This window comes from Schistocerca nitens, chromosome 6 (genome assembly GCF_023898315.1).
Source record: "Schistocerca nitens isolate TAMUIC-IGC-003100 chromosome 6, iqSchNite1.1, whole genome shotgun sequence".
In the NCBI taxonomy this organism is placed as follows: Eukaryota; Metazoa; Arthropoda; class Insecta; order Orthoptera; family Acrididae; genus Schistocerca; species Schistocerca nitens.
Window position 1 is genome coordinate 571,718,133 of NC_064619.1, and position 60,948 is coordinate 571,779,080.

The window sequence follows — 60,948 nt, forward strand, 5'->3', positions numbered from 1 at the left end:
TGTCAAAAAAAGATAAGAAAAATAAACAATGACGATGAATTTCTAAACAAGCTGTAGATGTTAGATGAGGCACATTTTCATCTCACAGGTTATGTGAATAAACAGAACTACCGTTACTGGGCAAACACAAATCCTAATGACGTTCATGAGCGCCCTTTACACGCTAGTGAAGTGACAGTATGGTGTGGTCCTTCATCACCTGGGATTATCGGACCGTATTTTTTCACAAATGAACTGGGAAACACTACAACTGTCAATGCCGATCGTTACGTGGAGATGTTACGAACTTTCGCTACACCTGCATTGAACAACTTTCCAGACGTTCAAGAAGCCTGGTTTCAGCAGGACGGAGCGACATCACACACTGCAGGGCAATCAATGGCATATGTGCGAGAATTGTTTGGCAACGGTGTGATCTCACGATTCGGTAGCATTCCCTTGCCCCCTAGATCGCCAGATTTATCCGTTTTGATTTTTTATTGTGGGGCTATCTCAAGAGCAAAGTCTACACGACTCGACCAAGAACCCTGAATGAGCTAAAACAGAGAATTCTGGATGCAATTCACAGTATCCCAGCTGAGATGTTGCAGAGGTCTATGCGGAATTTCAACAGCAGATTTCACGAATGTATTCGTACAGGAGGACGCCATCTAAAGGACGTATTTTTTTAAAAATGATAAATGCCATCAATATGTCGTAAATGGCAAAGTTGTAAGGTTTCAATTACTATGAATGCAGTTTCTTTCCTTCATCACTTCTAGTTTTATTGGATTGTGGAAATGTTCCCGTTTTTCTGTGTCACCCTGTACTTAGTTTACAAGGCTGTCAACACAGAAGTAAGAAAGCTCAGACAATGTGGACGGAAGAAAGAAAAATACGTCAGAAGATGAAGGATTACTGCGAGAACATGAATAAGTGCTGAAAAAATAGGAAACATTAAAGAAAGAGGAGACCTTAAATCTGTGACGTAATCCCAATCACTCAACACGAAGATAAAAAAAAGTAGCAGATACTGAGTATGAACGAGTTAATGGCAGATTGTTTTGAAGAAGTGCTTCCTGCTTCATTTTTGTGCGTTTGCTTACAGCCTGACTAAGCATAAGACATCATACAGCAGTTTAACGATAGTTTAACGTTAACACAATTAGTTCCTTTCTAGTATTTCTCTCCGTTAATATTTACTTTCGGGTATCTCACATATGCGTTCTCCTCCAATAATGAGATCCTCAGAATACAATTTAGTAGGTCAGTATCAATTCGCAACAGCTGAAAATGAACAACAGTACTGTGTTGTGCACTAATTTCAAAACTGAGATGGATTCAGGCAGATGAACATTCTTTCCTAACTAAGAAAACTCGTAAAAGAATCAAGGAGAATGTACGTAGACAATTATGTTATCAGATCACAAACGAAATTACATGTCACGAAAAGGTGTCGAAAGTACACTGCTGTGACTCACTTGCACCGGAAGTTTATGGTTTAGTTACCAACGCTGCTGAATCGTGACAAGCAGCGTTTCTGTCGATTATCTTATCAGGATCTCTTCTTATGCGCAGTTACGTTTTTCACGCAGTATTAACGCGTGTGCCTTATCAGATGATGTTGCTTATAAGAGAGCGGACGGCAACAACAGGCACCAGAGTGGTTGCCGTCTTCGCCATCGGCTGTAGAGGTAAGAGAATGTCCTCCACATATTAGCAGTGGTCGCTGACATACCGTAATGTCGCAATATTGCCGATAATGTTGTCATGAGGTGGCAGTAAATTGGCTAGAATACAGGAAACACATGTCAGCAAGCACACCTTCTAAACCAGAATAGAAAATTTTGAGCTGTGGAGACCTGCACATCCCTACATACTCTCATAGGGTATTGTTTTGAAACGAGGTTTTGTCAGAAATATCGTGCACTGTCTCTATCAAATGCATACAGTGGGTTGTAATGCAAATACCTATTAGGTAAGGAGATATCGATTATTTCTATCGGTACCTTTGGGAGCAGGGAAACGTTGCGTACTGGCAGCGTAGATAAGATATGAATCGGTGCATCAGGAGAACTTTGTTTAATTGCACTGGCCTTTCTGAAGGTAAATACTTCCGTAATAAACCATTAAATACGAAGGTTGGAACTTTAAAAAAAAATGTTCAAATGTGTGTAAAATCTTATGGGACTTAACTGCTAAGGTCATCAGTCCCTAAGCTTACACACTGCTTAACCTAAATTATCCTAAGGACAAACACATACACCCATGCCCGAGGGAGGACTCGAACCTCAGCCGGGACCAGCCGCACAGTCCATGACTGCAGCGCCTTAGACTGCTCGGCTAATCCCGGGTGCGCAGTCCGGAACCGTGCGACTGCTACGGTCGCAGGTTCGAATCCTGCCTCGGGCATGGATGTGTGTGATGTCCTTAGGTTAGTTAGGTTTAATTAGTTCTAAGTTCTAGGGGACTAATGACCACAGCAGTTGAGTCCCATAGTGCTCAGAGCCATTTGAACCATTAATCCAGGGTGGCGTGGAACTTTCATAGTGGCAACTATTTATTCACTGCTCGTCCAAAACAGATACGTGTTTCAAAGTTTTACTGACCTTCATAGTAGTCACAAGCATTGTGCATAACCCGTTGCCAGCGATGTGGAAGTCGTAGGATACTCTCAGCAATTCCAGTTGTGTTGACAGTTCGCGTGACGTGGTCTATTGCCCGACGAATTTGTAGTAGTTCTGAAGCGAATACCGTGAAGTGTTTCCTTCAGTTTAGAAATCGAGGTGAACTCACGTGGGCTTAAGTCAGGGGAGTGAAGTAGGTGGTATACCACTTAGCAGCCCTGAATCAGTAATAGCTTGCACTGTACGTGCTTGAGCATTGTCCTGCAAAATGATTGTCAGGTCCTGCAGAAAGTGCCATCACTTCTGTCTCTATGCTGGTCGTAGGTTGTGTTCCAAAAATGAACAGCATACAGTGTAGAAAATGATTTCATCATTCTAAATTATGTCACAGGTTTTCAAAAACCAGTGATTTTGTATGGCTTTCGGAGGAAGGGGGGGGGGGCGAGAGATGATTAGAAACTAATACTGGAGGCAGTGTTGTCAAATAAACTTTTAGGTCTATCTCTGGCTTCTTTTTAATACCATTTAGCTGGCAAATGAGTGATTTAGCTAGCATCCGGAAGCATTGCTTTTTTCGCAATCACTTGGCTTCTTTTCTATAGTTTTTTCTTGACCGTAGGAAAGAGTTAAAATCCATGTTTATTAAAGGAAAATTGTTTGCATTGGACTAGGAGTTAAAACACGCTTCAGTATTTCATCAAAATATATTATTAGACTGCTGACATCAGCATAGTATCACAAGTCAGATATTCTAAGAAGAGCAGCAAAACTGAATTACATACCTGCTATGAGTAAATGTGAGTAAATTATATTTCAGAAACGCGATTCCGAAGAAAAAAAAAGTTCATCAAACTAATTCCATTGTTATTACATTTTGGCTTATGTGTGTGGAACATTTGATGCAGCTGTTCTTCATAAAAACGGACTTATCTAATAATACACTCCTGGAAATGGAAAAAAGAACACATTGACACCGGTGTGTCAGACCCACCATACTTGCTCCGGACACTGCGAGACGGCTGTACAAGCAATGATCACACGCACGGCACAGCGGACACACCAGGAACCGCGGTGTTGGCCGTCGAATGGCGCTAGCTGCGCAGCATTTGTGCACCGCCGCCGTCAGTGTCAGCCAGTTTGCCGTGGCATACGGAGCTCCATCGCAGTCTTTAACACTGGTAGCATGCCGCGACAGCGTGGACGTGAACCGTATGTGCAGTTGACGGAATTTGAGCGAGGGCGTATAGTGGGCATGCGGGAGGCCGGGTGGACGTACCGCCGAATTGCTCAACACGTGGGGCGTGAGGTCTCCACAGTACATCGATGTTGTCGCCAGTGGTCGGCGGAAGGTGCACGTGCCCGTCGACCTGGGACCGGACCGCAGCGACGCACGGATGCACGCCAAGACCGTAGGATCCTACGCAGTGCCATAGGGGACCGCACCGCCACTTCCCAGCAAATTAGGGTCACTGTTGCTCCTGGGGTATCGGCCGTGCAGGTGAGCGCCACAATCAGGACTGCATACGACCGAGGCACACAGGGCCAACACCCGGCATCATGGTGTGGGGAGCGATCTCCTACACTGGCCGTACACCACTGGTGATCGTCGAGGGGACACTGAATAGTGCACGGTACATCCAAACCGTCATCGAACCCATCGTTCTACCATTCCTAGACCGGCAAGGGAACTTGCTGTTCCAACAGGACAATGCACGTCCGCATGTATCCCGTGCCACCCAACGTGCTCTAGAAGGTGTAAGTCAACTACCCTGGCCAGCAAGATCTCCGGATCTGTCCCCCATTGAGCATGTTTGGGACTGGATGAAGCGTCGTCTCACGCGGTCTGCACGTCCAGCACGAACGCTTTTTTATTTCAGCTTTTGTGTGGCTTTTTTGTAGATGTATTTAGCTCATTTCATTTTGGAGAGTTGTCATCATTAACTGGAGGGCTCCGTAGTTTTGGACTGGCAGAAGTCTGTAAAAGTTGGTCGCCTTTGGCCCGCTCATGTTTTGTGTCCAGTCACTGCCAATCACACGTGTTACAGAGCCTGCGCACATAACTGTTGCAAAGTGATTGTGTGTCGTTTAGTGTTGTGTCGCAAATTAATACATCTCTTGATGAATGGCGAAGCGTTTTCTGGTCCATCATGGGCAGCACCAGAAACCTTTTCACTCTCCGAAGAAGGACAAGGAGAAGTACTTTACGGAATGGACCTATAAAAACGACCAATGATGTCGCTGAATGTTGCGAGCAGGAGACCGAAAATACAGAGTTGCTCCACACTCTCTCTTTAGTCGATGAGACTGACAGTAGCGTACACAAGAGGGAGCTTCAGCACATGAGAATCATTCGGAATTTTGCAATTCGAAATTTGTTTGCGATCTGACGAAATGTGATCCACAGTTCACTTTTGTGGTCCTCTTCGCTGATACAGCCCCCTTGCGTCTGAAGTCGACCACTGGAGTTCGATACAGACCACTTTGGTAATCGCTGGTTTAGAAGATGCTACATGTGGAATCACTGTAGAGTTATTGCAGTTTATTACATTCAACATACATTCGTCAGTTATTTAAACTGCACAGATCATTTCAACAGTAAAGTATTTCAGCTTCGTTGTTTGCAAAACGTTAAATTCCTCACGTACCACAAAGTAATGATTTTGACACGACAGCGGAATTACAGTACTCTCTGTTCACATCAGTTCATGAAAAGTGAAGTAAGTGACGTAAATAGGTTTGGAGAAGATGGCACAGACCACTGAAAACCAGTGTCACAGGCTGCTCAATTAATGGCAGTTGTAAACCCTCCATGTTACGTCAACGTTCAATAAATCCCTCTGAAAATGGAGGTGAAATTTTCCGAAAGGCTTAGTACGAAAAGTAAATAAGAACGTCAGATGTTTGTGCATTTCAGTTGCTAGTTGAAAGTCAAAGCTAGGCCTTACCTGATATTTTCGTATTCACTCAAAGTTCCTGTGAATGGCACTGCTGTAATTAGCGTGCTAAACTACCTTCTGTGTAAATCGTTGGTAGCATGAAATATTGCCGTCAGGCAACATATGCACCTTAACTAATTATATTTGTTTTGATGCTGTCTACCTCCTGTATTAATTTGAACGAGAAGTTTCTGGACCCTTGCATAAATTGAGGTGTTGTGATTAGATTAAAAAATGGTTCAAATGGCTCTGAGCACTATGGGACTCAACTGCTGAGGTCATAAGTCCCCTAGAACTTAGAACTACTTAAACCTAACTAACCTAAGGACAACACACACATCCATCCCCGAGGCAGGATTCGAACCTGCGACCGTAGCGGTCGCGCGGTTCCAGACTGTAGCGCCAGAACCTCTCGGCCACCAGCGGCCGGCTTAGATTAAATTATCTGAGAATATAATAATCCAGGTCCAAAATCTTCATTTGTCTTGCAGGTCACAACACTCCAAATTATTCCTTATAGTCTCTGCTGCGCCTATACTACCACTTAAGCCTTCCAGTCTTCTCCAAACACCTTTTTAAGGACGATTTAACCGTCTCCCACCCATTTTTCACGGGACTAGTCCTGAGATACATCCGCTGTATCAGCTGTAATCTGCACCATATGTTCATACCTTGTCAAGGCTGCAACCCAAGCTCTTCCTACCCGACTGATATCTTACCATCTCTTAATTCCCAATTCTCAACGACCCAGCCCCCACATACATGCTACACCATAATAGGTGTAGTCAAATACCAAATAGATCAGTAAAAAATTAAGTCCAGTGCTGGCAGGTAATAAATTATAATAGTCACACTGAGGGTTTGTCTCCGCTACCAACGCCCCCTTATTTTACAGTACAAAGTAGTCGTTTACTAACCAGGGATTGCAATCAGCACCTCCTCACTTCTATTCCGTTATATTACGGCACAGAAAATCTCTTCTACCACCTCCCACCGAAACGAGTCTGGAAAGCCTTAGGTTGGAACAACTATGTCACAGAAAATGAATATAGGTCCTCTAAACACCTAATGGTGTAGTGTATTACTTTCAGTTCCTTTGTTTTGCTTGTGTTTCAACAGATCGGTTGGACATTTCCGACGACTACCAGATAACCCTAGTTGTGGATAAGCTCCGTCTCGCCATGGGCGTGTTTCTGGAATCGTGGCTGAGTGAATTCCTGGCCGTAGCCCTGGTGGCGGCTGCGGCGGTCTACGCCTGGTACTCTCACCGCTACAGCTACTGGACCAAGAAGGGCGTATCGCAGGCACCAACCGTGATCCCATTTGGCAATATGGCGAGAGTGTTTCTTGGACTGACTCGTCTGGAATTCGTCTTCCAAGAGCTCTACAAGCGTTTCCGAGGTATTATGGAGCAATACCTGTCTGAACTGCCTTTTCTTTATATTGTTTCCAATTTTAATTGTAACTTTATTTGATAATACAGAATATATTTTCACCCACTGTTAATGTCTCATACATTTCAGATCAGAGATACGTGGGAGTATATCTCTTCAGCAAACCAGCTCTGTTGCTGGTCGACCCGGATCTCATCCGACTGGTGTTAGTCAAGGAGTTTGATGCATTCTCCCACAGAAATGTTCATTTCGATGAGAAAGACCCACTGAGTTATCATTTATTCAACTTGAACGGAGGCAGATGGAAGAGACTGCGAGCTAAGATGTCGCCTGCCTTTACGACAGGAAAGCTCAAAATGATGAGCCAAGTAAGTAACAAAAATGGATCTGTCCATATTATAGATAGATATTGTTCACAGCTCACAAACACTCCTCTGATTTCCTTAAAGTACTGTACTTAGTTGCAAATTAATAGTATGCACAATTCCCTATTTGTCATAAATACCTTAGTCCAAGAATGATTTTGTAACAACTACAATTTCACACAAGATATCCAATCTGAGTCATATTCTCCTAAATACAAGTAAATGGTGACACATTATTTGGGATTCAAACAGAAAATTGTGACCTACAAATATCTGAATGAGACTTTAGAACCAAGGCCATATTCGCTAGGCCAAAATATCAGTCGAAGTTTCTGTTTTATCAGTGAAATTTATACAATTTACTAACACCTAAGATTCGCGGAAGCTCGAAATTTAGTGCGGACGTCAATGCGAGATGCTTTTAATATTTTCCACAATGAAATATTGTCTGAAAATATGGTAGAAAACCCAAAGAGATTCTGGTCGTATGTAAAGTACACCAGTGATAAAAAATAGTCAATACCGTCACTGCGCAATAGCAATGGAAATGTTACCGATGATGGCACAATAGCGCCTTTCTTAGCAATCGTATACAACCGCTCACTTGACGAAAGGTCTTTCCTAAAGAGTGGAAGGTAGCACAGGTCACAAGAAAGGAAATAGGAGTAACCCATTGAATTGCAGACCCATATCACTGACTTCAATTTGCAGTACGATTTTAGAACATATACCGTGATGAAAATGACTTATTAATACATAACCAACACGGATTCAGAAAATATCGTTCTTGTGCAACACAGCTAGCTTTTTATTCCCATGAAGTAATGAGTGCTGTCGACAAGGGATCTCACATCGATACCATATTCCTAGATTTCCAGAAGGCGTTTCATACCGTTCCTCACAAGCGACTATTAATCAAATTGCGTGCATATGGAGTATCGTCTCAGTTGTGTGACTGGATTCGGAATTTCCTCTCAGAGAGATTACAGTTCGTGATGATAGACGGTAAATCATCGAGTAGAACGGAAGAGATATCTGGCGTTCCGCAGGGTAGTGTCATGCGACCTCTGCTGTTCCTGATTTACGTAAATGATCTAGGTCATAATCTGAGCAGCCCCCTTAGATTGTTTGCAGATGACGCTGTAATTTACCGTCTATTAAAATCATCAGACACTCAATTCCAATTACAAAATGATCTAGAGAGAATTTCTGTATGGTGCAAAAAGTGGCAATTAGCACCAAACAAAGAAAAGTGCTAGGTCATCCACATGGGCACTAAAAGAAATCCGATAAATTTCGGGTATACGATAAATCGCACAAATCTAAAGGCTGTCAATTCGACTAATTACCTAGGCATTACAATTACGAGCGACTCAAATTGGAAAGACGACATAGATAATATTCTGGGGAAGGCGAAACAAAGACTGTACTTAGTTGGCAGAACACTTAGAAGGTGCGACAAACCCACTAAAGAGACAGCCTACATTACACATGTCCGTCCTCTGCTGGAATATTGCTGCGCGGTATAGGATCCTTACCAGGTAGGATTGACGGAGGACATCGAAAAATGGCAAATAAGGGCAGCTCGTTTCGTGTTATCGCGCAATAGGGGTGAGAGTGTCACTTATATGATACGCGAGTTGGGGTGGCAGTCACTAAAACAAAGGCGGTTTTCTTTGCGGCGAAATCTATTTACGAAATTTCAATCACTTACTTTCACTTCCGAATGCATAAATATTTTGTTGACACCCACCTACGTCGGGAGAAATACTCATCATAATAAAATAAGAGAAATCAGAGCTCGAACGGAAAGATTTAGGTGTTCCTTTTTCCCACGCGCCATTCGAGGGTGGAATGGTAGAGAAGTAGTATGAAAATGGTTCGATGAACTCTCTGCCAGGCACTTACGTGAGAATTGCAGAGTAATCATGTAGATGTAGATGTAGACAGCTATCGTAGTGTGTTAGCTAAGCAACTGTGAAAACTCAGTATCACCAATTCCTAACAGTATGACGAATGAACTCTGAAGGACGTCAGATTACGTCATCAGATATAGCTGAGCAGTGTGCCGTAATAATTAGTTTGGAGGCAATCAGTCATGTATCTAAACTTATCACTCAGAAAAACCTCGCAATTGGATTGTTGTGGTAATGGACTCAGCCCTTGAGAGGCCAGTTGAGGAGTTGCTTGACTGAGAAGCAGCGGCTTCTGACACGAAATCTGACAACGACTGGGAGACCACATGCTCCTCTATATCCGCACCAAGTGATGCTTTATTCTTCGGATGATACGGCGGCCGGTCGGTACCGTTGGGTCCTCCGAGACATGTTCGGACGGAGTCTTTTTTAGTTTAGTAAAGTAAGACCCACCAGCAGTAATGTGTTTCATATGCATGCCAGCGTCGACATCGACTTTCAGCTTATTGGCGAAAGCTTTCGAACAATACTCAATCCCGCTTCTCCCTATGCCCATTGAATAGCTGAACGTATGGCACTTACGCAATGTGCATCCACTGACTGCAGGCTCACTATGGAATCTTGAAAGGTTTGGCGCTAATCACTTGAACGACACTTCACTGGAAAAGCTCTTATCAAGCATTAGTTTATGAATGCCTCCTTGGAGAACATATACACACATGACTGTCTAGCACGGGGCAGGTTGAACCCTCAGTAATCTCATATGGGCAGTCGAGGCGTCAAATTAGTTAGTATTTCCGAGACACCAAACCTTCTATTTGAACACGACTTGCCATTCGTGACAGAAACTCCATCACTGGCACTCCGTGAATTGTCAGCCGTGTAATCTGAAACAGCAGCGAGGTCCTGTCAAAGTGAACCTGTGGACAGAGTGAACAGCAATTTCCGAATCTTCCTGATGATGACGCTGTGGTGCACGGAAAGGTGTCGTCGCTGAGTGACAGTAGAGGGATGCAGACTAACTTAGAATTTCTAATTGTAATGAATAACAGCTTACTCTAAACATATAAAAAAGTAAGGTAATGCGGATGAGTAGGAAAGACAATCCTGCAACGTTCGAATACAGCATTAGTAGTGGGCTGCTTGACACAGTCCCGTCGATTAAAGATCTAGGCGTAACACTGCAAAGCGATATGAAATGAAATGAGCACGTCAGGCTGGTAGTTGAGAAAGCAATGGTCGACTTCGTCCCTGGCAGCATTTTAGGAAACTACAACGCATCTAAAAAGGACACGGCATGTAGAACGCTACTGTGACCCGTTCTCGAATACTGCTTGAGTGTTTGGGAACGAAGTAAAGGAAGACATCGAAACAATTCAGAGGTGTGCTTTATTACAGGTAGGTTCGATCATCAGTTCGCAGATATTACGGGTATGCATCGCGAATTGAAATGGAATCCCTGGAAGGAAGATGCTTTTTGCGCGAGGCGCTATTGCGGAAATTCAGAGAACGCCCATTTGAGGCCGACTGCATAACGATTCTACTGCCGCCAAACGAACATTTCGCGCAAGGACAACGAAGATAAGAGAATTTGGGCTTCTGTAGAGGATTATAGACAGTTGTTTTTCTCTCGCTGTATTTGCGAGCGGAACAGGATAGGATATGACTGGTAGTACGTGGTACCAACCGCCTTGCACCGTAAACTAGCTTGCGGACTATGCATGTAGACGTAAACGTATATATGTCCTGGTATGGGCACACCTGTCATTCCTATTCTCTCTGAGACACTTGTCATGATTGACGTTGCTTTCAAACAGCAATGTACGTGAATCTGAAATCTAACGTTTGTAAATATAGTAGCATGGAAAACCATTGATGTGACTGAAATGAAGTTTCGAGCACAGATTAGATAGTGTACACAACACAAATAGAACTGAAGAACTGTACATGTCCGACTTTCAGAATTACATGTGGTATGGAATGCCCACTTAACACAGGAACTTTATACACGAGTGCCTGCAGCAACAATGGTTGGAAGAGACAATGACGAATAAGTTGTCAACGTCAGTGATGGGAACAACTGAATGAAAACAATAGATAATTCGGTTGTTGGAAAACAATAGACTCATTCGGTTGTAGTTATACATATCGGTTGAACTCTTCATTCATTATTTTGAATGAAACCAGACTGTGGTAGCGACCGAATGAAAAAAATCGTTCAGTTGGTCGGACTAGTCATTCATTCTTTTGAATAGAACCAGTATGTGGGAGCAACCGAATGAAAACAATCGTGTCATTAGGTTGTAATTTTACCTGTCGGCGGGATTATTATTCATTAATTTTCTTCGAGTGAAGGCAGTTAGTGGGAGCAATCGAATGGAAAGATTCGACATCGTCGTGGCTTTGCATATTGACTGAATTATTCATTCTTTCTTTTCAAGTGGAAACAAAGAGTAGTTTTTCTATCGGTTGAACCAGGTATTGATTCTTTTAGCTGAAACAACTCTCTAGTATTTTAGCTGACCGAGCTACCCATTCATTCTTCTGAGTAAAGCCAGCCTGCAGTAGTTCAATTAGTAGAATTAAAGCAGTGCTACATTACACTGACAGAGGGTGGGCCTAACCGAAGACGTATCTCTGGGGCATGGCAAAGTTAAAATAAGCAGTACACATGTCCGATCAATTATGCACAGAGCGGATAAATTTTTTATCATTTAAAACTGATACATATATCGATGTGGGATAAATAGCTCCAGGGTCCATTAACGCGTAACTAATTAATCTGATGTATCGCTAAGGTAGGCCTGCCATTGCTTAAATTGCGACACCAGACAGAAACTTAAACCCTGTACACTTGGGTCAAATTATTTTCCCTAACACAAACAATCTGTAGACGATAAGTTGGCCGATGGCCACGATGTTCCGCGGGGAGAGGGGAACATGAGTTTCAGCGCCTCCTACAGATCAGCAGACATAAATTACGCGTGAGAGTAACAAGGATTTGCGAAAGCTCGTTATAGAGACGTTCGTGTCAGACGTAGTACTATTCTGCAGCAAGGACTATAAATGTAAATGACATCAGTTTTATACAGCTCAATGAGTAGAAGGCAAATGACATTTAAGATATTCAGTTGTCTGGCGGGTTGGGCGGCGTCGCATTGTATGTGATCGCCCATTGTTGGCGGCTTCTCATTGTGTCAATAAAGAAGTATGGAAAATACAGGGTGTTCCAAAATTGTCTTTACAACTTTTATCAGATATATTTCAGAAATGTGGATAGGTAGAAAAGCGCGGTTTGCGGCATAATGTTCATACACACCTAAGGTTCTAGTGGCCGCTTAACAGAGGTCATTGTGTTAAGGTGATCATATTTTCTAGTGCCAAATTCCGGACACATTAAAAAATTTTGAAATTGCAAAAAGAAGTCTTAATTGAATATAGTAAATGAAGCAAATTGTCACTTTAATTTGTTACAAAAAGCACATTAATTTATATTCTATTTGTACCTTATAAGATGAAGAAATGCGAACGGACATAGAGTATTCATCAGTGCTGTAAATTATCTTCAGCATGTCTATATTTTTCAACAGCATAATATAAACATTCAGCTCAACTTTTGTCATAATTCACTCTAGACACTATCTTTGCTTTCGTAGTTTCTACAAAAATCTGTGTTTTGTCACTGCTCCATGCATCACTCTTTTGGGAAAATACCCCTCCAGTAACAGCATACGATACAGATGAAATGAATATGTAATTTGAGATAAATCGTTTCAAAGTTCTTAAATCCGGGTCAAATAGATGTCCCGAATCACTTTTGAAAAAATTTAGGATAGAGCCAGAAGTATCGTGATTGTCACGACAAAATGAGGGAAGGAGGATGGATGGTCACCTTAAATGTGTGCGCCGTCTGTAGCGCAGAGGTTGTCTAAACGGTTTTCCAGTTCCTTGTCCAGCCTAGAATGTCCTCATTAAAGTGTGCTACTGTTGCTCTGATGTGAGCTCACAGTTCGTGCAACTTCCGCCCAAAGAAAAAAAAAAATGTAATAGGCTTCCGCAGGACCTGGATGTCAGATCTGGTCTTCACCAACCACGCCACACACTGTACCAACTGCCGGCGATTGGCCAATGAATAACTAATATGTGAAAATAAGAAACTAAAATCAGCTTTAGGTGTGTGTAAACATTATGCCGCGAACCGCACCTTTATACCTACTCCCATTTCTAAAATATACGTGATTAAAGTTGTAAAGACAATTTTGGAACACAATGTATGCGTATAAGGGACCGTCTAAGCGTGTTTGTCGCTGCGTTTTTAGCAGTCAGACTAAAACGAAGAAACTATCTATAGTTCGACCCTCCTTTAATGAATTTTCGCTCAGGTTTATTACAGTCGAATTTCCACAGGCATGAAAAAAGGTCCATGTTTAACCCGGACAGTTGTATAAAAATCCCTCCAGTACACCTCCGGACGCCCTCAACACTAGGAGAGATCGGGGGAAATTCAGACGTATTGCAGCTCTAGTTGGGGATGCAAAGATGAGCCTAATGGTGCCCTTAATGATATATGAAGAAAAAAGGAACCTTGACTCGTTTGCATTGGTTGACGTCCCATTGCCGGCCGGAGTGGCCAAGCAGTTCTAGGCGCTACATTCCGGAACCGCGCGACCGCTACGGTCGCGGGTTCGAATCCTGCCTCAGGCATGGATGTGTGTGATGTCCTTAGGTTAGTTAGGTGTAAGTAGTTCTAAGTTCTATGGAACTTATGACCTCAGCAGTTGAGTCCCGTAGTTCTCAGAGCCATTTGAACCATTTGACGTCCCATTCACAAAACACTATCGGTCATGGAAATCGGCGCCATGAATTTCTTGATGCAGTAACGCGTGGAGTGGATGATACTGATGACGATGCAGTATTGTGACATACCAGAGCCGTGACATAATTGGGCGCTTATCCGTGGGTTGTGGTGCACGGCCGCTAGCACAGCTATACAGCTATCTCATTAGCTTCTCCTGTAAAAGCTTCCTCTGGAAAATGCTCGGCGTGCAATCTCGATATTTCTCCTACTTTCTCTGTAAATCAGGATCATTTCAGTTTTTTCTGCTGTGGTTGCAACCTTCATCGACCACTTGCACGTCTGTTCTCCAAATGATAAGTATGTGCGCAGCGAATAAACACTTCGCAAGTTTTGCAATGTTTAGAACCGCTATCTGTTCTACGTCTGCACGATATGTGAGCTCCGGTCACAGTGCACTTCCTGTTATGATACGTCGTCGTTCGCTACACGGCGGTGCCATTGGATATTCAAGGGCCATTGAGTAGCATGTCGCAAATTACGACTGTGTATCCATTTATACTCCTCCGGTTACAGAGCCGTCTGTGGCGAAACGAAGAAAATGCTTCAGACAAAACGTATGTAGATTTTGCCGTAGAATCGTAATCTGCAATAAAAACTGTGCTTCCCATTGAAGATTTCGAAGCTGCCCTCAGCCACCCACGCACGACTTCGGGTGGCAGGTCGAGTGTGGTGTCGTTGGATGTCCCTCTCCAACACAAAGAAATTGGAATTATACCTCTTTTTGATCCGACGAGTAGTTTTCGATATATTCCAGTGTCTTGAGTTAAAATGAACACCGTGGATAATTGTTGCATGATTTAAATGGTACATTTGGATTTACAGATAATTACCTTTAGGCAAGTTGTAGTTTTTATGCAATTGTCATTTCGTTTGCTTCACACCAGTTCCTTGTACACTCCACAGGTTCTGACACCGACTAAGCAGTACGTTCGTTGTGAGTACACGAATATGATCTCGATAATCCTTTCTTGTTGCCGTACTGCTTCACCCACTATCCGCTCATCGCTGGGAATAACCTTTTTCTGTTCACTGTAACCCCATACGTACTACCAGTGCAGCTAATGTGCCCTTTGCGAGCCGAAAGATACATAATCCGGCGGCCGAACACCCTGCATCAATCAGATTAACTGAGACGCTCTATTACTTTCACGACGCATACGTATATTTCTTCCAAGCTTCCATTTCCTTTGACTGAACTTCACTGTAGGTGCGTTTTTAAAGAAATACATTTTTGACCACCCACACAAGAGAGCGCTCAGCCATGCGTAAGTGTACACCATCTGTGTGTGAGCGTAACCACTTACTGCTGTTACACTGCTATACACATACCATCCGAAATGGACTCATTCGGTTCATTCCTTCTGAGCGTTGACATTTTCACAAATATTTGTTAATATACGACGCAAATTTGAGTAGCCAGATTATAATTGTATTGTTAAGTATACAGGGTGATAAGGCACATTGGGCACACAACTGCGGTCTGTAATCATATACGTAGGAAGCGGGGCTCGCAAAAGGCACGAGAGGGCGCTACCGTTACATGTGGACTGGCATCGTCGGAAACTGTTTAATTGGGCCGTGCATTCCTCCAGACCGACTTTTCTTCACACGTATCTAGAATTCCTTCGAGAGGTTACGCCATACACTCTAATTGATGTTCCCTTGCCTATTCGTCGCCGCATTTGATTTCAGCATGATGGAGCCGCTGTGAATCTCAGTAGGCAAGTGAGGGCACATCCGTAGGCGACCTTTCCCAGCCACTGGATTGGTCGCGGTGGGCCAGTCACATGGCCACGTTGATCACCCTGTCTGCCCCCAATCGATATTTTTCCGGGGGGGGGGGGGGAGGGGGGGTATCTGAAGAACCTTGTGTATGAATCATCTGTTACATCGTTGGAGCACCTAGTGGACAGGATAGTTGTGGCAGCAGGATGTCTTCGAGATAAACGAGGTGTCAGGAGTATCTCAATGCATCTTAACAAACTTTGAGTATCTCTTGTAGTGGGCATCCATTTGTAGCACACTGACTAAACAAATGCGACGCAGTTTAGTAGCCGCGGATGGTCTTTGACACCTCCGGTTCCTGTGTGGTTACTGATCCTTGTTGTATGCCTGATGTACCATGTCGGATTGTAAATGTTTTTTTAATCGTCCTGTATATCGGAAAAAATTGTATGAGAACCTTTACAATCAACGGTCTCCTCTTCCTTGCAGACAATGCAGGACTGTGGACGCCAATTGGTGGAGGTGTTGGAGGAGCCAGCGAAGAAGGGCCAGATCCTGGAGATGCGGGAAATAGCCGCCAGATTCACCACCGACATCATCGCCTCCGTCGGTTTCGGACTCGAGAGTAATTCTCAACGAAACCCGGACGCAGAGTTCCGCCGCTGGGGACGAAAATTATTCGAATTTTCGATTAAGTCGAGGATTGCCAATCTCATGTACAGGTTCATTCCAGTTGTGGCTAAAGCTCTAAGGTGAGTAGTTTAAATGTACATTTACTCTGTAAAACGTATCACATTGTAACGATAGCAGAGAAAAATCTGTCAGCCCCATGAGACTTACTAAAACAGTGTAACACACTCTTTAACTTGATAAAGACCGGGGGGGAACAGACCCCATGAATTTCTTCAAGCCGGCCACGGTGGCCGTGCGGTTCTAGGCGCTCAAGTCCGGAGCCGCGCTGCTGCCACGGTCGCAGGTTCGAATCCTGCCTCGGGCATGGGTGTGTGTGATGTCCTTAGGTTAGTTAGGTTAAGTAGTTCTAAGTTCTAGGGGACTGATGACCACAGCAGTTGAGGCCCATAGTGCTCAGAGCCATTTGAACCATTTTGAGTTTCTTCAAGCATTGAACATCTACATGGCTCTGAGCACTATGGGACTCAACTGCTGTGGTTATCAGTCCCCTAGAACTTAGAACTACTTAAACCTAACTAACCTAAGGACATCACACACATCCATGCCCGAGGCAGGATTTGAACCTGCGACCGTAGCAGTCGCACGGTTCCGGACTGCGTGCCTAGAACCGCGAGACCACCGCGGCCGGCGAACATCTACATGAAACCACTCATTGATAATTAGAACCAGTAGTTAACAATTGTCGGGAAGTTGACTGGTGAGTTACAGCCGCTGTTTAAAAGGAGGCCAGTCATTTCCATGGGATTATAAGTGTAACGAACTGGGGACCCTCGGGGACGAGTGACTGGTGGTGACTGGCCGTGAGGTATGGGGCAAACACTGTTAAGAATTAGAAAGAACTTTATTGATCTTGGTACGTGGCGTAGCTCGATAGGCTTTTCTCGCTGACACTGACTTAGGTCAATGAACTGGTGGCGGTTTCTGACTGGTGCTGCTGTGCTGTCACCTTGTGCTGCTAAGGCCGGTAGCCCCTGCAGGCCATGGGCGTTGACGTCAGTGGCACTTGGAGTTGTGCTGCGATGGCACCCCACATGGGAGGCGGCCCCTCGCTTCTGCACGCTACCACCATGGTGGTGCGTACATTACTTCCCTCGAGGTCCTGTAGGCTTGGCAGCCCCTTGCCCTACTTGCACCATTGCGACGGAACGCAGCTGTGAGCTGCCTGATACCCTTGGACGAAGTCGGCTGGTGACTCGTGTTGTGGCACTGAACCCCACTAGGAACTCAGTGCAGGTGGCAGATTGGCAGGGCTGAGACACCAAGTCCTGTGAAGGGCTTACTGCATATGGCAGGTGCAGCCCAGTCTGAAACGCATGACTGCAGCTAGCAGAGCCCATTGTCTCGCCTGTCCGGTGTTGCTCTGCTACCTTCCGGCGATGACGAGTGTTCCCGACTTAAAATACAGACATTTATATGCCTCAAGAGTCTAACATTCTGTGTGGTGTCTGTTTGTTCTAAGTCGTGTCTCCCTACAGCTTTCGCGCAACGACGCTCTGAGCGTGTTTTTTAGGGAATTGACTAGTTTGAACGTGGGACCTGTTTGTGTTCTGGTCTTAAAGGCAGCCTATGCACAGGGTGGTAATTCAGTGACATGGCTGCTGCTACTCTGCCAGTAATTGTACGGAATGGCCCAGAACGCTACAGGGAGTCCGTTACTTGTTCTGGGACAACAGACGCAGAAGAGAAAAGGATTGCGAAGCGCTCACGGCACAATACGGTGATATTCCCTTGTGGTGGTCATACGTGGTCGATGGGAGCATTGACAAGGTGTATACCTGCCCGCGTAGTGCCATACAGTCCAACACAGGGCCGCTGCCACGTCCGAATGCCCGATTATTATACATGTTAAACGATTCGAACAGCTGGGGAAATGAAGACGGAAAATGAGGCCCCTTTCAAATAGTCAGGTGTTGATAATTCCTGTCTAAAACGAGTACGTGACTTCACCGTGTACTTGATAATGATCACTCAACACCGGACGGTATTCACACCTTTTACACAGTATTGGAAATCAGTATAAACGCAGGGTTCCACGAAAGGGTCTGAAGTAGGACTTTTGATAAAATATCGATATATTGACATATTTTACAAGAAGTGTAGATACGTAAGTATATGTATATGTCGACACCGAAACAGCAATATCAAATGCCGATATTTTTATTTTATGTTATATATTTTCCGCAATTTTCAGCAAATATTTGAAATTGTAGTGGAATATAAGTTTACTTTCACTGTGTGAAGCAGTCTTCCTACTTTTTGAGCGTTCATCATGTCCAGGCTTCCTCTGTGACTGAGTGAAGCAAATATAGCTGTCTCAATGAAGTCCGATTCACTGCGGCGAAGCGGAAGCGGGTGTGTGAATAGAATAACAAGATTTCCGATCGGTGTTCTTCAAAATCAGCTGCTCAAAATGATGAACAAAAATCTAAATGACGGCGGTAGGAGAAATGCTGACGTAATCGGCGCTCCGCGCTACCAGCGGAAAGTGCAACGTTTAACTCCACCATGCAACTTTGACACTACAATTACAAGGTCGCTGGCGTTTGCAGAAATGAAAAAACAGGGAAGTTGACATGAGGTGTTCCGGACAAATTAGATGTATGACGAATCCGAACGACAGACTTATCGGACACCTGTTAATTGCGCCACTTACGTGCAGTTACCATTGTTAGCAAAGTGGTTATCGACAAGCGTGAACGTGGATCGTTTTCCTTTCGACTCTTCTCTAAGGGGGTAAGCAGGCAGCTACCTTGTTGACCTGCAGAATATCTAATAATAAATCAGTACTTAAATATACAGCTCTAAACGCGGCAGTATATTTACAACGTGCAGCCAATATTTTTTTAGGTCTGTACGTCGATAGTATTTGTCGATGTTTTGATACTTTCTTCGTTACATCGATGGTTAATAATGATACGTTTTTTAAATATCGATGTATCAGATTTCCGATATTTTTAAAATAGCCTGAAGCAGACGCTTATCGAATTTACTATGAATAAATATACATATAAGACTTAAATAATCATGATTGAATTACATAGTTCATTTTATAAAACAAGTAAAAAAATAAGGCGTTTGCATTTCCTGGGTGGTAACTGATACAAAGGCACTCACCGTGCTCTTGTGTTATTGCATTGATAGTACTTTGTGCAACTTCCGCTTCTCCTAATTACCTAAAAAATTCTCTTCGGCATTGATTTTGTCAGGGGTTGCAGTTCTTGCATTGAAATTATCGACTACTCTTGTCGTATCGCTCTTTCAGCTTACAACAGCTTCAGATTGCCTTCCATTTCGATAAACACGCTTGCAAGTATTCTCCAAAGATTTTCCACGAAGCTCAAAATCTGGGCTATGTCCGTTCTCTCCATATCATGGGCCCAATCTCACGTAAATTATCCAACGAAACTGACCAGTTCAACTTGTTGACAGTTTGACGCTTACAGTGTCCCATTTTCTTTTACGTACAGATTTTTGCTTTTTCGTCACCTGATAACTGTTTTCCGCGCAGCACAGTCACAATCGTGGTTTATGTACACAGCACGCATAGTCACTAATGGCGTATGTTTACTATCTGCAATAAAGGCATGAACGCAGACACTAACACTGCATAGAGCCAACTGACTTTACACCTACTTCGACCCTCTACCATCTGAATCGTTGTTGTCTTCTTATATACTGTCCTACTGGTGTCAAATGCGATACCATTTGACTGCATTTGTCGGTATATGGAATTTCATACTGTTCCAAATACATTGTGTACAACTATTCCAATGGACAATGTTAATTTTCCAGCAAATGTCCATACCTTTATACTGATTTCCACCACTGTATTCCCTACCAGGCCTGTTAACACTAAAGATGAACAAGACTAATTCACTCGACTAGTCGTTCTACTTGTCACCGAGAATTGCAGCTCTAATCATTTACATACCCATGTGCGTGTATGATGAAGTTACACACATCAAAAAAAGTCTTTAATCACTTCGGTTCCGAGAGTTCCGGTACCTGTACAGAAACCTGGAATAGAGATCAACATAAACATCATTTCCGCCCTTTTTATTGCTCATGAAAACCACACATTGCATGTTGTACCACCATACAGCGAGACTTTCGGAGATGTTGGTCCTGATTGCCGTACACACCGGTACCTCTAATACCCAGTAGTACGTCCTCTTGCATTGATGCATGCCTGTGTTCAGTGTGGCATACTATCCACAAGTCAATCAAGGCACTGTTGGTCCAGATTGTCCCACCCCTTAACGGCGATTCGGCGTAGATCCCTCAGAGTGGTTGGTGGGTCACGTCGTCCATAAACAGACCTTTTGAATCTATCCCAGGCATGTTCGATAGGGTTAATGTCTGTAGAACATGCTGGCCACTCTAGTCGAGCGATGTCGTTATCCTGAAGGAAGTCATTCACAAGATGTGCACGATAGGGGTGCGAATTGGCGTGGATGAAGACGACTGCTTCGCCTATATGCTGCCGATATGGTTGCACTATCGGTCGGAGGATGGGATTCACGTATCGTACTACCGTAACGGCGCCTTCCATAACCACCATGGCGTACATCGGCCTCACATAGTGCCACCCCAAAACAGCAGGGAACTTCTACCTTGCTGCACTCGCTGGACAGTGTGTCTAAGGCATTGACCCTGACCGGGTTGCCTCCAAACACGTCTCTGACGATTGTCTGGTTGAAAGCATATGCGACACTCATCGGTGACGAGAACGTGATGCCAATCCTGAGCAGTCCATACAGCATGTTGTTGGGCCCATCTGTACCTCGTTGCATGGTGTCGTGGTTGCAAAGATGGTCTTCGCCATGGACGTAGGGAGCGAAGTTGCGCATCATGCAGCCTATTGCGCACAGTTTGGTTCACTCCGAGACACGTAGACACTTCCGTTGTTGAGAGCCGTTCCTGGCACAAAGTAACAATGCGGACGCAATCGGACAGCGTTATTGGCGGTCTAGGCATGGTTGAACTACAGACAAATCGAGCCGTGTACCTCCTTCCACGTGGAATGACTGAAACTGGCGCTACTCATTCATGGTTGTTTACATCTTTGGGCGGGTTTAGTGCCATCTCTGAACAGTCAAAGGGACTGTGTCTGTGATACAATATCACAACCAAAGCCTATCTCCGGGGGTTCTGGGAACCGGGGTGATGCAAAAGTTTTTTTAGTGTGTGTATGTTCACATCCAAGCATGTCTTCTGGGTCATCACTGTTTGGCATATACTATTAAAAACATTTCTACCCAAGAGAAAATTGGCTATGTGTAGTGTATTTTGACAACCACGTGTGCATTAAATCACATTTCATGTATATTTGATTAACGAATTCTGAATACTACAAAAACGATCGATGGCCATTGTTATCGATTGAGCATCATCAAATAAAGCTGGGGAAAGTACCTTCCTTCGGTTGAGATGTAACCTTACTACTAACTTCATGACATTGAATGTAAATTTGTTTCCCTTATTTTCAGGTTAAAGGGAGGCGCTAGAGACGTCATGATATACTTTCAGGATGTGGTGAAGAGTACTGTGGAGTACCGCGAACAACACAGCGTTGTCCGCAATGACTTCCTGCACCTGATGATACAGCTCAAGAACAAGGGTTTCATTGACGAACAAAGCAAAACGGGATCCCAAGAAGTTGATAACTGGAGTAAGTATGAACATATAACTCAACAAACGTGTGGTCAGACAAGTTTGTCACTTCTTCAACAAGTATCTGGAATGTTATTTTATTCAGAAACAGCTGAAGGCGCGAATCGCATTAATATTTTTATTATTATTTTTACGCTCTTATACCGGGAATGATATTCATAAGATGGAGCCAATGTGAATATCCCACATATCATCACAAAGAGAAAGAACAGGATAGTGCCTAATTACGAGATTAGTAATGAATATTTTGAGCACTTCGTATCATGTAAGTATTTAGCAGTAATAGTAACAAGGAGATCACACAGTAACCGCAATATTGTAATTTTTTATACTTGCGGTACATTAACTATGCTGGTACTGCGAACGGCTGAAAGCAAGGGGAAACTACAGCCGTAATTTTTCCCGAGGGCATGCAACTTTACTGTATGGTTAAATGATGATGGCGTCCTCTTGGGTAAAATATTTCGGAGGTAAAATAGTCCCCCATTCGGATCTCCGGGCGGGGACTACTCAAGAGGAGGTCGTTATCAGGAGAAAAAAAACTGGCGTTCTACGGATCGGAGCGTGGAATGTCAGATCCCTTATTCGGGTAGGTAGGTTAGAAAATTTAAAAAGGGAAATGGATAGGTTAAAGTTAGATATAGTGGGAATTAGTGATTCAATTTGTATATTGAGCAAGCAGTAAAGGAAACAAAAGAAAAATTCGGAGTAGGTATTAAAATTCATGGAGAAGAAGTAAAAACTTTGAGGTTCGCCGATGACATTGTAATTCTGTCAGAGACAGCAAAGGACTTGGAAGAGCAGTTGAACGGAATGGACAGTGTCTTGAAAGGAGGATATAAGATGAACATCAACAAAAGCAAAACGAGGATAATGGAATGTAGTCGAATTAAGTCGGTGATGCTGAGGCAATTAAATTATGAAATGAGAGACTTAAAGTAGTAAAGGAGTTTTGCTATTTGGAGAGAAAAATAACTGATGATGGTCGAAGTAGAGCGGATATAAAATGTAGACTGGCAATGGCAAGGAAAGCGTTTCTGAAGAAGAGAAATTTGTTAACATCGAGTATAGATTTAAGTGTCAGGAAGCCGTTTCTGAAAGTATTTGTATGGAGTGTAGCCATCTATGGAAGTGAAACGTGGACGATAAATAGTTTAGACAAGAAGAGAATAGAAGCTTTCGAAATGTGGTGCTACAGAAGAATGCTGAAAATTAGCTGGGTAAATCACATAACTAACGAGGAAGTATTGAATAGAATTAGGGAGAAGAGGAGTTTGTGGCACAACTTGACAAGAAGGGACAGGTTGGTAGGACATGTTCTGAGGCATCAAGGGATCACAAATTTAGCATTGGAGGGCAGCGTGGAGGGTAAAAATCGTAGAGGGAGACCAAGAGATGAATACACTAAGCAGATTCAGAAGGATGTAGGTTGCAGTAAGTACTGGGAGATGAAGAAGCTTTCACAGGGTAGAGTAGCATGGAGAGCTGCATCAAACCAGTCTCAGGACTGAAGACCACAACAACAACAACATTAACTCCAGAACTCACATATCAATCAACCGAAGCAGTTAGATGCAGCTCTCAAATATTCTCGAGAAAATCGATTTTGAAGTTTTCCCTGTAGCTTTAATACCCTAAAGTAATGTTTGTATTTCGGCAGAGAGGATGGCTCTGTGGCAGAATATTTGCCTGCCTCGTGGGGAGCAGGATTCGAGTTCCACCCAGTTCCACTTTGTAAACAAAGGTTCATGTACTACGATCATGTCTCTGAAGCGAAAAACGCATAAAAGTGGGAAAAAAATCAGTAGCGCTCGAAACTGGTGACCGCTATTTCGAGTCTCTTTCCGGTCATTATTGTTTTCTTTATTTTTTCTTTCATTTCGAATACATTCGCTATTCAAACATCAAATTCATCAAATAGATGCTAATTAACACATATCGATTTACCATTTTTATGAAAGCTGCGCGTCTTCTTTTTCAAATTACATGTTTCACAAAAATCTAATTTTCACTGAAATTATAAATTCTTAATTACCAATATTTTATAAGAGATTGCTAATAAGGATTGTTTAAATTTAAAAAATAGATATTACACTTTTTTCATGTAAACGTATTTTACACTAAAAAAAAACTGAACTGCAAAGATGTCTCTGTACTTAGTAGCGTCGACACGGAAGTGACTTTAGACTACTTCGAGCGAACTTTTACATTTGATCTAAAACTTAAATGATCAAAAAATGATAAGGCAGTACACTTCTCCACGATCAAATGACTTAAGTTAACAGAAAGCATCATTTCAGCAACCTTTATCTGGGAAACTTGATCTGACGCAAGGTACGAAGTCTTTACAAGTGAACGAATTCGTTGTGGTAATTACAACAAGCTCCCAAATTGCAGCAAACGACGTCCCACTCCAGGACTCTGAAAATAGCAGGCTACTTTCGTTAGCTCATGAAAGAAAGACATTGGACACGGATGCAGCAGAACATACATCTCAGAATAAGACTATCCAAATGGAATAAGAAAAGATCTTAAGAAATTTAAGAATAATCTGACTGCAGACCATTGAAAACAGCCCAAATTTTGAAGATCAACATGTCTACAGGAAGACGTACAATTACGAAACTCAAGAAAAGGAAAGGAGAGATAGCCACAGATGGACGTAATGTTACTGAAATTGTTAAGGTTTCTACCAAGACCTGCATTGTCCATCCATTGAGAGACCATCTGAAGAAGAAAAAGTAGCGTTGAATGAGTACACAGGAAGAAGCCCGGGAAGTAATCGCTGCTGAAGTGGAAAATGCACTCAAACAACAAACAGCAAATATCCTCGAGGAGGATATGATGAAAAATGAAATGCTGAAACTAGGTGGAAGTAACCTGCTGGAAGTTGTGAGGATACTAATCAAAAAAATGCATTAACTCTGGAAGAATACAAAAAATGGAAAAATGCTGAAGGGTGCTAAGGAAAACGTTGATAACTATCGTTCAGTTAGTTTACCACATCTTTAGAAACTCCTGATTAAAATTGTAACAAACCGCCACACAAGAGAACTGGATTTCTGTCAGCCTATTGAGTAAGCGGGTTTCGGGAAGTTTTCGACTATATGTCAAATCCAGACTGTCCGCCTTCTTCTTGAAGAAACAACCGTGCCTAACATCGGATTTCATTTGGCCTTCTAGACTGTCGAAAAGCTTTCGACTCCGTCGAGATTTTGGCAATCATGGATGCTCTCGAAAATGGCAGGATAAATTCTAGGTATACATAATTCCTGAAACACGTCTATGAACAGGCAGAAATGACAGAGTGGATGAAGACTTTATTACCAGTAAGATCCCAGTCGCCAAGGGAGTTCGCCAAGCTGAACCATCTCTTCGAAACTGTTCACCCTCGCGTTGAAGGATGTATCCAAATCACTAGACTGGAGTAACAGAGGATTAAAAACGATGCCCCATATCAGAACCATCTCACGATGATGTTGTCGTCATAAATGAAGATTTAGAAGAACTAAAGACTGTGATCGAATTGTTAAATCATGCCTTCTCAAACATTGGCAATGAAATAAAAATTGTAAACCCAGACAATCAATCACTTATAGTAGGAAACGAGTCTACAGATGTTGTTGATGAATACACCTATCTTGGAGACAAAATTAAACTAGGGAAAAACGATCAAAATGCAGAAATTCCTCTCAGAGTGGGACAAAGCTGGGCAAAATTCCTGAAACTAAGATTTATCCTGACCAACGAGGATGTCCCAAATGATGTCTGTAATATGTGCGTAGTGCCAGTTACAACCTACAGTCTGGAAACTAAGACTCTGACTAAGGATCTAAGATAGCTGCTCATAAACTACAGCGCACATAACGAGTCATAGAAGGAAAGATGCTAGGAGTCAGCCTCAGGGTTAGGATTTGTTCAGGGGACATTAGAACAAATGTAGATGTCCCAGAAAGAGTTGCAAGACTGAAGTGGCAATGGGTTTGATACGTAGCTCGACAAGGTTACAGCAGGTGGAGCCCTGGATTTGTTCACTGGAGACCATGGGATCACAAGAAGGAACTAGAAGACCTCAAAAGAGATGGCTTGATGACGTGAAGCTGGTGGCTGGAACGCTATGGTACCTCGTGGCTCCAAATCGAAGACGACAGAAACGTGTGGAAGAGACCTATATCCGGCAGTGGATTAAGATAGACTGGGAAGAAGAAATATTCGAAGATAACTGTTGCCATTATGGTGCTACCAAGGTGTGTCTCTCGTAACCAACATAAGGAAAATATAAGAGAGAATGGATACATAGAGACTCCATTACACAGATACTTCTTTCTCGCTCAATACGAGAATGGAACAGGAGAGAGAATCAATGGTAGCAGTATTCAGTACTCTTCGCCATCCACTGTACGCTGTCTTGTGGAGTGTTTATGTAGATTCATTCTTGATTGTAAAAATTCAAAGTTACTCATTTTCAAAAACCGTCCTACCCGAAACATAGCTAAGACTAGCGGAAAAGGGTTACTCACAATATAACGTCTGTAAAATACGAGGGGCGTTCAGAAAGTAAGCTCCGATCGGTCGCGAAATGGAAACGACTATGAAAATCCGATAATGCTTTGCACAGATGTGTTGGGTAGTGTCTCTAGTATAACCCCAGTTAGCATCACGTCGCTCTTCTCATTTCTGAGCTCGCAGTGAGTGCGTAAAGATGTCTAGAAAATAGTGTCTGCCGCCAAGTACGAGGGCCTGGTGAGAAATTTCGCCTGAAGCTATGCAGCTAACATTACATAACTGTCGTGCTGTTTCTTCTTCAAGACAATTCTCAGCCGCATTCTGCAGGGGCAATGAAGATGCTCCTGCATCGTTTTCAAATGGAAATGTGAGATTACCCACAATACAGTCCGCAGTTGTCTCCCCCTGAGTTCCATCTCTGGTCACATGAACCGCTGTCTTTGAAGACAACATTTTGACACAGACAACGAGGTGTAGGCCAGCGTGGAGAATTGGCGGAAAGCACTGGCGGCTGCCTTCTATGATGAGGCTATTGAAAAGTTGGTACAACGCTATGACAAAAGTCTAAGTCAGAACGGCGACTACGTAGAGAAGTTGCTGAAAGGTGTAGCTAATTGTTACAAGTAAAACATTTCTGATGTTCACTGTGGTTTCAATTTGGCAATCAATCGGAGCTTACTTTCTGAACAGGCCTCGTATATCTTTTGTAGTTAGATATTAAGAGACGGCAATTACCGAAATCCACAACACACAAAACCACGGATCCACCTCCGTAACGAAGGAAATCTACTCTTAATTTTGACAGGTCGTCGTACAGCAGACAAACAAAATGTTTGCTAGAATTACTGTCAGTTAGTTCAGAAAATGCAACCACGCCAAATTAAATAAAACAGAGGGTGCTTAAACTGCTTTTTCTAAAGTACTTTACGGCTATTGGTTCTTATCTGATGAAAACATTGTCAGTCCATGTCTTATTATGGAGCACCGACTTGTGCTGCACTGCTTTAAGACACAACGGTAAACGTAAATTACCATGTGATAACTATTGAATTTTAGAAAATACACAGTCCCTAAATATCACAATAAATACAATGAAAAAACTGGCAAGAAGAAACATATACATTTGCAAATTAAGACTTACTTACAGGTTTTCCTGAGTGGCCAGCTCCATAGAAAAGTTGAGTGAGATTCCAGCTGGTTCGCCTCTAACAAAACCGTCTAGCAACCAAAAGAGCCTTTCTCATCCTACTACATAATGCTTTACTTCGTTGACAGAACGCGATGTTAGTGAGATGAACTCACTATTATCAGATACAGTAATTGAACTAATGGCTCGATTTCGTTTCACAGAGTTTTCGATCGACGACGTGGCAGCACAGTCTATCCTGTTTTACGCCGCAGGATTCGAAACATCGTCGACAACCATGAGTTTCGCGCTCTACGAACTGGCTCTCAATCAAGATGTACAGAAGCGGCTGCACGAGGAGGTGGACGCGACGCTGAAAGAGAACGCAGGGCAGTTGACGTACGAGGCCATTTCCAGCATGAAGTATCTGGACAAAGTCGTCGCAGGTGAGTTTCTGCAGACTAGCACAACATAAACCGACATAACTTAAGTGACTGCCTTCTTTTCTTTTTTACACAGGCAATCTATATTTGTAGGACCCAACAGATTCCACGGAACTACCCTAAAATAATTTTTCACTCTGTAGCTCATTGTAAGCTGCCGTTAGATTTCGTGGCAGAGTAAAATTGTGTACAAGACACGGACGCCCACACAGACCTCCCTATACCGAATGAATTAATTAGAATTCCTAGAAAATGGCACATGTCGATGTTTGAGTACTGAATCCGAAAGCTTCATTACATAGACTTCTTTCTAGATGATTTACGTGAAAAGGCGCACTTTTTTCAATGTCTATATATAAATAATTAGCTCTCCGTCTTCAGGCCACGAGTGGCATACCGGGGCCATCCGACCGCCGTGTCATCCTCATGGAGGATGCGGATAGGAGGGGTGTGGGGTTAGCACACCGCTCTCCCGGTCGTTGTGATGGTATTCTTGACCGAAGCCGCTACTATTCGGTCGAGTAGCTCCTCAGGTGACATCACGAGGCTGAGTGCACCCCGAAAAATGGCAACAGCATATGGCGGCCTGGATGATCACCCATCCAAGTGCCGACGACGCCCGACAGCGCTTAACTTCGGTGATCTCGTGGGAACCGGTGTATCCACTGCGGCAAGGGCGTTGCCCTAATGTCCATATATACAGGGTGTAAATTTTAAGTTAACAAACCAGAATAACTCGAAAAATAAGCATCACACGAAAAAATGTGTAGAATCCAAAGTTGATTATTTTCGAGGGAGACATCTGCTGGTGCTAAAATTAGCCCGCCACTCGAGCCTCCTGGGGATGGAGCGGGAGGCAACTTTGAAATTTCAAATCGGAACCCCCATTTCTTATTGCAGAATCAGACTCTACATAAAAAACTACGTACGTTTTGTCTTAAAGATTTATTTTGATTCTTGGTAGTTCTCGCTGTAATTAAAAAAATCCATGTTCTCGTTTTTGCGCGGAAAATGGTCACGGATAGATAAAAAACTTATTTACTTCGTAAATTTTGATTCGCTAAAACTAAAACTCTCACTCTCTCCCCATAGGGTGGGGTTTGATAGAGAGGAATTAGAGTTTTCCAAATGTTGACGCGAATATTAATGTTTTCCCGCGGATTCGGATAAATTTTGTTTGTTTCGTGGTCATGAGGCCAAACAATTTTTAATTATCAAACAAATCATCTGACTAGCTAACGAACTAACCAAACATTTTTCATATTTTTGACGATAGCCATTTAAATACCCACTTCTGCAATCCGACGTTAGACGCCAATCATTTCGTAACAAAATCTGTCATCTTAACTGCCAATGTTGGTATTTCGTATTTTTTCCCCAGTGTAGCTACTACTTGCGCACTGCTTGAAGAACTCGGTCCAGTTGCCTCATGGAGGCTACCTGAGACAACAGAAATCGAGGGAATTCGCCGTGTACTGACAAGTTTACCTCGCTACAAACGTAGTTTGACTACGTAGGTAAGCGAATGGCGTTTGCTTTTCTTTAGGAAACCAGGCGTGACACGTGGAGTTAACGGCACACAAATAGAGACGACAGTGGCAGTGTCTAAAGGTTATTTGCTGGACTGACGTTGGTAGCAATCTGAAACAAGTAAACATCGGTCAGAAGTCGTAATCTTGTTCCGACGTTTGTCGTTTCTGCTGCTCGCATGAGTTACCAAGTGCCTTATTGGAGTGCAAGACTTATAGACAGCTGGCAACGCACGTTACGTGCCCAGACAGACAGAAATCAACAAGTTGAGAGCGGAATTGATTTCACTGGGCTTTTCGCTGAGGCGTCAGTCCTGCTTGACGAATCACTTGTGTTGAGTTGGCGTATAAAGGGATGTGTCATGCTGCACCTGCTGCCAGCAACCCATCCGACGACTGCTCAGTAATTACCGCCTACGAGACAGGTCTTACCGTGGAAAAAATTCCCTCGACAACTGCCGCCGTTGTGGCCGAGCGGTTCTAGGCGCTTCAGTCCGGAACCGCGCTGCTGCTACGATGGCAGGTTCGAATCTTGCCTCGGGCATGGATGTGTGTGATGTCCTTAGGTTAGTTAGGTTTAAGTAGTTATAAGTCTAAGGGACTGATGACCTCAGATTTTAAGTCCCACAGTGCTTAGAACCATTCGAACCATCTGAACTGCCGCCGTGCTGGATAAGTCAACAAAATGTATGTACTCCATCTCACGGTTGTTCAATTGGGAAAAATGACCGGTTAAACCGATACCGGGATTTTCGTTCTGCATAAACGGTATTTTTCTGTATTTGTTTGGTCTCGGTTATAACAGATTTTTTTTATTTTTTACTAATAACTCTGAAAAAAAGTGCTAAAGTTTTTCGTTTGTAAGTAAACCTCTTTTTGGAAAAGGAGTAATTTTTATTTGTAAAATTTACATTGATTTGAAATACTGCGTTATTGTAGAAAATGGAAAAAGCGATCAGTACTACTTTAATAACAACGCCGACAGAAACGAACAACAAGCACATGACTTGAAAATTTGTACAGCATTGCTGATACAATAATGTCCGTGTTGCCTTGTGTCGTTGCTTAAGGTAAGCGTGCACGTGCAGTGTGCAGGATTTGCCCCCACGTGGTCTATACGGTAACTTCTCGCTGTCGTTGCTGGACATCCGTTGTATTGCAGAATGGCACGAACCCTAGTCTGGACGTATTTCTCCGAAGTGACGTAGCAGAGAAGTACAACGCTTCGCTTGCTTTGAAAGATTAAGGATTTATCTGACATTTCTATGACATAATAAAGAGAGAAGATGTAATGGCAACAGTAATAAATTAGAAACTAACGATAACTCTTTCTTAGCATACAATAAGAACAAAAAGTAGCTGCGCTGCTGCCTGTGTCCTCATAGTACGCCTCTATTTGCTAGTAGCCCTTGAAAACGGACGACTTAACACAAAAAACAGAGTTCTTCAAACTCAGTTTTCACCCTTTACCACTCACTATACGTAACGCCAAAACAGTGGTATGATCCCCAATCACAACATGATTGCCGGCCGGGGTGGACGAGCGGTTGTAGGCGCTACAGTCTGGAACCGCCGTTCTCGCTTCCCACGCCTAGGTTCCGGGTTTGATTCCCGGCGGGGTCAGGGATTTTCTCTGCCTCGTGATGACTGGGTGTTGAGTGCTGCCCTTAGGTTAGTTAGGTTTAAGTAGTTCTAAGTTCTAGGGGACTGATGACCTCCGATGTTAAGTCCCATAGTGCTCAGAGCCATTTGAACCATTTGAACAACATGATTTTTGAGCAGTGTTTCTAAAATTTAGGATCGGTAGGTGAATACTGGTGATTCTTTGTAGTATTCAACCACTTGTCACTTTTCTAAAAAGACAATGAACGGTGCACGGACTTAGTTTTTGTTTATTTCTCTATTTAATTTAAAATTTTGAGTCTGCGTATTTTGAAACCGAGAGAGTGGAATTTTTTCAATCTTTCTTAGAGTTCTACTTTTATTACAGGAAGTAATGGGAATAAAAAACCGAAAATCGATTATTTCAGAAATCAATTATTCTGAGTGGTTTTAACAATCAGGCCAAAATGGCGTGGAAAAGTCGATAAAATCGAAAACCGATTGTTTCTGGGCTAACCGCAATCCCTAGTTGGAATATAAAAGGGCGTGGTATGACAATAAGACAGCCTCCCACGACCGACCATTTAGAGAAAGTCACAGCAATTACATTCAGAAAATTTGGTTCCTCATAGTAGCAAGAACGTCGAAAGGAGAAGACCGTGATTTCTTGAGTGCGTTAATTGTTCCACCTATACGTCGCAGTACGATGTGACTGCTCATCCGAAAGTGAGAACTCGTCTGATGGCTCAGTAAATGATCAGAGTATGTGATTTGATCCTCTAGGCAATCAGCCGAATTTTGTGTGTTTTACGACTGACCATGGTGCCAAAGGGAGCGATGAAAATGTGCAAAAGTGTATCAAAATTGATGATTTCTGTCTACTTTTTGTCACAGATGAATACTCAGACACATCAACGGACAAGCAAATATTTGAGCCACACAAGCGACAGTGGTTTCCAAACGTTTGAATCAGTGGGTTCCAACAAACAAGAACGATAAAAAACGGTGTTTGAGTTCATTTTGTGGATTGGATTGAACGAAATAAAACGGTGTTTGAAATAATTTTGTTGGTGGGATTGATGAAACTTCCATCAACACATTGATCCCAGGATCCACTGTTTCTTCAAATATACCCGGGAAAGGACTGATAAGAGATCGTTTCGAAATTTCGTTGGGAATGCTGCATTTCTCAGGCAGTACAAAAGTTGATGCTTTAGATCACCTCTCAAAAGTTCAATTCATTATTGACGGATGGAACCAAAATTTTAAAACTATTATGATCCTTCTGAAAAACTATGTATCGACGAGCACGAATTATATTCAGGAATATTTGAAACAAAACAGCCACGAATATTATATCAGAATGTTTAAATTCCGCTGCGATAATAGATACTGCTGCGCTTTCCGGATTTACACTGATAAACTACTTGATAAAAAAAAGCAACACACCAACAAATGTTATGATGAGTTTGTGTCAAGATATATTCAATAAAGGCCATGCATTATATACCGATAATTGGTATACCAGTGTAGATTTGGCAAGCAAACTCATCACAAAGAATAGGCTTTTGGTTTGTACCCTTCGACTAAATCACGAAAGAATGCTCAAGGAAATAATAACGATCAAATTGAAACTCGGGCAAGTGATTGCAAAAGAGGACGGTCAAGGAATTAGGGTCCTGAAATGGATACACAAAAGAGACGTTTCCGTTCTTTCCATCATACATGCTAGTGGGAGGGATTTATCGAAAGCCAAAAATTGTTACGAAATGTTACGGGGAAAATCTGCTATTGGCCTTTCTGATCAGATGAGTGCATATGGCAGTCCGCTGAGAAAGACAGTAAAATTGTATCGGAAGATAACATTCGATATTTGCCTGAACGCCGCTGGTGTCATTGTGTTGTATGTATTGCAAGATGTGGTGGGACAGAAAATGTCAAACAGATTATACCAGAACCAGTTGACAGTCAGTGTAGATACAAAAAGAAGGAAGCATCAGTTGGAAACAGAGGAAGGCAAGGCGCATGAAGTGCGTAAATATTTTTATGAAAGTTACAAGACAAACACAGAAACACACGGGCGCAAATCACTTCGAAAATTAACTAAACAGGTGCTTGGTTAGCTTTTGTAATAAATGCAAATCTGGCCCCATCTTTGTACTGAATGTTTTAATAAACTTCATTAAAATTATGACGAGGGTTTTTTAACGTTGATACTGTCGATCCCATGCACTGATTCTGTCCAAACGAAAAGTACACTCATTTCCACAGGACTGGAGGCGCGCTTAGCGTGTTAAAAAAAGAAAAAGAGCACGAAAGGCAACGAAAGGGGCAAAAAATTGTAACCTCACACCCCTACCTCTATTTATTTGACTAACTCGATTTTAGCGTTGCTAATGAATACGATGGATTTCTTCAAAACAATCATGCACTAGTGGCTAATAATATCTGGATGTTTTTTAAGAATATGTCAAATAACTATCACAGTGGTACAAGTAAGCGTCATGTGTTGCATGGGAACACAATGATTTTACCGTCGGTTACGTTTCAGTGTCCTCATACTATCTACTGCACTACATATTATGTGACAGATTCTACTAGATTCTCTCCTAATCACTGTAACTAACACCGGTATTGTGTCAGTGAAGTATGAACCTGAAGCGCAGCGAGCATGGTGGAGTAGTTCGCAAGGAACAAAGTTCATATCTCCGTCGGGAAACCTCATATACACTGACTGTAAATTCCGTTATCAGGCCAGGCTACAGCCAATGGTACGTCACTCGCGTATCCTTCCCAGCCCATTGAGCAAGTGATCGTTTTCCAAACTATCTTGACATCAATGGAGCATTAACGGGTCCTACAAAACAGAAGATGTAAAGTCGAATGTAGTTACTAGAATTACCTTGGTTACTAGAATTAGGATAACGAACAAACGGTGGTTATCAAGATTCCTCAAAACTGGTGGTTCCGGCAGCCATTTCCCTTGTTTATAAACTACTTGTGATATTTTCGAAAGTGTTTCAAAATTTTATCGCTTCTCACAGAATTCAGAGTTCCACGAAAAGATGTAAATTGATTGACTGATGATGACACACTTAACTGAGAATGCGGAAGCAGGGAAAAACAAAGAGTAAGAGACTTAACAATACTTAATACCTCGCAGCTAAGCAGTCCAGAACACTTGTCACCGAACTTTACACTTTAAAGGGTTCATATGTTTCGTATCTGTAACGAGGCAGATAGTAATGGTCTAATTGTATTCAGCTCTTGGGTAACAGCAACGTCGAGATAGTGTACTAAAGCTGTAAGGTGTCAGGCAAATCCAACACCTTTCATGAAAACCCTGACATGATAAGCAAATCCAGTAGTATGTCACATAGCTCCGAATAAATCGTGACATTAAATTAACCAAAGTAATACGAGTAATGAGTGAGCAAATGGAATACCACAGACTAACACAAGAATGCCTAAATGCATGTCATACCTTCCCACCGTGAGACAGACGCACTTCCGAGGGGAGAAACGAGAACAGAAGCCGAGAGCAGAACCGTGTTAAGCTGGAAGGCCCTACGATAAGGGACGGACGGACACCCACGTCGCCAGCTAACTGCTAGGACCACGCCACCCGCAAGTTTTTAGCGTGAGACTTTTTCGCGTCTCTGTTACGTCAAGACCACCCCCCCCAGCCCATGTTAAAAGCTAGAGCCCTCCAGAAGAACAGTATAGATCTTACGATAACACAAAAAGGGCTACACCAACCGCAAGTTTTAGCGTGAGACTTTTTCGCTTCTCTGTTACGTTGCAAACTTTAAAGACATTGCCCCACCACGAAAAGTATAACGTTTCTCATTGGATAGACAGAATTTTTGTAGGCGGAGCTTAAGGTTAACATTGAGACCCTGATTGGTCAGATGAAAACACAGCCAGATAGTTTTTTTTAAACCAACTTCCGTAAATTGTGAAACTTCCCTTTTGAAAAATTATACATAACTGTGCTTAAACTGACACACAATATTTTTAGGGCAACGCAATCTGACTTTCAAAAATCCCTACAAAAAAAATGGCCCTGACTAACATTAACCTAAGCGTTTCACAAATCGCTTACCTCACAAAAATCTTGGTTACTCGAACTACTGCAATACTGCGAGCGCCACTACTGCCAGCTAAATAAAAGATTCAAACTGCGGAAGGCACTAACTACTGATAGGCATAGTTAGCAAATGAAAGATTTTGATAGAGAACAAGTGATGTATTTACCTTAATAGTCATAATATATATAGCAGTTCATGACATCCAGTCTTACAAATTTCAAAACTCCGCCATTTCTCTCCCCACATCCACCACTGCTGGCGGCTCACCTCCAACTGCGCAACGCTACGCGCTGTTCACATCCAGCTGCCCAACACTACAATGGCAGACAACAATGCAAACTAGCCACAGACTGCACACAGCACAGCCAGTGATTTTCATACAGAGCGCTACGTAACGTTGCCAATAAGAAAACATAAACAGCCTACTTACATAGCCCTCATGCTCCCCACAAAAAATTTTGCAAATTGTTTTGGACATTGGATTTGATAAAATTTTTCATAATTACAATAACAAAGAAATCAAATGCACACACTTATTGATACAATGTTGGTCAAAAGCTAAAATTTTCTCACAGTCCATAAAGACAGTCCTGATCATTCATCACAGTAAAACTGCCGTTTCTTTTCTCAAAGTCTGAGCAGTAAAAGACAATGCACAAGGAAGTAGTGGATTTCCATGCAGTCTTGAAGAAGTAGTGTTGTCCTTCCAACGGAAAGACAGTGCTGACTCTTGACATGCTGACAGGTAATGGGCCACAACAGAGCAAACCCACAGCAGAGTCATTCGACGTTTTGAAGAATATTAGTATGTAGGTCATCACAGAGCAGACCCAGTATAGTCTTGGTAGACAGTATGGTATTGGTGGGCCACCAAAGGTGCAGACCCACGGCAGTCCTTGTAGAAATAATGGTACTGATGGATCATCAAAGGTGTAGAACCACTGTAGTCCTTGTAGAGATAATGGTACTGGTGAGTCAGAAAAGGTGTAGACCCACTGTAGTCCTTGTAGAAATAATGGTATTGGTGGGTCATCAAAGATGCAGACCCACTGTAGACCTTGTAGAGATGGCCAACAGCCATCTGTTGTGACTGTGAAGGTGCACAATCACCATTGAAGAGTCTTGCGGATAATATAGCAAGTCCATAACCACCACTTGTGCACTCACAAAGTTTTTGGAATTGTCCTTAGAACCAGCAATGCTGTTATCCAGTCCCTTGCTGAATTATTAACGCACGTGCAAACACTAACAGTCTCTACTTCTCACATATTGTCCATATACTATGACCAACAGAAACGTGTGCAGTGAAATGTAACTTACAAGTTACTTAATTTGATGAACTGGTGTCAATTACAATTTTATAACATAAGAATACAATAACAAAGGTACAAAATACATCATTAAAAAACATAACGATACAGATAACATTTGTAGTAACACAGACTTTACAAAAGAATAGAAATGAACATATACATAAGTGTTACAGGAATTATGACATAAGTAAATACATAAATTATCAGAATAACTTTTGAAACATCAACTTCACTCATGAGCATTAAAACAAAACAGAATAAATAATGTCTAAACATCCTTACAAAGAAAATAACATATTATTAGAAAAATTCCACTACATAACTCATATCAGCTAAACACATAAAGACAGGAAAAACACAAATATACAAGAGTACACAAACACATAGCAGAATAACATAAGAGGAAAGGGCAGGGTTTGTTTTCAATGTAACATTTGGTACTGCAGTCCAACCTAAAAACTTCATTCCATAGATCTTTCGTCTTATTTCAACATTTGTTTCCACCAAAAAAATCCTATCCAAGCATGATTTCTGTATTTATATGTTCACATATTTCTTACCTCATTATTTATTTTCCATTATCTTACCTCATCATTTATTTCCAAGAAAATCCTTTTTTGCTCATATCCTCTTTCAAAATACTTTTTTGGCCAAACCATTTTCTTATAGCTTCTCAATGCATTTCTTCCAATTCATCACAACTCGTTCTCTCATATAGCCTACCCCATCTTAAGCTATCTTAAATCTACTGAGCTTAGATGCTAAACTAAGGGATGAGGCAATGCAGCAGCATAAAACAATTAATACAAACAGCAATGAAAAAAATGGAAATTGTCAAAACAAGCTGCAATAAATCTAAATTACCAAGCAATGCAACATTACAACTAAATGAGCCAATGTGCAGCAACAAGAAAAATAAATCAGTAGTAAAACTAGCTTAACAGAGTAATACAAAGTGAAATTTAGTAGCACTATGCCTGGCAAACAGCAGCAGAAAATGTAATAACTTATATCTAAACATGACATAGCTCAAGCAGAAAAAAATATTACAGTAAAAATAACTATGCAGACAAGGGAAATGTATATTTACATCGTAATGTCTATGTAGTTAAAGTGGTGCACCACAACTTATTCTACCATAAAAATTACCAAGTACTTGAAAAGTAAATTATGTATGCAGTTCCTGTGAAGGGAAATGTCTTTGTGCTCCCTCATTTTTTGGGAAGTGTATTACAAAATTAGTATTTACTGGATCTGTAACACAAAAAATATTTATATTAGTACATCTATAAAATTCTATTTTAACCAATGCTGCTGCAGCTAGAAACTTGATATTAAACAAAATGAGCAAACTCTCAACTAGAAAGACAATAGATGTAAAATGTTTCTCATCATTTCATTAGGCATTTTAGTAAATATCATAAATTGAAAGCTCCACAATATAATCATATGTTTTCAAGTTTGAGCGTGTCGTATTTGCGATGCTTTCTACAAAGAAATGCCAATAGCGAGGATAATGGCCTCTTTTTTTTTCACCTGTGCCTCTGAAAGGCACAGACTAATGGCTTTTTTCCAGGCGACTGTTGCGCAGCTGCCCGCGACACATTACGTGCAGGTGGTCACTTAACTTTCTTACGAAAATATTTACGACAGCAGTTTCCGCTACAGTGACAGTCTCATATAAAAATATTTCACAGGTCAAGAATTTGCATTACAAATATGTAGAAACAAAATCCTATTGATATAACAGTGTCCAAAAAATTTTCGTCGGCATTGTAATACATTCACGCATTTACATACATTTCATAACTCTACGATTCTTGGTTTCCAACAACCTTTTTCACAAACCAGAGTCCCTAACCACTACTCATTACTCCTTACCTTATTCGTCAACACTACTTCAATATTTCATCATAACAGATACGTAGCATAATCAAATAACTCATGTAGCATCAGCTTATTGATCATAAACATACCGCAACAGCATAATACACATAGTCATCGTAATAATAACATCATAACACCTCAGTCAACTCTCAAAATCATCGTAGCTTCCTCCAATAATTTCAAAACCTAAAAAAAAATTCTCTGCTCATTTCAATAGTGTCATCTGCCTCAAACGCACTCTAAAATCATGATCCCATACCAAATACATCATTCAAATCTCTCATAGTATCACAATGGTTCCAAAAAAATATGAACAGTTCACAAAGTATAGACAAAAAACAATTTTATAAGTGTGAAATTATCCAACTGTGTAATTTCGTAAACATGTGTCACTGACATAAAAAATTTTTTTGTTTCTCTGTTAAATAATCAGATAGCTGTGTAATTCTGTGTTGGAGAAATAAGGTACCGATGTGTAAAGTTGTATAAGCAAATACCATATTAGCTAGGGAATCTTGTGCTTGCCACACACATGGTACACAAAGTAAGCGTGTACCTCCCTGAGGATTAATGTAATTATACCCTCAGGTGTTACAGATTATTGCAATGGAATAAAATGTATCACGGAAAACTTTCTTTGTAATTCAAAAACCTTTAAAAATAAATATTTAAGTATAAAATTAATCACTCAAATACATATACTGTAGCGCTAAACTCTGCATCTTGTTGTAAGATAATCTCTGTGGAAGTGTCGTAGTTGTCATCCTCCGAAAGCTAAGTTCTGCAGAAGTCAATGTACTTACCTCATGATAAACAAAAGTGAAATGCTTTGCGTATAGATATCTTAGTTATTACGCTTATTGCCATGATGAAGAAAGTACTGTGCTGTAATGTATTGTTGTGCTACGGAAAAGGCAGTCTCATTGTAGCTATGCCACAAAAGTCACTACTAAAACATGTTTTACTATCCAGAATAATACAGAAAAACTGTGCAGATATAAAACAGAAACACTGAAAAAGCAACATTGTAAATTGTCACTCATTAGTAGCGTCGTGATAAAATCGTGTAGCTGTCACATAAACTAACCACTGTGTCATCTGGTATCTCACTGAAAGTACTTTAAATCCAGAATTTATTTTCAAGTAAACCAAAATGTTGCATGAAAATCTCATTAGCAGTGCCGGTAAATGTTCTAAGTATGTGAGCCTTATAGTCGTTACGTGATCGTGCAACTAACAAGCAAGAAGGTACAAATAACAACATTGTGTCGTCTGTTCACTATAACAATGCATTCGTAATTTTTGTTTAAATAAGTTCTCTTGGTTCTTGACTGGATATTTAACTTCAAACATTGTTGCATCTTAACAGATTCTAAGTCTGACAAAGCATACTAGTAATGTAAAGTGAAAGATTTTGTAGCAAAAATTAAGTTAAAAAAACAGATTATCTCTCAATAAACAGTTTTACATGTGAAAAGTGGTGCAATCCCTTACCCTTCCTAGTACGCAGAGTTTCAACTTGAACGCAATTATCATGCAGTATATGTCAGTAAGGAATACTAAAAGTTTTCTCAAGGTTAGCGTCTATGTTATTTTTCACCAAGCCAGCCGGCGCACGTGGCTGCTTGCGGTGCGGGTCATTGTCTGTCTCTTTGTTGGCGCGCATCGTTAGGATTAGGAGACCTAACTTCTACAAATTCACCTTGACGAGAAGGCCCTGCCCTGTTTGAATCCCGCCAGTTCTGATGCAATTCAGGTCTGTCGTTACGATTATATCGTCTGTCGGCATGTATGTAGATTCCATAATTTCTTTCTTGTCGGTCACGTGGTGGAGAATTTCTCCCTGAATCGTAGCTGTGCGATGAACTGTTGCGTCTGAAGTTATTCTGTCTCCCTTGGAAATAATTGTTTTGGTTCCCATATTGTCTGTTTCTATGTTTACCTCTGTCATATTCGTTACTACAGAAATGCGATCTTTCGCTGTAACTACTATTCTGCCAACGGTTGGCATACGGGTGGTGTCTGTTTTGGTCACGATTTACGTTGTAAGAATAGCTTTGTCGTGTCCAGTTATTATTTCTTTCATCGCGGAATTGTGACGGATGTGACCTGTAATTGTTGTGTTCCTGTTTTTGCGTTCCGCGATTGTCAGTGTCAATTTCTAATTCTTGTAAAAGTCCCTGAAAAGCTTCAATGTCGTCTTTGCAACGTCCTGCCAAAATAATATGTCGTAAATGTTCAGGTAATTTGATTAAGCAAATGCGGATGAGTTCTGAGGGGCTGTATGGGTTTGACAGATACTGATTCTTGTGCAACATGTCTTCAAAATATTTCACAAGACTGAAAAATTCAGATTGTTCGAAATGTTTCATCATTATGATGCTATGTTTTACTCGGTCTTGTGTAGCTTGAGACCAATATGCTGAGAGGAAGGCATGGTAAAATTCTCCTTCACTGTGACAATCGTGAATGAGCGATCGCATTCTTACAGCTGGTTCATTCTCTAAGTAGCCACACATAAATTCTAATCTGTGCTCTGATGACCAGTTGGGAGGAAAACAATGAGAGAATTGATGGAGCCATGCTTGTGGATGAATGTCGTTGCCAGAATTCTTAAATGTTTTGAATTTACGTGTAGTAATGAACAGCTTATAGTCAAAATCATCATGTCGGCGAGTCGCATGTCGGTCATTGTTACGTCGTTTCGGCGGTTCCATCTCAAAATTCGGTGTACCATGCCAATTTCTTTCATAATTTCCGAAGTGCCCTGAGTTATTATTTTGTGGCTGTTCCGTATTTCTATGTCCCTCTTCCCGCGTTTCGGCGGTTCCATCTCAAAATTCGGTGTACCATGCCAATTTCTTTCATAATTTCCGAAGTGCCCTGAGTTATTATTTTGTGGCTGTTCCGTATTTCTATGTCCCTCTTCCCGTATTGGAGCGCGAGTGGCGTCTGAAATACGTAATTCTTGTATTACCTGTGTCAGCTGATCTTGTACTTCCCGGATTTCTCTTTGGTGTTGCGTATTAATTTGATTCTGATTTTGTTTGAATTTCCTAATTTGTTCGCACTCTTCTGTGTCATTAAAGACTACTGGTTTTGTGTCATTCAGATTATCATCTACCTTCGTAGATAAATTATTTAGCTGATCCGAAAGTTCAACTACTTTCTCTGATAATGAACTAATTTCCTCCATGTGTCTTTCCACTGTGTCCTTTAAGTTTTCCTGAGTTTTTGCAAGTTGCGTAACCGAATTGGTAGATGCAACTGAGTCCATTTTAGCTTGCAAGGTCTCATGATTTTCATGAACAATAGTTTGCAGTTCTTTTATGGCTTCTTCGTGATTCTGTAATGCATTTTCATGACGCGAAAAAATAGGTTGGAAATGTTCACAAATTTGTGTTTTTACGTCATTACAGACATTTCGATTCTATTTTATGTAACTCAGTGGTTAAATCTTCACGTGTTTGTTCAAGCGTGGTGTGAAGATTTTGTTCCATTGCGTCTAACTGTTGCTGTGTTTGTCTCTGGTGTTGTTCCATTGTGTCTAACTTTTGAAGATTTTGTTCCATTGTGTCTAACTTTTGAAGATTTAGTTCCATTGTGTCTAACTTTTGAAGCTCTTGCTGTGTTTGTCTCTGATTTTGTTCCATTGTGTCTAACTTTTGAAGCTTTTGTCCCATTTGTTGCATTAATTGTAATAACAATGCACTGGTGTCTGAAACATGTTCCTCAGTGCTTTTCGGCTTTTGACAAGCGGAAAATGTGTCTTGACTCGTTTGAGAAAACGGTGAGAACCCAAAACCTGAATCTACAGTATTTGCAGTATTGTGTTCTGTCATTCCCGATTCCTGAGGCGAGCTGTTGCCGACCGATTGATCGATAATGCTTCCCTGTTCACTACCTGTTTCACTGTCTACACCATTATTTGACGCCCGCTCCATTTCCCTATGCACAATTACCAAATTACTACTTTGAATATTACTTAATTCATTTCATGGTGGCGCTAACACACTGCTTTCGTCTTCACTGTCATTTCTCAGTTTACTTTGGAGCCTAGTATTACGTTTTTCACACGCCATTATTGTCACAATATTTCACACGATAACACGGAAAAACACAATTTGAAGAGCAAAAATAAGAGAACACATTAACATAGCACTGAAAATAATATCTAGTTAATTGCAAGCGCAGCTGCGAAATACTTGGTGCAAATCTACATGCATGCCACAACAAAAAGCAACTACAAAGGAGATTCTCTCTACAATTACGCGCTAGCAATAAACAGTAGCTACACTAATTACACAAACCACAAGAAAAAAAATCAGAAGATTCCAGTGAGGTATCCTCGGCTATGGGTCGAGATATGAAACTTCCCCTTTTGAAAAATTATACATGACTGTGCTTAAACTGACACACAATATTTTTAGCGCAACGCAATCTGACTTTCAAAAATCCCTACAAAAAAATGGCCCTGACTAACATTAACCTATGCGTTTCACAAATCGCTTACCTCACAAAAATCTTGGTTACTCGAACTACTGCAATACTGCGAGCGCCACTACTGCCAGCTAAATAAAAGATTCAAACTACGGAAGGCACTAACTACTGATAGGCATAGTTAGCAAATGAAAGATTTTGATAGAGAACAAATGATGTATTTACCTTAATAGTCATAATATATATAGCAGTTCATGACATCCAGTCTTACAAATTTCAAAACTCCGCCATTTCTCTCCCCACATCCACCACTGCTGGCGGCTCACCTCCAACTGCGCAACGCTACGCGGTGTTCACATCCAGCTGCCCAACACTACAATGGCAGACAACAATGCAAACTAGCCACAGACTCCACACAGCACAGCCAGTGATTTTCATACAGAGCGCTACGTAACGTTGCCAATAAGAAAACATAAACAGCCTACTTACAATTGTAGTAAGGAGAAGTTAGGGGAGAGTTGCTTCAGAGTTGCTTCGGAGACGGCGAGGTGAGTGGAGCTGTTCTGTCTGCCGCCCCCTGACGAACATCGACAAGGTAATGAACGCACGCGATGCCGCATAGCAGCGCATAAAGCTTCACTCAGAACTGCAGAAGTCTCATCTGTTACATCCCCTTTTTGCGTAATGCTAGTGTCGATCGTCAATTAAAGCTCATGGTGTTCACATTTGCCACTTGAAGTAAAAATCTGAAATGCGATGATTTTTCTGTTATATAGTTATTAAGAAGCCACATCAGCCACTGTAATTTACGACAAGTTAGATAAGTAATTAAAGATAATTGAGGGTCACTGTAGACCATTTTGATAGTTTTCTCTTTTGTAAAACTTAATTTAAACCTAGATTATAGATGTGATATGGTATAGGTCATCCTTCGATCCATTGTTGAACTTGGAAACCCATTCAGGGAATATTCGTTCACATTTTTGTTGAATGCAGTCGGTTTTTACCATCCTGTATTAAAACATTTCCTTTTATCAATAGTGCAATTTATAAACGATGTTTTGTGAGTAGAATAAAATTTCCAATGGTAAACTTAACTGCTTTTTCGACGTTATTTTCCCAGCTACCTAAAAATAGGAAAGCCTTGAACCCCTTCCACTAAATTTAGTTAGTATTAAGATTCTTTTACAGGGATTGCAGTGGAGCTGATGCTGAGATCACTAAGTATTTAGTTATATCATCGCTAGTGTCACTGAACTCTTCTGAATTCTACATGTCATGTGTGGTCTGGCGTCTCCTTACCAGCAACAGGTCCCAGGTTCAAACTAGTCAATTCCCTAAAAAAACACGCTCAGAGCGTCGTTGCGCGAAAGTGGTAGGGAGACACGATATAGAACAGACAGACACCACGCAGAATGTTTAGAAAGCAATTTGAAACAACGAAAATGGAATAACATATTTCATCACAACTGAATACATTTAAAAAAAAGTTAGATCACGCTGAGATCTTTAATTGGGCAGTGATTGTCGACACGGCCATCTGATGAGTTTCTGTAATAAATTAATTAAACCTCTGTGGAAGGATAGAATTCGTATTTTTGTTCGATACAGTAGATTAGGTTTGACAATTCGCTTGATTTCCGCCTTTGGTTCTGTATAATTAGAATTTGTGCGAGATTGATTAGTTCGAAACCGAACACGGTTTCATAACTGCGACAGGCATTCAATAGCCAGCGCCACACATATTTTTCTCGGCGAATTTCGGTTGAAATAATGCGGAATTTTTTGTGGGTCATCGGGGAATATTGCCGCCGCAGCCCCTGTAATTTCATGTAGTTTCGATAGGTGGCTCCGCCTTCCGTTCACGTAGCCTTCAAACTGGCGTCTGTAACGGAGCAGAGAGCTGTCACTGATTTTCTTTTGGCGGAAAACTAGAGCATTGCAGGTATTCATAAGCGCTTGCAGAATGTCTCCGGAGACATTGCAACGAACACCGGCTGATGGCACATAGCTGTCACTCCTGTAATGCTGGAACGTGCGGACACTCTCATTCCATAGTATAGTGCCTGTGTTGCTCAGAAGTACTGTGTTCAGAAGGATTACATGTCCGAAGGAACATTGCATCGTACTCCTGAACAACTCAGGCACTATCGTATTTATCCGTCGGCACCGAGCAAGCGGCTTTCAATTAAAATGTTTCCCCTGTACTGGAATATTCATAATGGATGTACAAGTGCATGATTGACGACATGTGGAAGTTTTGATCTAGCCGTGAAGTGTGCTCAGATAGCTTAACGGCAAGATAATTGTAGTGTCACCGCCAGACACCACACTTGCTAGGTTGTAGCCTTTAAATCGGCTGCGGTCCGTTAGTATACGTCGGACCCGCGTGTCGCCACTATCAGTGATTGCAGACCGAGCGCCGCCACACGGCAGGTCTAGTCTAGAGAGACTCCCTAGCACTCGCCCCAGTTGTACAGCCGACTTTGCTAGCGATGGTTCACTGTCTGCATACGCTCTCATTTGCAGAGACCACAGTTTAGCATAGCCTTCAGCTACGTCATTTGCTACGACCTAGCATGGCTCCATATTCAGTTACTATAATTACTTCAAGAATGTATTCTGAACAGATAATATTGTGAATCATGTACCGTCAAGAGCGACGTTCGTCATTAATGGATTAAAGTTAAGTATGAAGCTAATTACGTCCGCTTTCTGAATTCTCATTCCTTGTCATGTTCCAGACCTCACGTCAGTATAGTTCTTCCCTCCTCACGCCAGCCTGCGTGAGCTAAAACGCGTGCATTTCGGCCTCCATTCGTAACACTCTGCTGGCTCTTCTGCTAACACAAAAGTAATAGCTCGCGATAAGCGGGAAATCCGGGTTCGAATTCCGATCCGGCACAAATTTTCACTGACTTCATTCCGTTATACAAGTGATGGTTGTTCATATACGCAGCTGCGAATAGTTTCATGACTCTCAATCGAGGTGATCGACGGATCGGAATTAAACAACTCGCTGCTCAACTGGACGTCTTTGTTTGACACATTCGTCCACTATTTCGGGTACTCAGAAGTGTGTGCCCGCTGGATTCCACGCCGCCTAACATAAGAGCGTAAGCAGCAACGAGAAACCATCTGTTCGGAATTCCTTGTGCGTTACGAGGCTGATCGTAAGGGCGTGGCGACGCTGGCTCCGACGGTGGTACCATGCGGGCATACGGGCCCTTCCAGTAAGGTGGCGTAAGGCCGGAATTACACTATCAAATTTCTTTGTCAAAGATTTGATCAAAGATGTGATCAAATATCCGTCAAATATATTTGACAAAGATCTTTGACGTGGCGCTAAAAAGGGGTATTACATTGTCATCATACTTTTCGTCAGAGTTCAAGATGGCTGACAACAACAACTTGTTATTAACCGCAGCAGTTGCATGTACCACAATTGCACTGTGTGCACATGCGGAAGAGAAGCTGGGGAAAAAAAGGAAACATACCAGGGTGAAGCATTCAACAAAACTTGTTACGTGAGCTTATAGTGGAGGACGTCAAGTAATACATCAATTACTTAAGAATGGATGAGCATACATTTCTGTATGTGCTCGGTGAAGTGATTCCTCATGTCTCAAAGCACAATACTCACTTAAGGGGGGTAGGACGTCAAACGGGCTGACTTGGAGCAGGAGGGGCACCACAGGACATTTTATTTTCTACTGTCTATACTTTCACTTACTGTTGGCTGCATTTGTTGCTATAGGTACATTTTTCTTCACAAGTAAGAGAGATTCTTTGATGAATTTTGCACAGCACAATAACCATACTTACATCTACATCTACATCTACATCTATACTCCGCGAGCCACCTTACGGTGTGTGGCGGAGGGTACTTATTGTACCACTATCTGATCCCCCCTTCCCTGTTCCATTCACGAATTGTGCGTGGGAAGAACGACTGCTTGTAAGTCTCCGTATTTGCTCTAATTTCTCGGATCTTTTCGTTGTGATCATTACGCGAGATATATGTGGGCGGTAGTAATATGTTGCCCATCTCTTCCCGGAATGTGCTCTCTCGTAATTTCGATAATAAACCTCTCCGTATTGCGTAACGCCTTTCTTGAAGTGTCCGCCACTGGAGCTTGTTCAGCATCTCCGTAACGCTCTCGCGCTGACTAAATGTCCCCATGAGGAATCGCGCTGCTTTTCGCTGGATCATGTCTATCTCTTCTATTAATCCAACCTGGTAAGGGTCCCATACTGATGAGCAATACTCAAGAATCGGACGAACAAGCGTTTTGTAAGCTACTTCTTTCGTCGATGAGTCACATTTTCTTAGAATTCTTCCTATGAATCTCAACCTGGCGCCTGCTTTTCCCACTATTTGTTTTATGTGATCATTCCACTTCAGATCGCTCCGGATAGTAACTCCTAAGTATTTTACGGTCGTTACCGCTTCCAATGATTTACCACCTATGGCATAATCGTACTGGAATGGATTTCTGCCCCTATGTATGCGCATTATATTACATTTATCTACGTTTAGGGAAAGCTGCCAGCTGTCGCACCATTCATTAATCCTCTGCAGGTCTTCCTGGAGTACGTACGAGTCTTCTGATGTTGCTACTTTCTTGTAGACAACCGTGTCATCTGCAAATAGCCTCACGGAGCTACCGATGTTGTCAACTAAGTCATTTATGTATATTGTAAACAATAAAGGTCCTATCACGCTTCCTTGCGGTACTCCCGAAATTACCTCTACATCTGCAGATTTTGAACCGTTAAGAATGACATGTTGTGTTCTTTCTTCTAGGAAATCCTGAATCCAATCACAAACCTGGTCCGATATTCCGTAAGCTCGTATTTTTTTCACTAAACGTAAGTGCGGAACCGTATCAAATGCCTTCCTGAAGTCCAGGAATACGGCATCAATCTGCTCGCCAGTGTCTACGGCACTGTGAATTTCTTGGACAAATAGGGCGAGCTGAGTTTCACATGATCTCTGTTTGCGGAATCCATGTTGGTTATGATGAACGAGATTTGTATTATCTAAGAACGTCATAATACGAGAACATAAAACATGTTCCATTATTCTACAACAGATTGACGTAAGCGAAATAGGCCTATAATTATTCGCATCTGATTTATGACCCTTCTTGAAAATGGGAACGACCTGCGCTTTCTTCCAGTCGCTAGGTACTTTACGTTCTTCCAGAGATCTACGATAAATTGCTGATAGAAAGGGGGCAAGTTCTTTAGCATAATCACTGTAGAATCTTACGGGTATCTCGTCTGGTCCGGATGCTTTTCCGCTACTAAGTGATAGCAGTTGTTTTTCAATTCCGATATCGTTTATTTCAGTATTTTCCATTTTGGCGTCCGTGCGACGGCTGAAGTCAGGGACCGTGTTACGATTTTCCGCAGTGAAACAGTTTCGGAACACTGAATTCACTATTTCTGCCTTTCTTCGGTCGTCCTCTGTTTCGGTGCCATCGTGGTCAACGAGTGACTGAATAGGGGATTTAGATCCGCTTACCGATTTTACATATGACCAAAACTTTTTAGGGTTCTTGTTTAGATTGTTTGCCAATGTTTTATGTTCGAATTCGTTGAATGCTTCTCTCATTGCTCTCTTTACGCTCTTTTTCGCTTCGTTCAGCTTTTCCTTATCAGCTATGATTCGACTACTCTTAAACCTATGATGAAGCTTTCTTTGTTTCCGTAGTACCTTTCGTACATGATTGTTATACCACGGTGGATCTTTCCCCTCGCTTTGGACCTTAGTCGGTACGAACTTATCTAAGGCGTACTGGACGATGTTTCTGAATTTTTTCCATTTTTGTTCCACATCCTCTTCCTCAGAAATGAACGTTTGATGGTGGTCACTCAGATATTCTGCGATTTGTGCCCTATCACTCTTGTTAAGCAAATATATTTTCCTTCCTTTCTTGGCATTTCTTATTACACTTGTAGTCATTGATGCAACCACTGACTTATGATCACTGATACCCTCTTCTACATTCACGGAGTCGAAAAGTTCCGGTCTATTTGTTGCTATGAGGTCTAAAACGTTAGCTTCACGAGTTGGTTCTCTAACTATCTGCTCGAAGTAATTCTCGGACAAGGCAGTCAGGATAATGTCACAAGAGTCTCTGTCCTTGGCTCCAGTTCTGATTGTGTGACTATCCCATTCTATACCTGGTAGATTGAAGTCTCCCCCTATTACAATAGTATGATCACGAAACTTCTTCACGACGTTCTGCAGGTTCTCTCTGAGGCGCTCAACTACTACGGTTGCTGATGCAGGTGGTCTATAGAAGCATCCGACTATCATATCTGACCCACCTTTGATACTTAACTTAACCCAGATTATTTCACATTCGCATTCGCTAATAACTTCACTGGATATTATTGAATTCTTTACTGCTATAAATACTCCTCCACCATTGGCGTTTATCCTATCCTTGCGGTATATATTCCATTCTGTGTCTAGGATTTCGTTACTGTTCACTTCCGGTTTTAACCAACTTTCCGTTCCTAATACTATATGCGCACTATTTCCTTCAATAAGCGATACTAATTCAGGAACCTTGCCCTGGATACTCCTGCAGTTTACCAATATTACGTTAACTTTTCCTGTTTTTGGTCTCTGAGGACGGACGTTCTTTATCAACGATGCTGATGTTCTCTCTGGTAAGCCGTCAGGTATTTTATCGTTTCGCCCAAGGGGGGGTCCCTCTAACCTAAAAAAACCCCGTGTGCACGCCACACGTACTCTGCTACCCTAGTAGCTGCTTCCGGTGTGTAGTGCACGCCTGACCTGTCTAGGGGGGCCCTACAGTTCTCCACCCAATAACGGAGGTCGATGAATTTGCAACCATTATAGTCGCAGAGTCGTCTGAGCCTCTGGTTTAGACCCTCCACACGGCTCCAAACCAGAGGACCGCGATCGACTCTGGGCACTATGCTGCAGATATTAAGCTCAGCTTGCACTCCGCGTGCGATGCTGGTTGTCTTCACCAAATCAGCCAGCCGCCGGAAGGAACCAAGGATGGCCTCAGAACCCAAGCGGCAGGCGTCATTCGTTCCGACATGTGCTACTATCTGCAGCCGGTCACACCCAGTGCGTTCAATAGCTGCCGGAAGGGCCTCCTCCACATTACGGACGAGACCCCCCGGCAAGCACACCGAGTGCACACTGGCATTCTTCCCCGACCTACCCGCTATTTTCCTGAGGGGCTCCATAACCCGCCTAACGTTGGAGCTCCCTATAACTAATAGGCCCGCCCTCTGTGACTGTCGGGACCTTGCCGGAGAATCGGCCACTGGCCCAACAGGCGAGGCATCCTGTGGTGGCTCGGAAACGATGTCATCACCACTAGGAAGCACCCCGTACCTGTTGGAAAGGGGTAAGGCAGCTGCCACGCGGCCAGATCCCACCTTCGCCTTTCGGCCAGGCACGCGCGAGCCCACCACTGTCCGCCATTCACCCTGGAGTGATGGCTGACCGGTAAGATGCTCACTGCCGGAAGACGCAGCGACATCAGGGGTTCCATGTGATTCCAAGGCCACCGAAGTAGGCATAGGTCTCACCACAGTTGCCCCAACGCCACTACGAGCCGACGCCTGCGCCTCGAGCTCGATGAGCCTAACAGACAAAGCCTCCACCTGCCCCCCAAGACTGGCCAATTCTCCTTGCGTCCGCTCACAACAACCACAGTCCCTACACATGACTATGTTTACCCTACTCTATACGGTGACAAATTCCCAAGATAATCTTCTGATGAGCTACTCTGATAATCAAGAAACACTCACTGAAATACGAGACGCGAAAACTACGCTAGGTTTTCCCAGAAAAACTATTTAAAAGCTAAGCGCAGCAAATAAGTACAAAATAAATTTCTCTCCTAACGATCAAGAACTGTTAGTTTCTATGCAGAGCAGATAAACACAAATAGAATCCCTTCCTTAGTGGAAGGTCGTAAACAAAATGCAAAATAAACGCTTTATACAAACAGTACTCGCTGCTGCTGGTGCTCTCGCTCTGGCTGTCACAAGACAACTGCTGATTCAAGTGACTAGTGGCTAACGGCCGCGAAACAAACAAAAGACGGTTTTAGGGCGCTTTCTGTTCTAAACGATCAAGAAAACACTAAGAAATCTAACACGAAAACTACGTAAAGTTTTATCAAGAACTGTTAGTTACTATGCAGAGCAGATAAACACTAATAGAATCCCTTCCTTAGTGGAAGGTCGTAAACAAAATGCAAAATAAACGCTTTATACAAACAGTACTCGCTGCTGCTGGTGCTCTCGCTCTGGCTGTCACAAGACAGGTGTATGAAGCTCTAGAATTTTCCAAATCTATTAAAAACTGCGGTAAAAATTGAGATAATTAACTACAAAATTTGATTTTTTTCTAAACATAAAGTTTAAAACGTAACAGTTCATTCATTGTTTCATAAATTAAATAGATTCTAGAGTTTCAGACACCTGTAACTATGGTTTGTATGCTGTGAAAAATTCATCGAATAGTCTCTTATTTAAGAAGAAAAGTGTACCTATAGCAACAAATGCAGCCAATAGTAAGTAAAAAAATGATGAAATTTCACATGTAAAAAAAATTATTTTGTTATGTTTTTGAACCTCCGCTGCTACGAGTGTCAATCCTGAATCCTTTCTGGTCATGCTGACAAAGTTTTATGAATTTACTTGTAAAAGTATAGACAGTGGAAATTAAAATGTCCTGTGGTGCCTCTCCTGCTCCAAGTCGGCCCGTTTGACGTCCTACCCCATTTAAGAACTGCTATATCTGCAGACGACAGGCTCACTGTACCACTCCGATTCCTTGCTGCAGGAGAGAGTTAGGTTAGGTTAGGTTAGCTTAGGTCAGATTCAGGTCTCCAATCTTCGTAATCTATTTTTGTATTCAGGGCCCCTCACGTTGTAAAGCGCATCATCAGCTTCATACATCTCTATTAACTTTGTGGTTGTCAGTACACACCAATTGTATTTACTGGCAGCCGGCCGCTGGTGGCCGAGCGGTTCTGGCGCTACAATCTGGAACCGCGCGACCGCTACGGTCGCAGGTTAGAATCCTGCCTCGGGCATGGATGTGTGTGATGTCCTTAGGTTAGTTAGGTTTAAGTAGTTCTAAGTTCTAGGGGAATAATGACCTCAGCAGTTGAGTCCCATAGTGCTCAGAGCCATTTTTTTTTTTTTTTTGTATTTACTGGCAATGTTTAATAAAAACAATACAGATGACAGAACGCTGCAGCGATGCTAGGGCTCCACGTGATAACACGTCACATTGCAGTGAACAGAAGACAAGCGCCTTATTTGATCAAATCTACAGTGAAGCCCTAGATTTGATCAAATATTTGACGACATTGGAAAAAGTTCCCTATTACACCAACAAATTTCTTTGACAAAGATATTTGGCAAAGATATTGGACAAAGAAATTTAATAGTGTAATACCGGTCTAAGGCGGTCCCATTGAACGGAAATTATGTTGAAAAATAGAATTTTATAGTCAAAACCGTCGGGAATAATATGGTGAATTGGAATCCTGAAGAAACCCAACTTGCTGTCAGAAAAGAAAAAAAAATGTGTTGCGTCACTTATTGAACGCCCCTCGCAGAACGAACCGGTCTAGAACTGAGTTACCTGTAGTTCATACATCATCTGATAGCCGAAAAGTATCAAAATAAAACAATTTAATGCAACTGTAAGAAAGACATTTTGGAAAAGATGTATGTAGCGCTTCGTTTTAATTTTAGCGAAGTCGCTGAAAATCTTGAAAACTATAAATTTGTAATCGCTATTGCGTGTGTCAGTTACTTCATTTCCTATACACATTCATTTCGTTCCACAGAGACCCTCAGAAAACACCCACCGGGAGCTGGCACTGACCGAAGATGCGCACGCGACTTCCAGCTTCCCGATGGTGGGCCTGTTATTGAGAAAGGGACGCCTGTGTTCGTCCCGATTTACGCCCTCCACCACGACCCCGAGTACTACCCAGAACCACAACGCTTCGACCCCGAGAGGTTCTCAGAAGAGCAGAAAGCGGCGAGACACCCATATGTGTACATGCCGTTTGGTGAAGGTCCTCGGAACTGTATAGGTAAGTCCTCAGACTCTTACTATGGGTGTAACAGACAAAGCATGCGAAAAATTTACGATAGTTTGTTTGCAACATATTTGAAGCGACGCATTTCTTTATTAACAACTGCTTCATCTAAGATAGTTGTTTGATAACCGACGTCGGTTACGTTTTCTTGGACAACTGGGTTTCGTTTTGTAATAATCGTGATTTTGAAGCCGCTTCTTTCCCTCTATCTATGTTTCCTTTGGAAAATAACTGCCGGCCGCTGTGGCCGAGTGGTTCTAGGCGCTTCAGTCCGGAACCACGCGGCTGCTACGGTCGCAGGTTCGAATCCTGCCTCGGGCATGGATGTGTGTGATGTGCTTAGATTACTTAGGTTTAAGTTGTTCTAAGTTTAGGGGACTGATGACCTCAGATGTTAAGTCCCATAGTGCCTATAGACATTTGAACCATTTTTTTGAAAATAACCTTAGCGTGATTAGTTATACACGAGACTACTGGAAATCAAAATGTGACTCATACGACTGGACTAATTTTTGCCTTCCAGGTATGCGTCTGGGTCTTCTTCAGGCAAAGATCGGTCTGGCGTACATGATGTCCAAATACGAAGTTCGCCGATGTGAAGAAACCAAGGTGCCTCTTCAGTACAGTGCATGGTCCGCGGTTCTGATGTCTACTACTGGTATACAACTGAAACTAGTCCAGAGGAAGTAATCAAAGATATCTCAGTGGTTACTCTCAACCGTCTTTCGCATTGTTTGTCTGTGTAACTTTTTATACTATTTGTTTTGTAAATGTCATCTTTGTGGTTGGAAATGGTGAGGACACAATAAATTATTTCATTCCAGCTACAAAATATGGTTTGTAGTACATTTTTTATTCACCTGTTGCACAATTCTCCAACGTTTCCTGCAGTTCAAGGAGGATTCAGAACTTTCACTGTTTGATACTTAAGGTCTTTGGAAGAAATGAAGTGCAGCTACTATTAATGCGACATTGTTGGGTGACCGTACGTATTCGATCGAAGTGACCGCCATCAGCAACGAAATAATGCCATTGTCGCCCTCTGAAAAAACTGCCGTTGTGACCGGTACGATGGCTCTTCTCGAACATTTGACGCATTCTTGTAGAGCCTTCAGTATTTTTGGCCTCTTTCAATAATCGTCGCCCTTCGGCATTCCACACTTAGGGAGACTAAGAGGTGTTAGATGCTGAGGCGATGCTATGTACTCAACTGTACGTCTCCGTCGTATCCGTTTTGTTTCTAGAGTGTTATTCAATTACTCTTTGGCATCGTGAGAGTAGTGAAATAGAACAGCACATTATGGTACCAGTATTCAAAATCTCTGAGCACAATGCAGCACTTGATAATTTTAGTAGAATAACATATATGTAATAAAATAAAGAGTGGAGCAATTCAGTAAATCTCAACAAAATAAAGTCAATGAAAAGAAAAAGAAAACTGCTGCAATGGCGCACAGGAGGGCTGCGTCAGATAAAATTGAACACATTCTACATAAAAATAGCGTGTGATTGGCTTTTAAGGTAACGAGTAATCTAAAATTAAAACTATAACGTAACATTACAACTAGGACACAAGGGTCCGCAGCAATTGGAGTGGTGTCAAGACAGCACGAAAGAGTACAAAGTAAAAACTAGCGGGTACCTCGATGTTGGAATCAAAAACAAAAAATCTGTATCGGGGCACCACAGTAATAAAAAAACCCTCAGTATTATTAACAGAATGAAAATTTAAAAATCCTGCACAGAAATGCTACAGGAAAACATAGGGAATCACTCGATGTATTAGAAACTTACGTCGCTAAACGAACAGACCCGGATAAATCGGTAAATTACCGCAGTGGGTCTGCACGGAATGCGTATTTCAATAGTTTTGCCGGCTTTTTGTAAACACTTTTCACACCACCTCCCATGGGGAGCTGCTTGTAAGCACCGCGAATACGCGACGGGTCGAGTTTGTCGGTTGCTAGCCGGCCGAGCGGTTCTAGGCGCTACAGTCTGGAACCGCGCGACCGCTACGGTCGCAGGTTCGAATCCTGCCTCGGGCATGGATGTGTGTGATGTACTTAGGTTAGTTAGGTTTAAGTAGTTCTAAGTTCTAGGGGACTGATGACCTCAGCAGTTAAGTCCCATAGTGCTCAGAGCCATTTGAACCATTTTTTGTCGGTTGCTTGCTGTTTGCCCGTGACGTCCGAATGAGAGCTCTGTCAATGAGGATACGAGCGAGTGCGTGGTGGGCAGACGATGGAGGTGAAAAGTGACCATAGGTGAAGTCGTACGTGGCTCGCTGATAACCTGCGATGCCACGTGTCTTACACGTGTGTCCTTCGATTCATATCGTCACAGTGCTTTCCAGTGTTGGAATACTGTTTTCAAGACGTGTGGAAACAACTACAGTGTGCCTGAGTTACGTATTTTCGGATATGTTACGCGCTCCGTATCTGTTCTGTTCGCACATCGGTCACATAGTAAATTGTCTAGCTTTTACACCTGTGAGTGTAAATACGAGTTTTCACCTGACAAGTGCACCATACTCACTGGCTCTCTTCGATTCTCTTCAAATCTAAAGAATTTGTCTATCAGTGTTCGAACATTAACTCGTAAAGCGGTACGACACAATTCTAAAATCAGATTAACTCAAAAGACCGCCTTCGATTCTTAGAAGACTGCCTGTGTTTGTTAAAACTCATATGGACGCTATTAATATAGTCGACAGTAGCTTAGTACATTGAGGCACAATGTGATGATTGTGATGTCGCTAATTTGAATCTCATTGGTAGCAACTTTGTTTTTAATTTAATTTATATTACACGTTTATTACTAAATGGAAATGCTGAAAAACAAATATTGAATCGTAACTTTCGAATAAAAATAACTTCTTTCCATTTTTATTTTCAGGCCATGTGAACATAAATTAAAATTTGATACAAACCTGCGAAACATCTTATTGTTAAATGAAAAAAATATGTTCATCAATAATACTGTTAAACATTTAAAAAAGAAAAAAGTGCTGTATTTTCTATTTTATGTTTTGTATTTATGTACTAAGTTTAGGTTTATCTTCAGCACTCAAATTATCATGTGGATAGTTATTAAGAATAAAAGTGTTATCTTTATTGAGGAATGGAAGTCATTATTTGATAGTTAAGTTTCATTTGTTAATAAATATATTATTTAAATAATCATACAAATAAAAAGAAAGTTATTATTGAAGAAAATAGAATCACAGAATTCACAGTTCAAGACTTTTACACTGGACTTCCAAATACCGGCAGCTACGGTAATAATATCTAGAAATGGGTCGTTCGCGAACTAACGGGTCCAAAGGAACGGTTCATCGAGATGATCGGAACGAGCGATGAACGAATTCTAAGAAACGGTCTTTCACAGTTCACTTCGGTCGCGGCTTTCTATTTATAGTTCCCAGGAACGGGAAACGGTCGATCTCGTTCCCGCAACGGCACGTCGGCCAGTTTCGTTCCAGCCTCGGTACCGTTCCCGACGGTCTCGGTCGCGGCTTACGTAGTTCCCGGGAACTGGAAACGGTTGGTCTCGTACCCACAACAGCACGTCGGCCGGTCTCGTTCCATCCTCGGTCTCACGTTTCCATCTGTCTCGGTCTCGCTCGGCCGGACTCGTCTTCTTCGCGTGGCCACTCGTCGCAGTTCCACTGCCGACTGCTCATAGTTCAGTATAGAGTTGTTCGTTTCGTTCGCTGCGCACGCCAATTTTAGATCTGTTTGAATCCTTTTTTGAACTCTGAACTTCTGGTTCTTTTCGTATTCTATTCAGCGTCCATGACCGGTTAGTTAAAATGTATTTTATAATTATGTAAATTACATAAAATTCCGTGGTATGTAATACATACATATTTCACGTAACAAAGCAGCATATCAGCATACTTCACTACTTCGATAAACAGCGGAAGATATACCTGTAAAAAGGCAAGATTTTTTTGTTATTACAAATGCAAAGGAAGTCGGCACGGCACACACGAATGGCCATTTTCCGTCTTTTTGATCCAAGGTAAAAGAGCATGTCCAATGTTATTGAAGGCAGACCGACTTACAACCGAATGAAGCCTGCGCTCCATAATTGAACGTCTGGTGTTACATTTTGTAAAGAGAATATGATAACTTCTACAATATCATTTCAGTGGTACAGGGTGGCGCACGAAAAATCGGCCCCGAGTACTAGACTGCTCATTGTCGCCTACCAATCGTCATCTATTGTTTCGAACTTGTTGTTTGCATTAGCTTATTTGTTATTTATTCACTGCCTAATTATTACATGTTATTTCTATTCTGCTCCTAGCGGTCAACAAATCGTACTTAATTGGCGAGCAGTCTGTATTCGGGGCCGGTTTTTCGTGTTCCACCTCATATTATATCACTGCGATCAGCCTCATACCGCTACAATTGGCTAAACGAGATGTTCTGCAGAATCACGAAAATTACAAGTGTGTCAGAATTCTGTTATGAATAAAAACTCTGTACTCGAGCGGGGAGGCAAGTGCCCCCTCTTGGCGCCTTCCATCTTCAGTCACCTGTGCTACTAATTTTCAATTTTTCATAACAACCGGATACCAAGCACAAATGAACGGTGAACGAATTAAAACGAACGGTTCCCAAAAAAGAGCGATCACCAGTAAACTGGTTCCCAAGGATGAACGAGTTTGCCCATCTCTAATAAGATCGAAATGTTTTGTCCTTAACAGCATCCATAAATCTCTTAAGTCCCAAAGACGATTCTTTGGAAAGTGCTCACGGATTCTGGATACTGATACTGAGGCACTGATCTTCTTCTCAGGCACTGATCTTCTTCAGGTACGAAAAAAATCGAAGATGACCACTTCATAAGATCCCCTTGTGAGACCTTTGTCTTCGAATGCGGCGTATCTAATGGGGCAGATTACCTCAACGTTGTCCTTCCTTCTCTCCCTCACCTCGCCATTAAGGTTACCCTTCAAGCTCCACCCCCTACCCTCAGTTCCTCATCCTCCTCCCACTCCTTCCACAACTTCCCCACGTCCTCGTTCCACTATCCCTCCACTCTGTAGTGCATATGCTTTTTACTTTATTTAAACAATTTAGGTGTGCAGCTGCTGCTCCGAGGTAAAAATTTAGAGCTGTGTACCCTATTATTTATTCATTTACACAATTGTGCTGGAGCAGCGGATCGTGATCATTGAAGCAGGTAGTATTCGTCGCAGCTGTACAGTGCACTCACTGGCCTGGAGATCCCAACTGAAAGGAAGCCCCTGATCATGACGTGCAGAATTCCTGTTAAATAGTCCACAATCCTTCTCCTACTCCGTCTGAACAGGTCTCGGAAGATCGTAACGGTACTGACTGATCGCCGCACCATCCTCAGACCATTGGCGTCACTGGATGCGGATACGGAGGGACGTGTGGTAGGCATACCACTCTCCCGGCCATTGTCAGCTTTCGCGACTGGAGCCTCTTCTCCTCAATCAAGTAGCTCCACAATTTGCCTCACAAAAGTTGAGTGCATCCCGGCAGACCGGACAGTCACCCATCCAAGTGCCAGCCAATCCCGATAGAGCTTAACTTCGGCGATCTGACGGGAACCGCTTTTACTACTGCGGAAGGCCGTTGGCAAGTGCTCGCAAATACCCCCTGATAATTTCGCTTGCTGATGGACGCACATAACTTGAAAAATTTTACATCTGTGGCACGCTAAAAATGAATTCCAATTACCTGCACGAATTTCACAAGCTGCTGCATGTGCAACAGTTATTCAGAACGGCGTCTGCCAGCGTCAGTTCAGGTATGGCATCGTCGCACAAAGTTCTGTCGTACTCGTTCTGATTTGAACAGTGTCGCAGTCAGTGAGAATTCTTGCCAGGAGATCCTCTTCGGTTTTGAGAGGCGTCTCGTACACAAGACTTTTCACACTGAAACCTTCCCGTCTCCTCTATATCTCTTTTGTGTTACTATTTCTATCTCTTGCTTAATAATAACAAATGAAATCTTCCCTTTGAAATTAATTCTCTTTCTAAATCTTCTCACACAAACTTAATTGCTGCTTATTAAAAGTGATTTTCTGATTGTTTCGACGAAACAGAATGTGTCGTAGTCGTGGCCCTCAGTCGTTATCTGCAATAACTCAAAACTGTTCCTTACCTTTTTTACTGTTACTAGGTCGCCATCTGACTGCTATATCGAACTGCGACATAAATATACTTACTCTGGTTTACTAAACTCTATTAACCGCTGGTGGGCTGTCATAATAAGTGGCTGTTCAAAATGGTTCAAATGGCTCTGAGCACTATGGGACTTAACATCTGTGGCCATCAGTCCCCTAGAACTTAGAACTACTTGTTCCAGACTGAAGCGCCTAAGTGGCTGTATTTATTACCAAAGCTGACGTTATTCTTTAATAGTAAGGCTGACGTTATTCTTTAATTAATTTGACTGAAGTTACGTAATTCATAGTTACACTTTTTCTTGACAACAATAAACTTTCTGCAAAGTTTTACGTTGATGGTTTTTGGGATGGATTATAATCAGTAATGCATCATTGCTGGCAAAAATTAATTATATTCTGAAAACGCTTGAAATATTTACTGTTGGTAGTTACACTTTTTCTTGACAACAATAAAATTTTTGCAAAGTTTTGCGTTGATGGTTTTTGGGATGGATTATAATCAGTAATGCATCATTGCTGGCAAAAATTAATTATATTCTGAAAACGCTTCAAATATTTACTGTTGGTAATGAAATGACTTTACAAACGTTCAAATGGGACTTACTTTTTACAATAATCTTATAACTAGCATTGCGCAAACATACCTTCAGTAGTCTTGAGTTTCGCAAAGAAAATAAATTCAATAATATTAGTTCCTCTTATGATAATAGTTAGCTGATGTACATCCGTTTATAATCTCTTGTAAATCATAGCTAGTGGCTGGCAGGCACACCGCTCCTCTCAACCTCTCGCTTCAGACCTGTTACCGAGTCGCTTCACATCTCGCTTACTACTGACTTCCTGCTAAAGTGCAGTCTCTCCTGCCAACAATGCTTTCTGGTGAAGACAACCTCTGCTACCATTACAAAATGTATCAATGCGCGGTCTTTCCCGCTCTTTCCTTAAAATGTATCCATACGCGGTCTCTCCCGCCCTTTTAAAAAATTATATCAATTTGCGGTCTCTCTTGCCAACAATACTTCGGTGCAGACATTCCCTGCTACCACAATTATTTCCAACATGACAAATATTAATTATTCCTACTTAATCCTATTAATAAAATATAAACATCTTTCATAAATTGTGGGTTGACAATAGCCAATAGAAATGTACACCTCTTACAACACAAGGCGAAGAAATCCTCTACTGTGCGATATTATAACTGTCGATAAATTAATGGAAACAGTAACTACAATAAAATACCTAGGAGTAACCACAGAAAACAAAATGTATGGATAGCAGATACCAGAGCGAGATTCATTGGAAAAGTCTTAAGGAAGGGTAACTCATCCACGAAAGTAGATCCTTACAAAACTCTTGTTCCACCGGTTCTTGAGTATGGCTAATTAATCTGGGACCCTTGCCGGGTTTGATTAATGAAAGAGATAGACAAGATCCAAAAGAGTGACGCGTTGCGTCACGGCATGGCTCAGTCGGCGCGAGAGAGTTGTGTAGATACTCAACAAACCACAATGGCAGATGCTACAAGAGAGACTTTATGCATCACAGTG

The 60,948-nt window shown here is 42.0% G+C and overlaps 1 protein-coding gene across 1 annotated transcript; it reads left to right on the forward strand.

The window, feature by feature from the left end:
• Positions 1-1,600: 1,600 nt before the first annotated feature.
• On the forward strand, positions 1,601-54,022 carry LOC126263475 (cytochrome P450 6k1-like). Its single transcript, XM_049960569.1, has 8 exons — positions 1,601-1,673; positions 6,662-6,943; positions 7,066-7,304; positions 16,290-16,552; positions 21,983-22,164; positions 28,023-28,244; positions 52,973-53,224; positions 53,754-54,022. The coding sequence occupies exons 1-8, from the start codon at positions 1,601-1,603 to the stop codon at positions 53,918-53,920; spliced, it is 1,680 nt and encodes a 559-aa protein (XP_049816526.1). The 3' UTR covers positions 53,921-54,022.
• Positions 54,023-60,948: the final 6,926 nt, after the last annotated feature.

Excerpts from the sequence above, each read along its gene's own strand:
- LOC126263475 (XM_049960569.1), top strand. The coding sequence starts at position 1,601 with ATGTTGCTTATAAGAGAGCGGACGGCAACAACAGGCACCAGAGTGGTT. Across the intron at positions 22,165-28,022 it reads CCAAGAAGTTGATAACTGGA|AGTTTTCGATCGACGACGTG; the intron begins GTAAGTATGAAC and ends TTCGTTTCACAG. Across the intron at positions 28,245-52,972 it reads TCTGGACAAAGTCGTCGCAG|AGACCCTCAGAAAACACCCA; the intron begins GTGAGTTTCTGC and ends TTCGTTCCACAG.